This window comes from Serinus canaria, chromosome 3, assembly GCF_022539315.1.
Source record: "Serinus canaria isolate serCan28SL12 chromosome 3, serCan2020, whole genome shotgun sequence".
NCBI classification, from domain to species: domain Eukaryota; kingdom Metazoa; phylum Chordata; class Aves; order Passeriformes; family Fringillidae; genus Serinus; species Serinus canaria.
The window spans coordinates 56978650-57049336 of NC_066316.1; the positions used below are offsets into that span (position 1 = coordinate 56978650).

A 70687-nucleotide genomic window follows, 5' to 3' on the forward strand; every position below is an offset into this window, starting at 1 on the left:
AAAATGACTGACACATAGGTCCTGACAATTTCTATTGCATGTAGCTAGCTTGAATCATGGCAAAAATTCCATGAATCTTGTGAGAACTGCTGCATCCACCAGATTATAAAGGCTAAGAAAATATGTAGTAAATGGAAACAGTCACATGATTGGAAATTGCAAACTTTTACTTCATTTTATTTTAAAGGTATTTGCATTTACATTGTGTATTTCAGTATTTCTGCAGCACCCTTGCTGTGTTACATCATTGGTTGATTGTTAGGTTTATGCTTATGCATTAGCACAGCAGATGAAAGAAGAATTTCTGGTTTGTTCCTTTTCCTTTCTAACTGAGATTTTTTCCTCAGATATTTCAATTTCTTTCCTTCTTGCTAGATAGCTGTTCACATACTTTCCTCTGTATGCAAAGAAACTGCTCTGAAGTCTTGTGCAAATACAGGGGCCTAAGCCATCATAGCAGTACAAAGAATGAAAAATGCCACTCTAAACTTCTTCATTCTTTTGTCAGGAAACAACTTTGAGTTAGCTCTTACCAGATAACTGAAATTAACTGTTTCTTCACTGCCAGGCCCTGACACTGCAATATTTATATGTATTCTTAATGTTACAAGGTGAGATGTCACACTGTCTTCAGTGCTACTCGGGTACTTAAACCTACACAAAGAAAATTTCAGGCACAAAGCCCAATTTGCAGAAACCTGGGTAGCCAATAAGATCAGCAGCTACAGAATGTCTGCCTGCTCTGCTGTCTGCAGTGAACTTCCTGGCTGATACATTTTTAATTCAAGTTGATAAGCAGAGACAGGATTTCCACCAAGTCTTTTCTATGTGCACTGCTCTGTGCAGTGATGCCAGTCCTGCCAGCAGAGCAGAAAAGTTTAAGAAACATAACCCCAGAAATTAACAGACTTGGTATTCCTTTTGTCAACTGCTTTTGTCTTTTTGAGACTTTGAGTTGGTGTCATCAAGCTTCTCTTTAAACTATACAGGCTGGAGTCATAAAAGCAGGCAACAGGGATTCTTGGGTAATCAGAACTTCCAGGAATCCACTGAAGGCTAAAACAAAAGGCAAAGAATTGACAATAATCCATTATATTGCAGTAGAAAACTGTAGAGGAAAATAGCATTTACTCAGTCCCTTTTAATAATTCTTTTTCTGCAGTTTCTCTGCCCCTTCTGGAGCTGCTGGTGGCGGTGTTTGTGCAGATATGCAGTGAGCCAAATAAGTCAGGTGACAGGTTCAGCTGCAAAACTGCACAAAACAACGAGAACAGTGTGTCAGCTTTCAGCCAGGGCAGCATCTTCAGGCAACTGCCTGCCCTGCTGCAGAGCTAATGATGCCAGAGAGCTGGGCTGTATCTGAGAGAAAAGAGGGGAGAAGGAGATCATAGCAGCCTAGAACCATGCTGAACTGCCTGAGAGGCAGATCTTCAGTGCTGCCTCATTCTCATGGATGCTAGGGAACGGGGCAAGGAAAACTATTTCAGTTTTAGGCCTTTTTTGAGTGTTTTTTTGTGCAAATGGCTTTTGGAAAGTATTCATAATTAGAGAACAGGATTTCTTCACACAAGACAGCTGTCTGTTTAATGAGTGTAACTTTTAGTTTTCTTTCTCTCTCCCACCCTTATGCCTTTTACCATTCTCAAAGGTGTTTTTCTTCTTAACTGCACTTTCATAAAAAATTACTAAGTAATTCCCTCTTTTGAATCTTTACGCTGCAGTAAAAATTTGCTAAATCCTGGAGATAATCATGCAAGCTCCAGGCTGGATCACTTTTGTCTGTAGGCCAGGAGGCAGTGGAGGTAGGACAGTGTGTGTTTCACTTCCTGCTGACAAGGCTGCTACTGCCTTGTGCAAGCCTCCCCTCCTGCTCTCTGCTGAAATGGGGGTAAGTTTTTCACCACCAGCCTCTCTGCTGCAGTAATAATTCTGGCAGCCAGACAACTAACCACTGTCATTGCTTCTTCAGCCTTCATCCCTAATAGGCTTTATTTCCTGATTTCTCACAAGATTTCACTGTACATTTTGAATAACTTACTTAAAATCTCCCTTAATGTTTTCCAAACAGCATTTGACTCAACCACCAAGCCACAAAATCTTAGAGTGGTTCAGGTCAGAAGGGACCACAGTGGGTCATCTGGTCCAACCTCCCTGCTCAAGCACGGTGGTCCCAGAGCACACGGTACAGATGATTCCAGTGAGGGAATCTCCAGTGAAGGAGACTCCACACTGTCTCTGGGCAACCTGCTGCAGCGCCTGGTTACCCGCACAGTAAAGTTCTTCCTTATGTTCAGCGGGATCTTCCTGTGCATCAGTTTCTGCCCGTTGCCTCTTGTCTTATATCTGGGCACCACAAGAGGAGCCTGGAAGCACCCTGTTGGCACTGCCCCTTAACACACTTATAGACATTGGCGAGGTCTCTTCTCCAGGCCCAGCTCCCCCAACCTGTCCTTGTTAAGACTTGCTCCGGTCCCTTTATCTTGGTTGCCCTCCGCAGGACACGCTCCGGGACACTGCAACCCCCTGGCGGTGCGCCACACGGGCCGGGCCCCTGTGCTCCTCAGCCGGCCGGACAGCAGGCATGGGGACAGAGTGCCGGTGTGCCAGTAACCCGGTATCCCGGTGTGCCAGTGCCCGGTGTGGCGGCGACACCGCAGGGCCCGGGGGAGAGGGCGCGCATCACGTGAGCGCCCGTGCATGGCGGCGGTCACATGACCGGGGCGGGGGCGCGCGGCGGTCACATGACGCGGCGGTGGCGCCGCCTGACGTCCCGGGGCAGCCCGGCCCATGGCGCCCATGGCCTCGCTGCTGCTCGGCGCCCTCCTGGCGCTGCTCCCGCCCGTCGGGGCGGTCGCTGCCGCTCTCCCCGACTCCTACCAGGACCTGTGCAGGTGGGCGGCCGCTAGGACGTGATGGGGCCGCTGGAGAAAGGCTGTACCGGGGGGTACGGGGAGGGGGTGCTGTATCTTGGTGCCCGTGCCGCTCCTGCCCTCCGTGGGAGCGCAGCACCGGGACTTGGCAGCGCGGGCAGGGTCCCTCGGTCGCCCGTCCCTGGAAGGGTCAGGCCGGGGATCTCCGGGGGAAGCGGCGGCCGTGTCCCCGGGCGTGAGGCCGAGGCTGGTCCGTGGCGAAGGTGCAGCAGGGCTGGGAGCCTGAGGGGCCGCTGCCCCGCGGGACCGCTCTGCGTGGGTCTCTGCAGATACAGGAAATCTGCGGGTGAGGGCATGAGCAGGCTTGCACCCTGCGAGGCGCCTGTGGTCGGTCTAGTCTGAAAAACACAAAGTGGTGGTGGTTTGGAAGGGATGTCGCTTGAGAGTTGGCTTCTTGCTAAGGATATTGCCATGTGCCATTCGGTTACTTACAGGTGAGTTAAGAAAGCTTTGGGAAACTTAGCACGTGGAAATGTCACCACGATTCATGTCTTGACATTTTTCTACTCCCGTTTCAGCCCTGAATTTAATATAACACCAATATCTTGCCGGTCTTAATTTCTTAATTATTTAGCCAGAATATGCAGAGTACATACAAGAGCATGTTATTTCAGTCGGTGTCATTGCGAAGGCAACAGTGTAGCAGGGTGAATGTAGCACTAAGGGCAGAGGTTGGATCGCTGGAGGGAATGGGCTCTCCACCTGGCAAAATCTAGGATATGAGATTGTTAAATGATAAAAAAAGGGTGGGGGAAAAGTGGATTGATTTGCAAGAATAACCCATAAGGGTGGCAAAAATGGGTTTTGTGGTTTTATCAGATGACCACCCTAATTACAGATTCGAGGCACTGTTGTGTAGCTTTTGGAGGGACTTTAGCTACTCTGAGGAGTGATTTTTGTTGGGTTTTTTTGGTGTTTTTTTTTTTTTTTTTTTTTTTTTTTGGATTTTCCCCCTTTTTTTCTTGGCTTTGTTGTGTGTCTGTGACTAGAGGAATATTTGAGAGTGCTGTGGAGAGACATGCAGTCTCATTTTGGATGCAAATCACTTCAGCTGGTTTCATTTTGTTACTGGCAAGTGGAAATAATTTGCACATAGATAGCACAATCAGCAGGTTTCCTTTTAAGATGGACTGCTTCAAAAACATGTATTTGCTGTTGTGCCATGGTGGGGAAAAAAGTGCTTTGGAGAATTTATGTCCAGCAATCCATAATGAGTAAAAGAAAAAATAAGAACTTGTGCTCTGATGGGTGGGAAGTCCCCATGGAGTTCAGTGGTGAAGTTTCTTCTTGGGTACAGTTGCCAAAAAGCTGTACCAAGTGAGGAATGATGCAGGCAGTGCAAACACACTACTGGTGGATTTCCCAGCCAAAAGTTGCAATGTTGGTGTGCAGGACAAGTCCCTGACCAACCTATTTTTGTACTGGCTTAAAACAAGGTTTTTATTTGTTTTACAGCTGTTAAGAAAACAGCATCCTGGGTTTTGTGCGCTGTAATAGGGCTGGTGAAACTGCAGCAGCTGTTGCGTGTGGGGTGTGCATGTCAGAAGGTGGGCAAAGAAGGAAATTGCTGGGGGTTAGAAGAGGCACTGGCTCTCCTTTAAGAGCAGGAAAGCTGTTTTGCAGGGAGGAGGAAAGGTGTCAAAACTGTTTTGCACAAGAACTGCTGCATGAGGCTACTTAAACTTGAGTTGGAGCTTTTCATTGTTTGCTTTGTGTAGCCTTACTGCTGCTATGCTTGGATGGTCTCGGGAAAGAAGAAAAGCTTTCATTCCCTGAAACTTTGTCTAATGGCATGGCTTCACTCACTGATTTTGTTATGCTTTCTCCTTTGTGTTTGTGCGCTCCGACAGCTGACTGTAGCTGTCATGTGACTTGCAGTTGGAATTCTTTTTTTATCTTCTGTGTAGAGGTTTCTCCAGGATTGCTGCAGTATGAGTACCTGGGAAAAAGAGTACACAGAACTAGTTGGATATAGGAAGTTACTGGCCAGTTTGTTCTCTCCCAGTTTTTCTTCTTCTCCTTAATATATTTGTTGTTACAGTGCAGGAAAAATTCTGGAGTCAGAGTTAATTTTGTGACATGTTATTTAAGTCCATCTACTTCAAAAGAAACCTTGATAGTTGGAGTTCACCTTCTACATAACACTGCAGAAGTTGCTGTGTAATGTTTCTTTCTTTCTTAAAAAAAAAAAAAAAAAAAAAAAAGGAGAATATATTTTGAGTGTGATGGTAGAGCAGCAAATTACAAGCTGCCTCCTCCTGTGAGCTGTTTTGCCTGAAAATCTCTACTGGATGAGAGGTGATTTAATGACTGATGTTTTTTCCTCCTTGCAAGGATAGGAGCTGGTGCATAACTTCAGTGATTTTTTGACTTGGGGATGTAAGGGTATCTCAAACTGCTGTACAACACAGGATTGCTATTATATGGACTCCAAATTTTGGGGTTGTAAGTAAATTCTATTTTATGTTAAATGTTTAGTTTTTAATAACACAACTCCTACAGCTGACTGTACCTATACTTCTGCTCATTCAAAACACTGTCTTTTCAGCCTTTGTTGTGAAACCACAACTGTGCTCATCTGTGCTGCTTGAAACCCCAAGCCTGGCCTTGGTGAAGAAGCACATGCTGAGAACAGAGAGGTGACCTTTGGGTCCACTCATTCAGCTCTATTAAGTGCTTTGACATATTTAAGTGGTAAATGTCCTAAATAAGATATTACTGGATTTATATACCAATGTGAATGGGTGTGTCACGTGCCTGGGAAGCTGCCACTGTAGTGTCTGAGTGATTTCTCAGCACATGAGCCACCTCTTATAGCTCTTGTGTACTTAAACTTCAGGTTTCTACCCCTTTTCTTAAGCATTCAGTGAAAAGGTGTAGTAGATGTGGTTTAGAGTGCAGCATGAAAGACCAAATGTCTTCTGGATGCAAAAAGCAGAAGAGCTTGTATTGTAGCTGTGAGGCTGTCATGCATGATGCACATGCAAGAAAACTTGCCTGAAGATACAAAGTGTGTGTGGTAGCTGGAAAAGGGGATGGGTGAGCTAGAGCAGAATTATGCATGGGTAGGGATGCATTAAAAAACTCTTGAGGCATAGTGATGGCTGTACTTTGCACCATTCAAGCTCTCATTTTTTGTAAGGAGAGCTTGCTTTGACATAGAGATTTCTTTACTGTACACATTCTTGTGAAAAGGGTAGTCACATTTAATAGTGATTTCTGTGGCAACTGAGCTGCAAGCTTCAAATTTACAGTGGCCATCCTGGAAATTGTTCCTGATCTTGTCTGCCCGAGATTGTGCCGGTTGAAACTGCTGGTAAAGAGCTTTGGATACTCGTTTAATCTCTGCAGTGTTCTAATAGCTGAGAAGCATCTGGGCACAAAATCGTGTGGCTGCATAATCACATGTGGATGTGCTTTCCAGCTCTGTGGTCGTGGGTTGCCTTGTCTCTCTGCCAGGTCGTCTGTACAACACCCCCTCAGCAAAATGAGCTATTTCAGTGCATCCCCCCGAGAGGAAACACGTGATTCTTTGCGACTGTGCTTTCCAGCCACTGGGAGCAGGGTGCGCTGTTCCCCCCAGCAGTCATCCCTTGGGTGACAATTTGAGAGCCAAAAAGCTTGAACTATTGTTGGAGATTGGTGGCAGTAGTCCCTCTGGTGCTCTGATTTGAAGCGGCTCCCTAGCACTCAGGCCTCAAAGTGGCTCTGGTGTTGGGATGTACTTGCTGTGACAGGAGTTAGCCTTTTGCACCTTGCTTGACTTCAGTGCCTCAGCTTCTCATCAGAAAGTAAACTAGGCTTGCTTTTCCCTTTCTCATGTTGTTTTTCATATTGCTTCTTTGATTTGTTAAAAAAAGCAGAGCCCTCATTTGATGTTGCAACTTGCCAAAAAGTAGATTAATTTTCTTTTTCATATGATTGCTGCAGTGTCTCAAGAACAATGCTAGGTAGATGAAAAGACTTACCTGTAGGCAGGGTTATTCCCAATAACTCGTTTGGACCTTGCTTGCACAACAGCTTTTGACAGTGGTTTGAGCTGGCCCTGCCTCCCTCTGTGCCTCCTGCTGCTGATGCATGGCCAGAAACCACCGTGAGCCAGACGGGGAACTGGCCAGGCTCAGTCCTCCCTCCGCACACATTCACATGCACCTGTTGTTTTTGCCGAGTTAATTTGGAGAGAGGACAGTCCCTGGGCCCAGCTTGTGTCAGGTGCTTGGGCCAGCAAGACTGGCAGGAGACAGGAGAGCCTGTCCTGGGGGGATTGATGTGGGTGTATGTTTCATCCCTTAATTGTGGGATAGTTCGCAGTTGGGTTCATCAGAAAACAAGTGTCATGTTGTGGTTTCAGCAAAAATAACTGTTTGACAGTTTTATTTAGGGCAGACAGCATATTTGAGCCCTGACCTTGAACTGCTCCAGAAATGGCAGTTTGAATGGTTTAATCTGTGAAACAGCATCTGTACTGAGCCCCCTGGATCAGAGGATGCATCACACCCCACCCCACCATTGTGGCTGTTGCTTTTTAAAGGTGCTGATCTAACAGCTCCCTAAACTAGCTCAACTGCATTGAAGCAGGGTATCTTAAGCCCTTCAAACAAGATAACTTCTTCTGGCCCTGGCAAAGAGGTGATTACATCAGGCATCGCCCCTGGTGGAGGTGAGTACTGAGCAGGCTGGAGGAAGCCAGTCCATGTGACTCACATGGTCAGGATGGGCAGTGTGGTTGCCAACAGATTGTTTCCATTATGGATTGCAGTACAGAGGTCAGCTTGTATCTTACTGGAAAGTAGAGCACATGCAACTTGAAACTATTCCCAGGTACTGATTTAATGCCTGGAGTCTTACTTTTGTGAGAAATAATTCTTGCTTTTACTGTGAAAGTACTTTGCATCTCTCTGAGAACAGCTGCTTAGGCTACATCTGGGCTGCTGTTACTCACTAGAAATAAATCCTGCCTCCCTCCTCCTACACATTAGAAAAAATAGAAGTCTGTAACGTCCATGAAAGTAATACTACTCTGAAACTGCACTAGATGTTCACTTCTGTGTGCCCCTGAAGTTGTGGTTTGGAACATGATTGAACATTGGATTTGATATTCTTTTCTGCAGACTGTTTTGAAGGATTCCTCAACCTTCCCTGTCCAGGGGCCTGTTACAGGGCAGAGGGAAGGTCTGGCTTCAGTGGCTGCTTTGCTTCTGTTCTGTAAGCTGCACATCTTGTTTCTGTTTTGCTTCTGGCCTGTGGGTGAACTGACTTGAAGATGCTGATTTCCTCTATTTTATAACATGGAACTGGAAAAGCAAAACCTTAATCTCAGAGTGGTAATTCTGTTGTATGAAGGACTTGAATTCTTGTTCCATTCACAAGTAGATTTTAGCTTGCAAGGTCTCTATAAAAACCAACAACACAGTAAAGAACACCCCAGCTTGATCAAAAACATTGTGCCTTAGTATTATATGTTACATTTTGTCATCTTCCAAAATCAGTCAAAAAAAAAGAGTACTGGAGCCCTTCATAAATTTTCAGTTCTCAATTTGAAAGAGATGCTAACTTTCTGGAGCTTCATTGAGAAGAAATTTGTTTTGGATTGAAATGCATTTTCTCCTGGATGTAAAACCAGCTTTGGTTTCAATCTCTTGCTGTTTTCAGAGCTCTTGAAGATAGTCAGATTCTTCCAACTTCTTTGTTTTGTGTGTTGAGAAGCTTTATTCTATTGCTGAACTTTGGTTATTCTGTACTGTAGCTAAATTCTCATCATCCTCCTGCATGAATATTGCCTTTATCCACTTCAGGAATGCAACAGACTAGCTGAGAGAACTAATCAGTATGATTGTAAAAGGTCAGGTCTGCCTGCTTATGAGGAAAGAATAATGGCTAGTGTTTGTCTAGGATTGAGACACAGTCCTTGAATACATACTTTTATTGATGCTTTGGGTATGACTCAATACCTGGCAAGTTATTTTTGACTCTTATATTAGGATATAAAGCCTCAAATATAATATTATGCTAATGTATAAAGATTTTCTTTGTTTTTTTCAGTTCATAGAGAACACTCTTGTATTTGTCCCTAAATTGTTTCAGCCATCAGCAGTCTGAATTGAACATGGCTGCTGTAGTACAGGGAATTCAAGAGCCCCATAGTCAGTAATTAAAGTGGAAAGGTATGTGATATCTTACTGCTGGCCCTTTGATTAGCTATGGGATGCACTGGGTTTGAGAGGAATTCTCAGAGGATTTAAAATAAACTACCTGAACTGTTGTTGCCCCTTTCTCATCCAAGGACTGAAGTTCAGAGCTGAACAGGAATGGTTTGTCCTCCTGGGGGGATCTGGAGTATGATAATGCTGAGTGGTGCAACACATGTGACCTAGAGATTAAGGCAAACAAACTTGATGGGTGAAGCTTCTTATCAGCTGAGATTTGTACATTAAGACAAATGCTTCTGTGGGTCAGATAGGTGCACTAAATTTTCTGTGAGTTTTAAATAACAGGAATGCCTAATAAGTCATTGTGGCGTCCTCAGTTTTCTGATGTGTTGATGAGTGTGTATTAATCCTACTGAAGTTTCCACTTGGAATAGAAAGGCAGCTGGGGAATCTGTTATGTTGCAAAAATCAAGTGTCCAGAAGATGCAGGCTGCTGCCAGTGCCAGAAGAGGGATAGCTGAGCCAAGGTGACAGCAAGCATTTATTGAGTTGTGCTTTTTTAACAGAGCTTGGCCAGAGCAACCTGATAGTAAGCCAGGCTGTCTAAAGAGCTCCTGGCTCTAAACTAGATGACCTGGGCCTGCCTCAAATCTGAGCAGTGCTGTGTCATGCAACTGACCACATTTCACTGCAGTCATACTGCCTGCTGTGAGGGGAAGGAATCCTTGCTCTGCCTCTGAACTGTGCTGCATTTGTTTTCTTTTCTGCTGTTACTCAAATTTATTCCTGATTATATTTAACACACTGAGCTTTGTATTCCTTTTCCAGTTTTTAGACAGCTGGCTTTCTGATAGGCCTGTAGCTAGGTAGTGTGATCTTTCACTGAGTGTCTTGAGGATAGCTCTGCTTGGTTTCCAGCTTTTGACATTTATGTAATGCCTAAAGGTGCAGCTAGGCCCTAATAAGCACTGTTAGCATCTTTTGGTCAGAATACTGTAAGACTCTCAACCCCAATTTTGACCCTGAAGCTGGGGGACTCTACTGTTCTGCTCCACTTAGACTTAGCACTTCTGCCACTGTTGTTGGGCAGGATACTAAGGTGCAGTAGTGTCCAGCCTGCCAGAGTCATCTGAGACATTTGTTGGGCTGTCAAGGATAACATATCACAGGTGATGATCCTTAGTCAGGGTAGCCCTCACAGAGATTTGATGTGGGAGAATGGATAATTGGGTTTTCAAGACAGGGAGAAATGGACTCCATATTACATTCCACAAGTGGTTAAATCTGTTCTGTTCTTAGTCCCAACAAAATAGCAATTATTTCTGGCATTTACAAATATAGAACATGAATAGGAGTTTAAGTTAGTGGTGCTCTTAGCCTTTAACTTGGTTATTTCAGGGACTGGTATCTAGATGGGATGCAATTCAGACAGTTTGAATACCAACTGACAGGCATTTTTGTCTTTTCAGTTACACTTGGGAAGCAATTGATGCAGACAAAGAGGTACTTTATAAAATAAATTTCTGTTCTGGTGTTGAAGAGTGTGGAATGACAAGTGCCGTCTGTGCGTATGACATCAAGATGAATACCCATCAGTCTGTAGGTAAGTATAAGTGTCTTGTAGGTAGTCCAGAGCCATGTTAATGGATGATCTTATAACTGTTGCGAAGTTTGATGTGTTAGCAAAGATTTCCCTCCACTCCCCCTCCCACCTTGGAACTGTGTAAAACTTTGGTTTTTTGCAGGTTTATGGGACTGTGAAATGTATCTTATGCTCTAGTTAACTGTAATCTAGTGTGAAAGTATGCAAGGCTACCTCTGGTACAATAAGTACATCTACCTGTGGCAGGGTATGGGCTGTGCACAACTCTGTAAATACTGAACACAGGATAGGGCTTGAGTTACAGCTCTAAGGTATACTCAGTATAGCCTGATGTAATGTCAGGTCTTTGTTCAGAGGCAGGTTACTCTTTGTAATGCAATCTTGGGAGTATTGCTAAGTGTCTGGGGTGTCATCTTCAAGTTGTTTCCACAGGGAAAGGAAGCTAATTACATGCAGTTCTCTGGTTGTGGTTACACTTGTGAAATCTGGTGTCAGCTTCAGTAGTTCACAGATGTCCTTGGTATTCTGAGGAGAGGCGGACTTGTGCATGCTGATCTAAATATGAAACTGGCGTATTCTTCTACATGTACACGTGATTTCATCAGTCAGAAGCACCTTGTGCTCTGAACAGTATTTTTTCATGTGTTCATGTGATTTATTTCCATGGATGTTTGTTGCTTTCAAGGTTGCTTTTGTGTTTTGGCTAATGAGACAATAATATATGAGTTCTTTTCAAGAGGCTTTCTTATAGTTGGCTGTAACTTCTAATAGAATTAAGTGATAGCATTCTGAAGAGCAATATCTCTTCAGACTGCTTCATAGTATCTGCAGATCTGAAGTCTGATTTAACATGCTTGCCAATCATGCCAGCCATTGGCAGACAGCTCTTAAAAGAAGCTATGATTCTTCATTGAATTGCTTGAGCTTGAACTGCCAGAATGTGGTGAGGAGGAAAGTTTCTTATCTGTATGCTAATGCACAGCAGCTAGTCAGCTTCCATTCTCCCCACACCTCTCTATTAACAGTAGAGATACTTTGGTTTCAGTCCATGGTTGATGAGTGTGTTACCTTGTTCTCAGGGGTTCCAGGATGAGGGAAGAGACGAGAAAGTTGACTCCATGTTTCAGAAGGCTTGATTTATTATTATATCATAGATAATATATTAAAACTATACTAAAAGAATAGAGAGAAGGATTTCACTACAAGGCTAAGCTAAGAATAGAAAAGGAATGTGAAAACAAAGGTCTTCTCAGACCAAGACCGGCCAGACAGGTGATCTGTGATAGGCTCTTAATTGCAAACAGCCTGACAAGGCCAATCACAGATTTCCCTGTTGCATTCCACAGCAGTGGATAAGAATTGTTTACAGTTTGTTCCTGAGGCCTCTCAGCTTCCCAGGAGGGGAAAAATCCTAAGGAAAGGATTTTTCATAAAACATGTCGGTGACATGAGTGCTTTTCAAACCAGCTGTTAATGTTGGGACCCAGGCTTTCAGAATCAATGAGTGCATGAATAAAGGTATATTCAGGCTCCAGAGTTCTCTGGGATGACTGGTTAGGTTGCATTTGTATTCAAACTGCAACTGCATGTAGTGTACCATCTTCTCTGAGGAGTATGGCATGTTAGAGCACTTGATGCTGTTATTTTTGTTGTACATTTTAGGAATGAAGCACATTTTTATTTCCTGCTGATGGGGGTCTCAGCTCATATGCTGTTGAGGCTTCAGTTGCTTGTGGATTAGAAAAGAAAGCAGCATTTGAGTGTCTGTTTTGACATGCTGCTTTGGGTGAGACTGGAATGTGGCAGGTGGAGCGAGATTGAGGAAGTCTGTTCTCCACAGGGAAGTGTGAGAACTAGAGGCTTGTGTAGGTTTTGTTCCACACTTCTTGTGGAGAGAGGAAGGGCGAACAGAGCTGGGTGGTGACTGAACAGTATCAAATATTCCTCTGTATGCAAACTTTGAGTTCCTGAGTGCCTCCGTGCTTCTGTGTGGAAGAGGATTTAGCAACAGATATACTGTGGTCTTGCCAAAGCAGTTTGAAATGACTTTCAAAGGTTAAGCCATGAATATTGTTCAAGTGGGATATGTTTTTAACTACACTGCAGTAAAGTGCGAAAACAAGGTCAGCAGTTAACATTGTCATTGAATTTTGGTTTTTCTATTGGTCAAATTGTCCAAGTTTTGTTCTTGCTCATGCCTCTAAATGCCTTGAAGCTTCATCACCATCACACTGAGTTTAGTGATAACCATGCTAATGGGTTATCAAACTTGTTTGTTTAAAAAAAAAAAAAAAATCTAGTGAAAAGAGAAATCTCTCTGGCCCAGGCCTAGGCAGGTGTAGACTCCTGGTTACCTAAACCAGCTAAACCACATACTTGTCTTCAAGCAATCCAGATGACATGAGGTTACCTGTATGCCAAAGCTGTGGACTGATGAAGGACATTTATTTCAGGGGAGAAGGGCAGTTTGTCAACTGATAAATTTTGTTAAGTAGTAAGCTTTCTTCAAATATGGACTTAATCACTTCTCTTCTTCATTCTTCTAGAAAAAAAAATGCAATGCAAGCAATTGTTTTGTTTTTTAAATATTAGCTGTGCAAGGGATGACAGCTATAGGACTGTTTGTTGCTCCCAGCTTTGAGGGGTGTTTAGTCCATGTGCTCTGTGGCAGTAATCAGCCTGTATCCCAGGCAAGCCTTGTGGCTAATCTTAGCTGTGTGTCAGTGACGTACCAGGGTTTGCATGGAGACCCCAAAGGCCTCTCCTCTGCACTTTTATTGATTAATCCTAGAAGTTTTCAAGGATAGGCAAATGTTTAGTTCATGAACATCAGTGAGAATGGAAATGACATGGTGGTTATTTAACTTTTCAGCTTACCATGATACCTAGTGACTCATGTGCCATGTACTTGGACTGCTCCTAGAAAATGGAGCTATTACTTTAAGTGTCTGTTAACCTGATGGTGGAATGTGCACTTTGTCCAGCTGCTGTAGGATGAGTGGACATGAAATGATAGCTGCCACCTAAATGCCACCCTCTTCTGGAAAACTTATTAGATACCTTCCATGAGTGCCTTTTTCCTGCTAAGTAGCTAAACAGATGGAGTCAATGAACAGAAGTTGTTGTGGACAGTGCCTTTGGTGCTGATTTAGCACAACTGTGTAATGTGAAGTATTTGGTGCTAATTTCTCTGAACAGTACTAGATGGTTTGTAGTGTGCTTTGTGGAAGCAACAGATCTCTGAAGGCATGAAGAAACATGAGTGATGATTGTAGAGGGAGCTTGACACTACTGTAGAAGTGGCTGCAGCTGTGTAAGGAAGCTGATCATGTGAGGGGCTGATAGTCCTTGCCCTGTGAGCAAAAGTGTGATGAGGCAGGCATGTGCCACTGAAGAGACTTAGTAAGACTTTTAGCAAGTTCCCAAACTAATTGTAAGTATGTGAGGGGGAAGAGAGCGTACGTGTTGGCCTGTAGTAAACAGGATTTACTGGCTGAACTTGTTTTTTCTTGACTATTACTTTAACTGAGAAAATTGGAATCAGCTCAGCAGTGCCTTTAACGCAATGTACTGTGTTTTTAGCACAGAGAGAAGCTAGTGCTTACAGAGCACAAAGTCCTCAGATGGTGCAGCCATAAGTTCCCTGCTAAGTGGGAGCTTGTAGCTGTATACATTTATAACTGGAGAGGTTTTAAGTCATGTGCATATTGTTACTATACACATCTCTTGCCTAGAAAGTTGTGTTGGCTTCCTTCTGCTAATCTGTGGAAGAAAAGAGGACACCTTGACAGTATCTTCTAAGCAATCATGTGATAAGTAACACTCTTGCTCTCAAAGCAGTATGTAGCTCTTATGTTTGAGACAGCTGGGTGGCACTTTGGCTAGCGTCAGTGCTGTAAGCTGTAGAATCTGAAGATGGCCTTTTGATAATACAGGAAATAAAAAAGGCACAAATCACATGTATGATCTTTCTGCACAGTTTTTTGGCTTCTGCTCCCCTTCTGTTCTGTAGGCTAGATTATGTGGGTGCAGTGTAGTTTTCCTTGCCTTAAGTGAGGAGGTAACAGGCTTGGCAAAGTTCCTACAAGTATGTTTTTTAAAATGAAACAACATTTGGCCTAGGTGCAAAGCTGCTATCTGCAATGATTCAGATTTGACTTGCTTTCTCCCTAGTGTAGACATAAACTAAAATGGAAAAGGGGGAAGCTTATCCATGCTCACACTTTACAGCATTTTCTGCAGTTCAAACCAACTCATTAATTAAAATCTACTTCCTTAAAAAAAAAAAAAAAACAACAAAACAGGCTAGAGTTAGCATGTATGGTCTAAAAGCAGTTGATGTTTAATATTAACCAAAATGGGCTTGAGCAGGAACATTTCAGTGGCCTGAGCTGGTGTTCAGCATGACTTGAAATGTGCTCCACCTTTCCTCTTCATGTCAAGTGCTGGGGAGGAGAACAGTGTGCAGTGACAAAGCACTGCCCCTATTCGTCATGCAGCATGTGAGCTGTGCTAAAGGGGATGGGGGATTTGCACTGAGGCAGTGGATCTGTGCTGGGTTTGTCTGCAGAGAGTGCTAGTGCATGGGCACCTGTGTGTTCTTCATTAAGTAGATTACAGATTAAGTGGAGCTAGCAATGTGCACTGCAGCCCAGAAAGCCAGCTCTATCAAAAGCAGTGTGGCCAGCAGGTCGAGGGAGTTGCCTCTCCTGTTCCTCTGGTGAGACTGTACCTGGGCTACTGTGTCCAGTTTTGGGGTCCTCAGCACAGGAAGGACATGCCTGTTGGAGCAGGTCCAGAGGAGGGTCACAAAAATGCTCACAGGGCTGGAGCACCTCTCCTATTAAGACACAGTGAGAGAGTTGAGGTTGGTTAGCTTGGGGAAGAGAAGACTCCAGGGAAACCTTATTGCAGCATTATAAGGACCCCTTATTGCAGGAGGCTTATAAGAAAAATGAGGACTTAGCAGGGCCTGTAGTTACAGGATAAGAGGTTATAATTTTAAACCAAAGGAGGGTAGATTCAGATCAGATATAAGGAATAAATTTCTTAGTGAACATGGTGGTGAGGCAGTGGAACAAGTTGTCCAGGGAGGTTGCAGATGCCCCATCCTGAAAATGTTCAAGGTCAGGCTGAACAGGGCTCTGCGCAACTGATAGAGTTGAAGATGTCCCTGCTTATTGCAGAGGGGTCCCTTCTAAACAAAAACCATTCTATGATAGACCATCTCTCATCTTGTGCTGATGCTATTACTATAAATGGTATAAAGGCTGAGAAACTGATAAATAGAAACTCATAGGAGGAAAGAGTGAATTGTGATTGAAACTAGTTGGTAGCAGCTTTCCTTGTTCCTAGGGAGGCGACTGGATTGTAGTAGCACCTGCTGTTGTACTTTTAATTTAAAAGGTGTTTGCTAAAAACCTTTAAAAAAGTACAAGTGTGGCTAGAAAGTCACATACTATCTTAACTTGGATCTGATCTTCCAAATCAGAAAATCCTCAAAGATCTTTAGTTGTACTGTCTTCAAGTGGACTGGTATGTCTTGTGCTGCTCAGTGGCTGAAACGAGACCCTGTCTGAGCTTCTATGAAGGTGTTGTATTATAACACCCTTTTTTCCCCCCCCCTTCTCATTTTTAAACCCTAGGTGAATTAGCCTTGCAAAAAGTTTCTGAAAGTCTTCTGGAGCTCAACACTACACGTAACTGCTTGCAGCAAGGCACTGAACACCAAATTCAAAGCAATATTAACTTCCTATGTGGGAAAACACTGGTAAGTCTAAATAATGTGCCGTTATCTTCAATGGAAATGACAAGTAGTTCTGACTTGCTTTTTAAAGAGACTTGCTGTACTTTAGGATGTACTGATTACTGAGCTTTACAGTTTAAAGAAGAGCCAGTTATGTTTTACTGTTAAGTTAAAAGTCATAATTTATTGTGGCTTTCAAAATTCAGTCCTGGTAGAAAATTGTTGCAGGTCTGCAGTTTAGCTCTGGTTATGGGCTTCTTTCTCTTTAATGTTTTTACATGATTGGCACTGTAGTATTTTATTAGCTTAATATGGAGGAATGAGTCAACAGTGTTCAGGGTACCATAACAGAGTGAGCTGTTGTTTAATTGTTGGCTGTGCCTTAGCTGTGAATCTGGCAGGACTGTTTAATAAAACAGTATTGAAGAAAATGACTGACCTCTGTTGTGGCGCAGCATAGTTGACAGCAGTAAAAGCCTTAGGCTTGGTCTGCACACTGTTGAACTAACAGTGCTTATACAGCCAGCTGGGCTTCTGAGGAAATAGTTGTTTGTGAGAATGTGTTTTGAAGTGTGGTTGGAGATCCCTGAAAAGTTTCTAGGGGCCTGTGTGCATGCAGTTCACTTCAAAGTGCTTTTGGAGTTACACCCTCCACACACTTAACAGGTAGGAGAGCTCACTACGGACTGTGATCAGTTCATGTGTTTGTGTATCCGGGAGAGGTATTTATTGGTGCTGCTCTTGGCACTGACAATGCTATTGCACACCCCCTCTTGGAAATCCAGCCAATTCAAACAAAGTGCCAGTGCAGCAGAGACTTAAAAGCTTCTTGCTCTGTTTCAGCAGATGACTCTTTAAACTAAATTAAAAATTATTGCTCAACTTCAACTGTAACACCAGATCATACTGATCTTTAGGCTTCTTCTGGTTAGCTCAGTTCTAGTACGTGTTCATCTCGTGACATAGTAAAAGGATTTTGTAATAGTGTCTGGAGCAACTTGTTTTGTCTCCTTTTATGGCAGGGTTAAATGAGAGAGGTAATCAGTTTGTGTGCTAAACTGCTTCTAGCTGAGGTGATGGAGAGCCAAGTGAAAAATTGTTGTATTTTCACTGAGAGACATTCAGTTGAACATCCAGTCCTGAACCTTGGTAGAACCCCCATCTTGGAATATATACAAATGTGTATAACATGAGCCTATAAACATAGGCAGCTCAGGTCAGGGATATTTTTTCTGTGTAGCAGAAGAGGCTGCTAATCAGTTGTTTCTGTAGGATAAAAGGGGACTCATAAACCATACATTGCCTCATGGTGTTAACCTATTTATATGCATTCCTATTGATGTCTTCCTTTCTAGTAAGCAGATATGACTGGTGCTTCTGTCATTATCAGCTGACATAGTGAGCACTTCTAAAAGATGGAATACAGTTACTGCATATTAGGACTGGATATGTTGAGTATTGATACAGACTATGGGTTTGGCATCCTGCATCTTCCTGAGTGGCCCAGCAAAGCTATTGTGTAACAATCTTGCTGGTAACAAGTGCCATTAAGAAATTGTATGCCCTTGTTCTTTGATGTGCTGTATTCTGTTTTTCTTAATCTCTTGAATAAGCTTCTTAATGTCTACAGATGTAAAATAAAACCAGTCTGTTTTTCAAAGCATTATTTTTTTCTTACTTAAAATAGGGTACCCCTGAATTTGTAACAGCAACAGAGTGTGTGCACTATTTTGAATGGAGGACCTTTGTGGCTTGCAAGAAAGACTTGTTTAAACCTGTGAAAGAGGTAATCTATGTACTATCCATGCAGAAGTTACTCTTTACATATGTGATAATTTTACTCTAATTACCTGCCCCCACCCCAGATTAATCTGAACAACCTCCATAAACCTATGCTTTTCACAGGTATGTAAACCATAAATGTTGGAAGTTGGTAGAGCTGAGAATTTTAAATAACTCCTGAACCTTTTCTGTGCATTGGGTGGTTGTTTATAGTAAAGCTCTTTTAAAAGCTGGAGCAAATGAGTCTAACTTTGGATGCCTCATTTTAATCAGCATGTCTAGCTTTGAGCTTCCAGAAGTAAAAAACTCTTCCAAATACTAACTGGCCTTCATATATTCCTGCTCATAACTTCCCTCTACTTGTGTAGCATGGTTTGCATGTAATTTTTTGTTGTTGTTCTAGGTCCCTTGCTATGTGTTTGATGAAGATTACAAGAAACATGACTTGAGTCCTCTAATCCAAGTTTCAGGACACTACTTGGTGGATGATTCTGATGATGATTCCTTGTTCATAAATGTCTGCAGGGATATAGGTTTGAATGGTTGTTTATGTCACCTGTCAGTGTGTAAATTTCTTGTAAAGTGCTTCTATTGTCTCCATTAAGAGATGTCCTATGTCTGAAGATCAGTACTTCAAGACTTAGATATCTATTTTGAACTCCTTACTCTCCAAGTATTGAGGTGTTCAGAGATAGGCCCCTTCTGGATGTGCAAGTACTGTTAGTACAGTTTAAGTCGCTTTTTCTAAGTGGGAGAGGGCAGCTTGTCTTGTCTCTGTGTTTGCTGCCAAATAGGAGCAGTGTTGTTCACAGGAGTTCATGTGCTCCAGGTTTATTCCTTTGGACTCCAGGTTGCTGCCCAGTTCCTGATAAATGTCCTGAGATACATCTAAGTGCATCTAAGCACTGTTTAGGTGCTTGCCTAAGTACTGGTGCATAGCTAGCACTTCACTCTCAGTTGAGAGCTGTATGTATAAGGAATTAAAGCAGCAAAAACACAGATTTGAAACTTGCTGAAAAGGTTCATTTAGCTCTATACTCCCACTGTGATTTTTACTTAGGAGTTAAATATGTGGTTTGTGCCCCTGTTAAGGGTTTAATGGTCCTAGTTTTAGTGAGAAGTCTATTCTTTTAAACATCTCACTAGTATGAAACTTTTTGCTCACAGCTTTGAATTAGATGGTTAATAAGAAACAAAGAAGGGGAGGAGTAAGGAGGAGTTACCCCTTACTTGGTTGTGGGGGGAAAAAAAAGAAATACTTGGCACACTTTTGGAAGTTTTCAAAGCCCTGTGTACCTAGCAGCTGTAGTAGCAACTAGCTGCAGCTGTTTTTGTCAGGAACCATGAATTTGCTGTCCCCAGCCAGGGCAGCACGAATTACCACAAGCACTGCAGGTTTTGTCTTGTCAGTTTTACATTCTAATGTAGCCTATTTTTTAGAACTATTTGTAGAAGAACCCACAGATGAAATGGCAAGATACTTCAGGTAGAGCAGGGCTTAGAAACTGAGTCCTATAACTTGTTTTCTATGTGCTATAACCAGGAGGTTCAAGTGGAGAGACCAGAAAGTGCCCTGCTGGCAGTGCTGCTTGCTTGTTACATGACGGTCTGGCATATGATGTTGGCCGTCCAAAGGAGCAGCTGAAGCTTCAAGACAAAGACAGGTATGCAATTTTTGTGGTAATACTTCTGTGGGCACTTCAGTCATCTGACCTGGAAACAACACTCTTGGTAACAGATGAGTCTCCTAAAATGTAACACTAATACCTCTTCTGTGTTGAAGCATTAGCAGAAAACTGTTCAGAAATACTGTCAGAGCAGTCTGTCCTGTGGTACTGCCATAACAGATCAAATTTTCTCCTTTGTTGTGAGAGACTCCTTTTTACAGAATTGCAGAACTCATAGAAGCAAGGGGTGATTAGTGCTCTCAGCCCAGGGGCAGTGGGGTGAGATTTGGTCTTGTCTACTGTCTGAGGGCCCACAGGCTAAATGCATTTGGCTCACTCTGCTCCCCAGGAGTACTTGAACAATTGGGAATAGGACCAGATGTTGCCTTTCTGTGGTGTGACTAATCTGCAGCCAGAATGTCACGGAGCTGTTGTCTTCTGCCTGTTAAAATGCATAGAATAGTAATGCATAGCTGGGAAGTTGTGGTAATCATCCTCTTCTCTCATCTTGCTAATTGTCTCCCTGTCAGATAATTACCATGTTTTATTCTCCTTCTCCGGCTTCACCTGATCTGGCTCAGTTGCCTTGCTCCTGTCAATTTGCCAATGAGTTCATTTTGCTGTTAATTCTGAAGGCAGAATGGAAAGAGTTTACATGTAAAGAGGTGATAAAGGACAGCAATGTGGCAAAACTTGAGTGGATACCGCTTTCAAAAGTTGCAAGAACATTTGCCACATCTGCTCTCCAGCAGTATTTTGAGAGCAAAACTGCGATTATCATGTGTTGCTGTGATTATCAGCTAAATTCTTGCTACAATATGAGTCACAAGGCATTCAGCATAGTCTTAAGTAGGGTACCAGAAGATACTGCATTAAGTAATTTTGCTGGTACTATTTTAATTTTTATTTTTAATTAACTCTTTAGATTAAAGGAATGAGGATCTCCCTAAAAGTTGCTTTCAGGAGCTGGACTGCATTGGTATATTCTGTCAAAGTGTTTAGCAAAGACTGAGCATTTCAAGAATATCCTTCTTATGTAGAGTGTGGTGTCTTAACTATCTTTTTGGTTTGTTGTTTTCTGTTTCTAGGTTTGTATTGAGTTATGAGAGACAATACAAGGATGATGAAGAAAGGCCAAATTTCTGCCTAGGCCACAATCCAGCAGTGACAATCACTTTTGTTTGCCCATCAAAGAGGGGAGAAGAGGTAACTTCAATGTTTTAGTTTGTGTTAACTGGTTGGTATTTAACTTTTGTTTTATTATTTATTTTTATTCAGATCTGAAGAGAGTGTAAGTATTTCTGGCTTGCAGCTTGTAAAGAGTGTGAAATTCTGGATGTACTCTTAAAGTCTTCTAGAACTTAAGAAATAACAAGAACCTGAATAGAATTTCCCTAGGAGTGTATTGTCTCTTGTATTGGTGAATTTGGTTGTCCCTTTACAGGGGGCAACAAGGGTTCAAGGGTTATCTCTAAGCATAGGATGGATTTAGTGTAGAGTTAATCCTGGGAACATTTGCACCAAACTTTGCTTGCTAATGAGCACTCTTCCTCTTCAGTCAAGCTGGGCATGCTTATAGCTGTTGACTATTACTTGGTTTCTTTATTAATCTGTTCTTCCTCAGGTAAAAAAAGTAGCTAGTAAGTGTCACTGGCTCATGAATTCTTTTGAACTTCAACTAAAATCTGTAGTGTTCAGCAACAACTCAGTTTGTGCAGGACAAACACAGTTTGTTTTAGCCTAACTTGAATGCAATGTGATGGTCACTTCAAAGTAATGCTGGGTAATTTCAACAACCTATGCTCCTTGAATTGGGCAGTTGCTAATGCTCTGCCATTTCGTATAGTGATGCTTTTCATTGCAGGCTAGTGAAGAGGGAGCTCTTGTCTGGCTGATTTTTGGTTTAATGTCTAGTCCCTCCTATGACCTAGATAGGTTACCACACTTCACTCTTGTTGCTGCAGAAATAAACCTGGCTGTTTTCTACTGTCACTTTGTACTATCTTGCTTTAGCTATGCACTCTTGTAGGATGAGTAGTATTACTGATGATACTTGTGCTTGTAACTTACCTCATACCTGTGTATCTGCCAGTTGTTCCAGTGGATGGCAGAAATACAGATTTATGAAACAATTTGTATTTCTAATGTTTCACTTTAAAGTGGGGAAAACCAAGACTGTTGCTTCTCCCAGATGTGCAAATATATATCACGACAGAAAACTCATCTGAATTGTTGGCTAAAGAGTTCTCAAATATCTCTATTTTGATTTGGACTGAGGGAATCAAATTTGCTAAAACGTTATTGTCTAAAAGTCTGCTTTGCCTTCAGAGAGCATTTGATCTCTCTTTCCTGCATTGAGGACTTCTCTGAGGCAAAACCAATCCAAGCTTAGTCCATTTGGGCTCACATCTTTGCTTTTTCCTGCACATTAAGGAAAAGTACTTTTAAAAGCACTATTACTTTTGCTGTCTTTCTCCCAATGTCTGATGCTTTACTTCTGCTTAGACTTGTAATAGTTTGCTACATCATTTATAAGACCTGTTTTATTTCTTCCCAACACCTGTTTCTGAGAGGCCAGAAACGATGTTTGCACTTCTTTCAGTATTAGAGGTGAAGTATTGTTACTGATCTTAGCGGAGTGTGATACTGTTGCTTTAGAGATTATATTTCAAGTACGTCTACTTATAATTTAATTTCTGTTCACTTCTGTTTAGAGTTCAGGTCCCAAACTTACAGCAAAAACAAATTGCCGGTATGAAATTGAGTGGGTTACTGAGTATGCCTGTCACAGGGATTACCTGGAGAGTAAGAACTGTCGTCTGACTAATGAGCAGCATGATATCTCTATTGATTTAAGTCCACTTAATCAATTTTCAGGTAAGCTCAGTGTCTTTCTTTTGTTTTTGTGGTTTTTACTAGCCAGTGTTGCATATCCTTATTTAGTGACAGTAAAAATGTCCTGTGTTTGGAGTTTCATGTCTGTTGTGATGTGTGTTAAAACACTTTTTTTTATTCATTCAGAATATGTCACACCATATGCAGCCAAAGATGACAGAGAGGAGTATTACTATTACTTGAATGTATGTGGGAAAACCACTGCAGGTAACTGCAAGGACGATACAGGATACATTTCATCTTGCCAAGTAAAACTTTCAAATAACCAGCAAAAAGTGGCAGGAAGATTTGCAAACCAAACCCTAAGGTGTGTAAATGCTCTTCAGCCCTGCTGACTGGTCTGATTGGTCCATTTCCTGCTTTGATGCTTACTTACTTGTCACGTAATCAACAATTGATACAAAATGCAAGCATTTTTTGTCACTTCCTTTGTCAGGAAAACTGTAACAGTATAGCAGGATAGCATTAGCAAACAAAGGAGTTGGTGAGGTTGGCAGAGGTCATTGGCTAGACAAGCAGACTTCCACTGACTTTGTTGTCCCAATTGCAGATTGTGGTGCACTGCCTGTTGTCCTCCTTTTATATGTAAAGCAGTATCAGAAGAAGCTCATTCCCAAGTGGCATTATAGGGATAACAGTTTGCATGAGATTGCAAAGCAGACATTAATTCATGTGGATATGGTCTTCCATTTTGTCTGCGTCAGGTTTGTTGCAGTGATCTTCTAGGAAGTTTGACTTCCTCCTCTTGCAGAAACAGCCACACAATAAACTAATGGGAATAAATATCTCACCATACCTAGAGGAGTTTTAGAGCATTCTTTAATTTCTATAGAAATTAATGAAAAGTGATCAGAAAAATCAGTGGATGCAAGCCTTCATTGCTGTAGAAATGTCATTACTGATGTTGAACTAGCATTTGTTTTCCCTTGTAGTGGGACAATTAATAATTGAACAAGAATGTGACTTCTGTTATGTGAAGAACACTGTGTGATTGTCTGACCCTATATTTCTATCTAAAACTGACTTCTTCTTTAGATACTCTGATGGAGATCTCACTTTAATTTATCCAAATGGGGATGCATGTAGTTCCGGCTTTCAGAGAATGACTGTCATAAACTTCGAGTGCAATGAAACAGCAGGTGAGTTTAACAAGCTGTGACAGCTCTGCTCAGGGTTTGACTCCTATGCTTGCTAGTAGACCTTATGCTCAAATGAATGCTTAGAGCCACAGCTAACACAAGAAATAAATATTGCTACATCAAGCAGTAATTTTGATGGCTGGCAGGATGTGCTGTGTAGTAGCACTGCAAGTCTAAATTTACACTGATGATTGAGAAGATGGAAGTATAAAAGAGTCTTTTTTTTTCTTAGCCAATGGTAAAAAAACAGAAACACAAGTCCTCTGCAGCAAAAGGACTTTTTGTCTTCCTTGCTCATTGCTAGTTCTCAAGTCTCCTTGCTTTTTTCCCCTTCCCCCACTAGAAAGCTAATATGTGTTCATCTGTTTTCCATGTTAAGGTAATGATGGTAGAGGCACTCCAGTATTCACCGGTGAAGTTGACTGCACGTATTTTTTCACTTGGGATACAAAATATGCGTGTGTTAAAGAGGAAAAAGATCTCCTCTGCAGAGTTACTGACAAGAGAAAACACTATGATCTGTCACCTCTTATCCGCAGTTCAGGTATGGCAATAAAAACTAACTTTCAGTTTCTTCTGCAGTCCTGAGTTTACGTGCCATCTCCAGTGCAATTCTTTAGCGGAGTAGTAGCCAGCTTTTGTTGTTCTTAGTGAATTTCTGGGATGCTGGTGTTTGCTTCCCTCTTTCCAAACAGACTGAGCGCCATGTTCATGACTGCCTTGGTTGCTGCCATCAAAAGTGGTTTTCAGTCACAAAATCACAGTTTGGGTTGGATGGGGCCATTAAAGATCATTTAGCCTGACTCCTCTGTCGTGGACAGGCACACCTTCCACTAGACCAGTTTGCTCAAAAACCTGTCCAGCCTGGCCTTGAATGCTTCCAGGCATCCCCCATCTCTCTGGGCAGCCTGAGCCAGTCAGGATCCACCATGGCTCAGCAGCTTCCACCCAGTGGCTTGTGCATGGGAGATACCATTGGACCCATCCAAAAATGGCAGGATTTGGCAGCTGTGGCTTCAGGGGACTGATGTAGGTGATAATCTCAGCTGGTGGGGGAATGGAGCTGAAATCAAGGCTTCCATGTGCTGGGGTATGCTCTGAAGGAGAGGTCATCACACAAATGTGGGGCACCCTATAATAAAAGGCATTTTGGCATGGAGATGCTGAAACAATTTAGCCAGATGACTTGTTTTTAACAACCCTCTATATTTCAGAGTCAGCCCAGAACTGGGAAGCTGTGGATAGTAGCTTTTCAGAGGTAGGACGGAAACATTACTACATCAATGTCTGCCATAAGGTGTTGAAGAGAGGAGGAGCTTTTAGCTGTTCAGATGGTGCTGCTATTTGCTCTGTAGGTGAGTCGGGTTTTTGTTGGTGTTTTTGGAGTTTTTTCAGTTCACTGTTTTTTTTAGGCCTCTGAAGGCTTGGCACTTCCTGAGCAAATGGGTTTGGTTGTCCTGAGTGCCTTCATTTATTCAAGGAAACAGAAGTTAGGAGCATGTTTCTTTTTGTGATCTCAGAGACACTTGAAGTAAGAATGCTCAGCTTTTTCTAACTAAAGAACCACAGGCTTAGCAGCATGGTTTGGCAAGGTAAAATCAAACTCCTAATGATGTTTTTTAACTAGACAAGTGGAAAGTCTTAGTATCTTAACAGAAGCTTCACTTCTTTTCAGAGAAACAAAAGTTCTGTATTTACTGTTTTTACAGATAAGCAAAACAATAGTAAGAATCTTGGAACATTTGTATCTTCTCCAAAAAAGGTTGGAGAAAATATTCAACTTATCTATTCAAATGGAGACAGCTGTCCTTCCAAAGAAAGAGAGAAAATCCAAACTGTCATCACTCTAATATGCAGACCAGGTGAGAACATCGACACCCTTTTCATTGATCCAGTTAAAAACTGAAGGTCATCTAATAAGCCCAGACATGAGTGCTAAATATTAGCATGTGCTTTTGTCTTTTGTCTCTTTCTATGCAAAAGCTTGAAGCATCAGGGTTTGTTTACTAGGATGATGGCAATGTAATTGCAGGTATTTAGTTCTGTTTACCTTTTATGCAAGTACTCAAAAAACTCTTGAAATAAGATTCTCCCAAACATGATTAAAGTATGTTTAAGTGTTTAAAACTCCACAAATATCTGGAAGCACTTTCTTTCTCTAGTTGTCTTGATGGGAAAGAGTATTTCTGAACTGAGATCAAATACTTGAGCCTTCTTTTCAAATAAATATGGTTTGTATCTAAGCTGCTGGCGGTTTATGAAAGGCAGAAACATTTGCAGAAGTTATATTGTTCATGTTGATTACAATAGCCTGCTAGTTAACTATCTCCCAGGAAAATAGAAAACCTGTGTTCCTTTACCTCAGCCTGAGGAACTTGGAACTTCCAGGTGTGCTGGCTGTTAGGATCAGATTATGCACTGTTTCCTAATACAGCTATTGCTTTGTGGTAAAACACCAGTTTTGTATATCAAACTAGACATTTTTTCAAATATTATGATAGTTCTCAGGAGCAGATTGAGCCCTGCGCCTTTACTTCTGGGGCAAACTTTTATTTTTGGGAAGGAGGATGCAAAGACTGTAATAAATTTTTTTAGTTCCATTTTCAAAGAAGAGGTTCTTTAAAAGTTACCTTGGCTTTTGAGGAGAAATTAGTTTCTTAGGTGTAGATTCCTAGTTCCTGTTGGCAGCCTGGCTGTCTGTATGTGTAACACGTTGCAACTTCTTGTGATACCAGGTGATCTAGAAAGTGCTCCAATCTTGATGGCAGAGCGTGAATGTTCATATGAATTTGAGTGGTATACTGCTGCTGCGTGTGTCCTGTCTAAAACTGAAGGAGATGACTGTCAGGTGTCTGATCCTCAAGCAGGTATGTATTTCTGTTCAGCAAATCAGAAGGTCATTAGGGATAGAACTTATGGCGCAGCAAGTAAGTCCTTATGATACCCGAGAGCAAAGTGAGTTCAGCCACAGTTTTAAGTACATGCATATGGAAGATCAGAACAGCATGAGCTTAATACTCCCCTAGTAAATGTAGGAAAATAGATGTAATGTGTATTGTACTGAAATAGATCTCTCTGTATAAGAAACCATGCTTTTACTTTGTCCACCTTATTTCTGGAACAGTAATTATATAGAAGGAGACTTAGCTGTGGGAGCTGAACTAGCCATGTGACTGAATCAAAACCTGTGAGAGATATCAGGACAAAATCGAACTAATACAGTTTATTCCTTCCTGATCAGGCTTCTCTTTTGATTTATCACCTCTGGCCAAGGCAAAAAGTTTCTATACAGTTACTACTGAGGAGTACTTGTTTTACATAAGCGTGTGTGGCAGTCTGCCTGACGACCAGTGTCACACAAAATCGGCAGCTTGCCAAGTAGCACAAAGGTGAGTAACTCATTCCCTTGTCTGTAAGGGAAGATCTCTTGTTGCATGATGTGTTGTTGTCGGTGTGCAACAATGAACAATTTGCATGGAAAGTAATTACTGGGCTACCTGTAATAGAGTCGGGTAATTAGCATATAATTTGCAGTAATTACACTGCCGGCTGTTTCAAGCCAAATGCACATATATGTAATCTTGCTTACAGCTAACTTGTGAGATGGAATGTGCCCATTGCTCTGCCTTTTGTTATCTATAGGGACTGTAAACTCTAGATTAACTGCTGCAGCTGTATTAAGGCCGCCTATAATCCAGAGACTGAGGGTCAGCTCTGTTCCAAGAACTGGCCTAAAGAATGTGAGCTTGCTGCACTTGGGATGAGCAGGGCCTGCCTTAGGTTGTGGTGAAGCCCAGATCTTGAATGTTGTACCATATGGCCTCAGGTTGTGCCAATGGATGTTTAGATAGTAGGAAAATTTTCTTCATGGAAAGGGTTGTCAGGCATTGAAGCAGGCTGCCCAAGGAAGTGGTGGAACTGCCATCCCTGGAAGTGTTCAAAAAATTTATGGATATGGACTTGAGGACATGGTTCAGTGGTAAAGATTTGGTGGTGGTGGTAAGTTGATGGTTGGACTTGATCTGGGAGGTCTTTTCCAGCCTTAACAATTTCATGATCTCCCTTACTAAATGGGCTGTTCCAGGTATGGTCCCAGTGTGTACTGCTACTCTGACAGCATCACTGCTTTTGCCTCCTACAAACTATGTCTGAGGTAGCATCAGAAAGACTTGTGCATTTCAGGTTCCAGGTCAGCCTGCTGCCAGAGATGCAGTACTTGGCTCTGAGTTACTGTCCAGCCAAGGACAGTTCACTGCAGACCCTAGAAATGTTCTTCAGAGGAAGACAGTCGAGCTAGGTGTGATTAGAATCAATGTTAAGTCAGTGAAGAAACCCTCCTGAACCAAAGCTGATACCTAGCAGAGAGCTGTTGTGCAGTGCTGGGTCTTCATTGCCCATATGTAATTGGATGAGGCCAGTTTGACCCCAAGATGAGGGTGTTTGCAGTTGGACTTTCACTTTGGAGAAGGAGAACTTGGTGGTATTGTCAGCCTTTTAGAGGAGTATTTAAGTTTTCTAGATATCTTAGCAATATGTAACTTCCTTTCCTTTTCAAAGGAGGACATCTGTTCATGTTTTAAGTTTCCTTTTGGCAGCTTTCTTTTTATCCCAGCTCACTGAGATCTAATCAACCTTATTTAATTATTATGCCTTATTATGGTGTCTTGTATAAACTTACATGGTTTTTATTTGTAAGACTTCTCTTAGAGACAATTTTGCATTCTGTTCACTCTTGAAACTGACTTTTTATTTTCTAGGAGTAATCAGTCTTGGAGTCTTGGACTGCCCAGTTCCAAACTTTCCTATTATGATGGCCTGATTCAGTTGACCTACAAAAATGGTGCAGCATACAACAATGAGAATAAAACACAGCGCTCTACCCTTATAACTTTCCTGTGCGACCATGGTGCTGGGATAGGTCAGCCTGAGTATCAGGTAAGTTCTGTCTGAAGAAAGGAAGGATGTCCATCCTAAAATACTGACAACAGCTACTAGGTCAGTACAAGCAGGGTGTTGTGTGGAAATACCCAGTATCTGAAAAGCAGACTAAAATAAATAGTTATTTCTCTTGGTATATTTGACTCTTGTTGCAGCCATAAAGCTTTCCTAGACCAGTGAACAGTAAGCTGTTTACCTGAATCCAGGTTCTTACCTCACTCTCCTCTAGTCCCTCAGCCATGTAATTATTGGTGCTTTTGATTGTCTTGTATTTCTGGGAAAAAGCCAAACTAGCTTAGAAGTAACCAATGGTAGGACTGTGTACACAGCAGACAGTGGTTTAACAGAACCAGAGCAGCTTTTTTGGCAAGAGCATTTTTGGTGACACAGGGAATGACAAGATCTATAACAAAACAGACCAACACAAATCAGTTTGAGAAGATATATCCCAAAACCAAGGGGAGATACTAAGCTTGACGTATAAAGGAGTAGCTGAGTCACAAAGTTGTCAGTGTGAAAAGCCTGTTACCTATTCTGCTCATTTGTAGAAAGAAGATAACTATACCTACAACTTCAGGTGGTACACTGAACATGCTTGTCCAGAAATTCCACTGGAATGTGTTGTGACAGATCGCAACACCATGGACCAATATGATTTGTCAAGGTAGGAAAGTGACACGTGCAGTGTAACTTAGCTATTCTAGTTTGGTGTTCTGGCTGATAGTTCTGGCTGAAGTTGGTTTCCTGTGTAGACAGCACCAGAAGCTTCTGTTGTGATGGTCTTAACTGTGCAAGTATGTTGAAATTCCTCTAGAAGGTTGGCTTGCCTCCTAAGATGTAAACTGACTTTTTGGGATGGTTTTGCTTATAAAAACATATTACCTTGTCAACTGTGCTCTGTGTCCCAGGAGTATTCTTTCTAATTGTAGCAGTTAAGAATGAGGGGGAGAAGTTAGTCGGAAATGCCTTAGGATTGCTCTGTTTCTTGGGACTGAGAAAGTTGGAGAGAGTCCATGAAGCGTGTGTGTCCTTAGAGCAGAACTTTCTCTTTCTGCTCAGATTAGCAAAGTCTGAGAAGAGAGGTGAAAACTGGTATGCCATGGATAATTCAAGACCGAGTGAGCTCAAGAAGTACTACATAAATGTCTGTCGACCCCTGATTGCTGTCCCAGGATGTGACCGGCGAGCATCTGTCTGTCAGATGGAGTATAAGCATGTTTCTGTGAGTACCCTTTCCATCCCAACTCAGAGCTGGTTTCCCACGTGAATGAGACTAAAACAGACACAAGTGAGATTAAAACAGCTATGTGAATTCGGACTCCTTGTACAAAGGAATATTCTATGTACTGTAATGATTGCATAACCATAGCAAAATGGTAGAGCTCCTGTCCACCTCTTCAGATAACAAAGCTTTAATTTTTACAAGTGTACCAACGTCATGTTTGACACTCATGATTTTTTGCCCTGTGTTTCAGAGGCAGACAAACTGCATCTCTTTTGTATGAATTGCTGGAGTCTCAGAGACTGCTAGGAATACACATTTCTTTAGGAACAGGCTGTCCTCCTGAATATTTTGTCATGCTTCTGGCTTGTTTTAGATGGAACTGTGGAAAAAATTTATTTAAAGATTCTTTGTTGTGTCCCTGCCCTCACTGAGCTTGCTTTGGATCTGAAGAGTAGATTAGGTAGATGTTGCCAAGCAAATAAAAGAAGAAACAATGCTGGTGGTTGTTATGGGCTTCTACTTCTGTATTGCCCTGAAGTATAACAATTTATCATGGAAGAGATAGCAGCTGACAGGCTGCCCACTGCCTGGCTTCATTGCTGCTCAGAGCTGCAAGGAAAGCTGAACTAGAGGCTCACCCAGCTGTCCTAGTTCCTTCTATCAAACAGAGAGAACACCTTCCCCTCTTACTGTTAAAGGGGATGTGTTAGGGACTGAAGCCAGTCATTTCCAACACAGCACTTGAGAGATAATTATTAGTCATTCCCTGTGCTTGCAATAGACCTTTTTGTGTAAGGCTGCTTCCTTTACATGTAGAGACACTTTAGGGCTTTATTACTTCACTGCTTGAGATAGTGGAGTAAAAGGTGAGCACATTGGGTCAATCTGAAGAGTTGTTAAAAAAAAAATTAAAAGGGCAGAAGTCTGTGGACAGCTGTTTTGGAGGTATATTCTTCAGTTTCTTGCTGCTATTGACTTAAAGTAGTTTCTTAAAACTAGGAAACACCAGTTATGTTGAAGTGTCAATGACTTTAGACTTTGGTAGTAGCACCTATTGTTTTTCTAGTGCTCAGTTTCTGTCAGTGTTTTTTAGCATTAGCTAAGCATGGCAGATTCCTAAAGTCAGTGCTGAGAACACCTGGAGGCTTCCACATATTGTTTTAAAGAGCTCTACAATAAAGTCTACCTACTGCAGAAGACATAGGCCTCCCTAAATTGCTAAGCTGGGTAGTCCAGGAGATGCAGATGGGTGTTCTAAGGTACTGCAAGCACCTTATTGTGCAAAAATAAAAACAACAAAAAATAAAACCATACCTGGTTGTGGAGGTTGTCTGTTAAATATGTGAAACTTGAATACAGAATGGGAGAGAAATGTAGAGGTATCTCTATAACTTTCTTATCTTCAAAGCTCTCAACCTTTGTAGTAGGTATCTTCTTTTTGGTTGTATTTATTTTTTTTTTAAGTTGTTAACATGCTCTTCTTTATTTTTAGGCTTCTTATTCTGAAGTCACCTCTATTAGTAATCTTGGTGTTGCCAGCAAAGAACTAGTAATTGAAAGACCTGGACATGTTTCTCTGACCTATGCGAATGGCTCTGTGTGCATCAATGCTGATGGAAAGACAACTCCTTACACCACCACCATCCACTTTGTCTGTTCCAGGGGCACTCTTGTAAGGACAAATGATCTTCCAGTTGTTATTTCATCATAGAGGTTACTCATCCTATAACATGAAGCCACATGAAGATGTGTAGTGTATAGCAGATTCGTGGCAAGGGAGACTGCTTGAAGGTTTAAAATTGAGATGTATAACCAAAACTGATTTAGGTGCTAGAGGAGCAAGTGTCTGAGTATTTTATGATAAACAAGAGCTAGAAAAAAATTAACAGTCTTGATGAACAGTAGTATTTCAGACTAGTCTAATTAGCATGAAAAATACACGAGTACTTAAAACAGCAAACACTGTGGACATTCCTAAGGGGAAGAATATTGTAATGTACATCCTCAGGCTTAGGTTCTGCATTCTCCATAGATTGTTGATTCTAGAGTTCTTAAATCTATAGAGCTTTTTGGGCTACAACTCCACATACTGCAGATTAGACTAAGGGGATTTATTAGATATAAGCTTGTGTAGACTTGTTCTTCCTGGTTTTGTGAATCTGCAGGTCTTGCTCTCCCCTTACCCACATGATCTTTAGCCCAAGAGGTGTGGTGAAAAAATCTGTGACATGGAGCAGTTATGAACTGCTTTGCTTTTGTCTGAAGACACTGACATGAAGTGAACATAATTAATATTCCTGTTACCTTGTTACCTCACCTAACAGATTTCTGTTGCTTTACTATTGCCTTTTTTTTTTTTTTAAATTATGGACTATGAGGAGTTTTGGCATATAATACAAAGCTTAGACTGAGACAAGATCTAGTTATACATGTCTAGATTAAATATTGACTTTAATCTGAGTATTTGGATGTCAGATTCAGTTCTTGGCTAATTCTTGGTCACATGGTAAATGTTTAACTAGAATAAGTTTTCACTGATGACCTTCAAAATAAATTGGGGAGAGGGAAGTGGGGTGGAAATTGTGTGCCTTTGTAGTGAAGTCTTTTAGAAGAACCTGACAGTTTCTCTAAGGGGGAATCTCAAACATGACAAAGTGTTAGCTATTACACTTACTCTGGTCTTCCTCTGCAATCTGTTTCCAGAGTAGCAGCCCACGGTTTATAGCTATTCTGGATTGTGTGGCCACTTTCTTATGGGAAACTGAGGCTGCTTGTCCAATAAAGGAAACAAAAGATGATTCTCAGGTGAGAAAGGGAGAATGTAAATCGTATTTGTAGTCTCAATGTTCAATGTTTTTTTTAGTACTCTTGGTTTCTCTGTTTAAATGGCTCTTGAAGAAAACTACCTAAAGTGAAGTCTTAAGTTGGTCATGATGTAGTCTTGTGATATCTTAATGTTTGATTTTTGAAGTGTTTCTGAAATGTCCAACTTCTGCCCAAAATACTCAGGTGCTTTCTCTTGAGAACAGTTTACTTCCTCTCGAATGCTTCATTTAATGTTTCATTCCCTTGCTATGTTGCTAGTAAAACTGAGTTTATATGTATGGATGTGTAATGTCCTTGTTTTCTGCAGATCATCAGATGAGACTTTTCTTTTTTCACACTAAACCCTGAGATTAGCTCAGTTGTTCAGAGCATGGTGCTGATAACACCAAGGTTGATGCTGTTTGATCCTCATATAAGCCATACATTAAACAGTTGGACTCAATGATCCTTGTGGGTCCCTTCCAATGCAAAATATTCTGTGAAATCTACTCAGTTGCTTCTACTTTTTAAGTCTCAACATAAACACAGTAGTGTGAAGACAGCCCTCAGTTAAAATTTCCTTGCTCTTAGCTGATGTGATAGATGCCATCTGTTAAATTCTGCTTTCGTATATTGGTGTGGCTGATGTCAGTAGACAAAAGGAATTTAACAAATCTACAAAAGAATTGAATGAAGCTATTGCCAGAGCTGCTTTCTGATGTTCTGGTATACAGGGTAGGAATATGTCTAAATCACTGCTTTGATTCTTGAAGCAAGTTAGAGGTAAAATCTAAACAGGAGAAATGCAGAAGGAGAAAGTAATTTTGTTGTAATTTTCTTTTCCAGTCCTGCTCTGTGCGAGATCCAAACACTGGCTTTGTGTTCAACCTGCAGCCATTAGCTTCTGAGCAAGGGTATACGGTTACTGGCAATGGGAAAACGTTCTCAGTAAGGATTTTGACTGCATTATATGTTGCTTGAGTGCTGTTGCTGCATTTTTTTGTCTTGCATAGTGATCTAGGGGAGCTTTCACTCAGTCCTCTTAAGAAGTATGAGTTGGCAGGAAAGCAGTGTGGTTGAGGGAAGGAATGAAAGATAACTTCATTTGTCTTATTTGGTCTTGAAAGCATTAAACTTCTAATTCTTGGAGAACATGAGGTAGCCACACTGAGGCTGCCTTTTTGAGGAGATTTTCCCCTCATGGTCTCTGTTATGTACTTCCAATTTATCTGCTGATTCTGAAGAAATTGACAGGGAAAGCCTAGAAAGGGATTTAGTCTGTCCATATCAGTGTTTTTAATGTAATCTGCATGTGTCAGTAGTCCTAGGCTGTGATAGATAATAGCTTTGTAGTATCTTTAGGCCAAGAATAGACATGCTGAACCACATCCTTTACTTCTAATGGGGAGAATTTGTGCACCCTGTCATCTAAAGATTGAGGATACTCTTACTGTATTATAGCTGAATTATAGTCTGTAATTTCTACACTGCAAGACAACTGTGTTGTTTCAAATAGTTCTCTACAAGGGTTTTACTGATGTAGAAATGGCTATGTGGACCTTGTTTTTCTGATGCAGTTAATACTATGTACATCTACATGTTTTCAAAACTTCTAGCTAAACATTTGTGGACACTTGCCATATTGTGGTAAAATCAATGGCAAAACAGCTGCTGGGTGTGAAAGAGAAAATCTGACACCTCTGAGGCCACTGGAATTGGACAAAACCCTTTATTTATCCAGTGAAGGGTTTCTAACTCTTACCTACAGAGGCCCTCTTCGTGTGGAATCAGGTGAGTTCAGGAAATACACAGTGTATTGTAAAAACTTAGTGTGAGTGGTCTTAATTCCTTCTTTTGTTCATGCGCTGAAGTCGATTTGGCTTGGTATTAATTACTTAAACAAGTTGGCTCGTGGAAATTTTGGGAAGAAATGAAGTTACACAGAATGGTAATGGCTCAGTAATACATGTGCATTTCAAAACTCTAGGAAAGTGACTCAATACACTATAGGGTTTTCTCAGCAGATGAAAAATACTGGTCCTTGCATGGAGAAATGGATAGTCAAATTGGGAAAACAAAATGAACTCAGGTTCTTTTTCTAAGTGAAGTAATAGCTTTTAGCTTTAGTTTCATGGATAGTGTTCTCTAAAGTTTTTCATATCTGTAAGGTCAGTTTTCAGTAAGCTTTACTCTCCTGTATGGAATTTTTCGAATTAGTGCTCTAATACTTCATGAACACCTACTTCATGAATTTAAGTCTCTTTTGCAGGTAAAATGAATGAAAAATGTGTATCTGGTTTTTTGATAGTAGGTGCTCTTCAATTATACTGAAACTGAGCTTTGTAGAAAGGAATATGACATCTTAACAACAAAAGACCTTGGGAAAACTGAGTTTTGGATTCAGGAACCTCAAATGCTTTGGCATGCTTAATTGCTGGGGTGCTATCTCTTGTTTCCTCAGTTGTGACATTTTTGTACATAATATGTAACATTGATTAAGCTCTTAAGTATTTTACTTTGAGAGATTCTACAATTTTTATAACACTACTAAGCATTTTGCTGACAAATACTACTCCCTGACATAATTATGTCACTTCTTGAGGGCTAAGCAGAATTTAACATATAGTGCTTTGATAGAATCAGTATTATTTGTTCTGCAGTCATTACGCTGAACTTCTTACAAACACACAGAATCCCCAAACCCAAAACTTTGTGTGATGCAATTTAAAAGCTGATGGTGGTATTTTAAAAGGTTTCTGTTTCTTCATGTATGTCAAAGAACATAGGGAGCAGAGGTCAGTGAAGGTAATTATGTTCTTGAAATGTGTTAAGGCATTTGGTGTCTTGTTTGTAGAGGCAATAGTGGCTCGTAGGCAATTTTTCATAGCTCTCTGAAGAAGGCTTGCATATTTACAGCTGAAACCCCATAATCAGCAAGGTAGTGTTATCCTTGAAGCAGTTATTAATAAGAAACTCTTAGAAAATTTTGAAGTCAAGTATTATCTTGAACTTAAATTCAAATGTTCCAAACAGAACCATCAGTAGATAAATGTTTGTTTTTTAGGAACATCAGACATGTTCAGAGTGACTTTCATTTGTAATGATTCGTATCCTGGAGAGCTTAAGTTTGTGCGTGAGGAGATAAACAGCGTGCTGGATGTCCATGATACTTTTTTTGAGTTTCACACAGCTCTGGCTTGTGCTCCTGCTCCTGTAGATTGCCAGGTTACAGGTAGGTACCTGTATGGTTACAGTAAGTAAGAAAGGTGGACTCTTTCCCATGTTGGAAGGATTAACTGAACAGCAAACTTCTGCTCAGTGTAGGGCTTTAAGAATACCTCTTGAGAAGACATTTGTAAGACTTAAAATCTTTGTAGAAGTTGCAGGGTGGGAGAAGAGGTAAGTTGTTTGAAGCAGGCTTAACTTACAAAAACAGGGAAAGAAGCTAATTTAAAATATTATGGTATACACAAGAAAGTTGATAATTACTTTGAAAATATTTAATCATTACTGTGATGGATGCTGATTCTGCCCAACTCTAAGGAAAATGAGTGAATTTAGTACTGACATCTGTAAACATGCACTTGTGATTTGTGGAGAAGTTACATTTGAGAAGTAACTGTCAAGGGAACAATGTTCTGCGTTTGTCATGGTGAGGTTTTTGTGGCAACAGTACATTCTCTTAATTCAAATCTGATGTGATTCTGAAAGTTATTTTGAGTTGTGTATTCATCAGTGAAACTGGTATCATTTCAAATCCACTTCTGCTGCAAGTATTAAGTTCTCTCAGCTTATTGCATTTCTTCCAGATGCTGCTGGCAATGAATATGACTTAAGTGACTTGAGCAAAGATGGTGAGCCATGGGTTGCTATAGACACTTCAAAGGAAGCAAAAAAGCGAACGTTTTTCTTGAATGTCTGCAAGCCCTTGCCCTACGTGTCTGGATGTCCTGGTAAGCCAAGTGGCAGGTGCCTCTTAACTTGTGTCTTCTGATGCAAGACCTTATAGTCAGAGTGATGTCCCTGAGTATTTTAAGTAAGATTTATTGACTTCTGTCTGTTTAATCACGGAAATAGCATAGATCTGGGTGACATATGCGGGAGTATTAGTGAACAGACTTCTGCAAGCTGAGAGCAGTCTTAATGCTTATCAGGACTCTTGCATTGAGATGTGTATTAATGCATTTGGGTGAATTGCCTTGAGGGCAGTATTTGCCAGGATCTGTGAACTTATTATTTTTTTAAAGAAGATAGGATATAAAATGTCATAGTTTAACCCCAGCCAGCAATCAGCCCCATTCAGCCCCAGCTGCTCACATCCCCACCAGCAGGATCAGGGTGAAAATCGGAAGGGTGAAGGTGAAAACTTGTGGTTTCAGGTAAAGACAATTTAATGGGCAAAGCATAAGCTGGGCATACAAGCAAAGCAAAACAAGAAATGAAGTCCCTGCTTCCTTATGGGCAGGCAGGTGTTCAGCCATCTCCAGAAGGGCAGGGCTGCATCACATCTGACAGTGACTCGGGAAGACAAACACCATCATTCCAAATGTCCCTCCTTCCTCCTCCTTCCCCCACTTTATATGAGCATGATGTCATATGGTCTGGAATATCCCTTTGATCAGTTTGAGTCACCTGCCCCTTCCATGTCTCCCAGCCTCCTGTGCCACCCCACCTTCCCTTGCCTTGTGACAGTAGGAAAAGCAGAAAAGGCCTTGGATCTATGTAAGCCCTGCTCAGCAATAACAAAAAATCTCTATATTATCTGTATTTGTTCAGCACAAATCCAAAACACAGTACCATACTCACCTCTGTGAAGAAAATTAACTCTACCCAGCTGAAACTAGTACAGAAAGTCAAATGTTGTTGAAGCCTCCTAATTGAATGAAGCCAGAATGAGAAGCTTATGCCATGTCTTACTCCGTTTCTACACAGCTTAATGTATTTGACTGTACTGTAGTCTTTTACAAGTCTCTGGAATCAGATAAATTAGTGCAGTTTGAAATACTTCAGTATGCAGGAGTAACTTGTTATATTGCTCAAAGACTTCAGCTACACAGTGTCTCTAACTGTATAGATCAATTTGCATGTGTTGTGCTCTGCTTCAGGAGTTTGAAACAGTTTACTTCAAAGCTGTCTTAAAGCTACCCATTTATATTATTTTACAATCAATTTAACTCCAGTTGTAAAAGTTTTGAACTAAAACCCAGTTCTTTTCCTGTAGGTGGTGCCATAGGATCTTGTGTGAAATACACTGATAAAAGCAAGAACCTGGGAGTCATTCAGATAAACCCCCAGGCTGCTACTGATGGGTCATTAAGCATTATCTACTTGAATGGTGACTCATGCAAAGATAATCAGCGTTACTCTACACGTATCATCTTCCAGTGTGATCAAACAACGGTAATTTTCGCTTCTGCTTGCTACTGATGAGGATTTTGGTGCTTATACCAAAATAGACCATGTTTATTCCTCTTAAAATGTAGAGACTGATTGTAAAAAGTAAAATCTTACATACTGGGTTTTTCCTTGTCTCTTCTTGAAAAAGCTGTCTGTTTTACTGAACCTGTAGAACACAATTGTGAGCTGTCATGGAATCCTGTGAGCCACCAAAAGCAGCTCTTTGCTGAACATGAATACCACAGTTTGATAGTGGTGACTTTAAATAGTGCAACTGCAGGAAAAAAAAACCCATGTGTGTATATTTTGAGACTTGCATTGTAAATATTAGTAATATTAGTAAGGCTCCTTCATATGTCTCTTTTCTGTAGGGATCACCAGTGTTGGAGCAAGAGAATGACTGTGAGTTTGTCTTTGTTTGGAGGACTTTGGCAGCATGTCCTGTTCACAAAGCAGAAGGTAAGTAGTTATTTGAGATTTAAAGTATCAGTCAAACTGTACAAGTAATAAATACTTGAATGAAGCTATGTTGGTTTCTTGTCCTGTGAATCTTTGTGTAAAAAACGTTTTCTTGTGGAGGAATGTCTATTCTGAGCTTTAAGCTAACTACAAATCCTATCTAATGTTAAAAGTACAAGTTAGGATTACAGGCAAATGTACTTGCCTATCCAAGGAAAGAAGATGTAATACAATACTTTATCAAAACAGCATTATTACTCTCTTGACAAATCACAGACAGACTTGCTAGTAAATATTAAAGCATCAGGTTTCATGAGAATGGAGTTGATTCTGTGCCTGGAGAGTCATTCCCTGTTCCTCACCAAAGACTGGAAGCAGGACTAAACTTGACCCTTGTTGGACAATGGAGGAGAGGCCAGTGGGGGAGTCTCAGTTTGTATTTGACTCCAGGATGTTCAACAAGAAATCACAAATTCTAATTCTGGTACTTGATTGTCTCTTGGATGGAAGATGGAGTGTGTAGGCATCTTCTCTGCGTTTGCGTGCTTTGTTTCGCAGCTTGTAGAGAATTCCTTATTCCTGGACTTCCTGTGAAGGATCTGTCACAGTGGTCCTAGTCATTATTGAAACTGCTGATCTGACATAGCATGAGGAATGTTCACAAACTGCTGCTCTGTAGCCCACAGTTACTGTGCAGGACACTGGTGACTGAATTTTGGTTTTGAAGGAGGAAAACTGATGTCTTTAGCTGGGTACCAACATGTATGATCAAGATGAGTATAATGTTCAAGTGATACAATCTGATGATTTTTTAAAAAGCTTCAGAATATTGAGCAAAGGGTCACTTTAAAACTGAGGACTTGAGCAACAGCAAAGTCACTGACATAATGAGACTCAGGAAACTAGATTTCCTAAACCTTCTTTTATATGCATCTTTGTAGATTTGTAAGCTGGAATAAATATTTCCTATGACTAATTATTTTCTTAACTCATCAAACTTGAGAGCTGTTAAATACGATACAAGACTGACATCTAGGACATCTCTTGCTTTGATCTTGTGACGTTGCTGTTCTTTCCAGATAATCAAGCAAGTTCTGGACTTATTGTCTCTGATTTTGTACTTAACCTTCAGCACAGGTGAAGGAAGAACTTGAGACCACTCTGAGGTGATTTTTGAGCTACAGTGTGGCTTTTGCATCTTGCTTTACTGGCAGTTATAAAAGAAATGTGCCATTTATACTAAGATGTTTCTTCAGTGTTACTGCCTTAAAGTAGCTACTCATTTTTGTGGCCTTATTTGTCCAAAAAGCCTTGTCCCCAGTGTATTTGGGAAGGCTAATAGATTTTAAGTTGTATTTTAAATTGTTATCTTCTCTTTTAAAGGAAAAGATTGCCAGGTGAAAGATCCAAGGTACGGTCACGTTTTTGACCTGAAGCCGCTTTCCAGTAAAGACATCAAAGTGAGTACAGATGAGTATGACTACTACTTCAGAGTTTGTGGAGAAATAACAGAACCTTGCTCTGGAGAGCATCCCCATGTGGCATCGTGTCAAGTAAAGAAGAGGGACCCTACTTTCAAAAAAGTTGCAGGTACTGCACTTACCTAAACAAACCTAGGGAACAGGAAGGTTAACCAGGGTGTAATAGAAGAAGGGTTCTTGCTGATCTAGTACTTCTAATGAGATAAAACACCTCACTGCTTTTGCTCAATGTTTAGATAAAATGTCATAGGTGTAGTTACCTTGACACGCAATTATGAATTAGTTCAGCCTTGCTGTGCTGGAGTAGTAGTCTCTCAATAACTGGATTGCAAGTTTTAGAGGAAGGTTGAGGTCTCTCTATTCTTTAATTGTGCATTTTATTGCTGTTTATGTGACCCCGTTGTCAGAGGCATTACTGCAGTTGTGTGTTTATTGTAGCTGTTGACGTTTCTCAACTCTTTGCTTCTAGGCTTGCGTACAGACAAACTGACTTTCAAAAATGGTCTAATAATGATTAATTACACCAGTGGAGAAAAATGTCATAAAATATATGAACGATCAACTGCTATATTGTTCTATTGTGACAAGACTACATCTGAGGTTAGTTTCAAAACATGCTTCCTGTACATACTGTCTTCCAGAGTTACTCTTTTTTTAAAATATGGAAGGTTAGGGTGAAGAACATGAACATGCCTAATCGTTTACAGATCAGACGAGCGATTCAGAGGCCCTGTGAGGGGACAAAAAGATGAAGAATCTTTTGAATCTCCTGTTTATGGATGGTACCTTTATCATTGCCCAGGAAGATCAGTGGATATTGTTTCTTTAAGGGATGTCTGGCATTACCAGAGCTCTTGGAGAAGTTGGGAAGGGATGTTCTTCCATAAATAAAAGCTGTTTCTTTGTAAGAAGTAAAAAGTAGAAGGTTGAATGTGCAGGAAAGTGGGTATTACATGGCCAGACTAAAATAAGCTGGTTACTTGCTTTTGGTATCTGATTTGTGTTTCCCTTACTGTTCTTAAGCAATTATGTCTAGAATTACTTTTGCTCTTATTTCCTGGGAGAGGCAGCAATTCCTAATGACTGCCCTTTTATCAGAAGTGTCCATGTAGATAAACTCAAGTTTGGGAGAAGCCATGCTTAGCTGGTCGGAGGCATAGTGTGACTCTAAGATAATTTGTGTTTACTTGGATCTTCCTGAGGCATGACTGAGGCATTTCATTGTTTCCATGTGTCTAAATGAGAAATTGTATTGTGTTCTTTCAGCCTGTATTTTTGAAGGAAACTCCAGACTGCACCTACATGTTTGAATGGCATACTCCATATGCTTGCCCACCTGTTAAATCTACTGAGTGCTCCTACAAGTAAGCTGTTTCCACAAAATTAAAATGGAGCTGTATGTTGAAAGAGACAAATACAGCCTTCTTGCAATGCAGTGCAACACTGTCCCTTTAGCTATTGTGTTTTGACCAGTTAATGTAGCATTCAATGCCAATGCATAATATTTAAAATAACTTGTGCAATTTGTGCTTCTGAAAACTAATTTCATTGGGAAAAAAAACAACTTTGAGATTCTTCTGGGGAATAATGAAAGGGAACTGTTTGGTATGTATTTATTGATGGTTGAATCTGAGTATGTTACGTTGTTGCAAGTGTCAAGTTGTTATTTAACAATAGCTAAGTTAAATAAGACTACAACTGTCTGTTTGGAACTTCCACCAAACAGTACTTCATTGTCATTTATATCTGTCACAACCAAGTATTAGCTCATTAGGATTGGATGTGGTGTCAGATGTGGCTAATATTTGGACATCTGGCCTCATTATAGGTCTCTAAGGTAAAACAGTGGATTTTAACTGTGTTAAATACATACATACTGTAACTGTGTGTATGCTTGCCATGCACTGAAAGCCAACATGCTTGAATTAAAAGTTAGAATTACTCTTGCATTGGCTGAGAGCTGTGTGCATGTGGATGGTTTCTGTGGGAATAGCTGGAATAGCTGATGCAGTGATGTTATCCCTCTACTGAATTTGAAGTTTCTGGGGACCACTGTGTCTGATGCAGACTTCTTTTCCAGTGTAATACTCTGCATAGAGTTATAAGATTAAAATTACTGTAGTAATTTAGGAATTGGCAACTTTAAAGTGCTTAATTTTTTTACATGCCTTTAATCTTTTGTACAGGGATGACGAAGGAAATTTCTATGACTTTTCGTCCCTGACACGACACAGAGAGAACTGGGAGGCCATTGCTATATCTGCTACTACCCAGAAATACTACATTAATGTCTGCAGGCCCTTAGTACCATATAGTGCTACACGTAAGTGCAAAACGCACACATATTCTTCCTATAGCTAGGGAAGGCAAGTGGTAGGACAGTACTGCTGCTGGTTGTTCTGAGTGAAATAAATCACAAAGCAAAGCTTGTGAAGACAGTGGTGTGATTTTAGCACCAGAGGGAAAGAGCCTGATTTCCATCCTCTTAGTGGGTGAGATTCACTAGCAGCTCTTCTCTTGATAGCTTTGATACTCTAGCTCTTCAGTCCTTATCCAAGGTTTGCTATAGCTCTTAAAGATTAAAATAATCAGTTCAGAATTTCCATATGGCATCTTCTGACTAAATGTTTTGGAGTGCAAGGCCAGACTGTAGCCTTCCACTCTGTAGTAGTCTACTTCCCCTCTGGTAGCTGCCACTACTTTTGGCATGATTTTAAGTGAAGTGAGACAATTGCTGCTAGTTGCAGTTTTTGGGGAAAACCCCAATGAGTATGGTTTGGACAATGGCTCAGGGATAGATCTACCATGATAAACCTGAAAGTAGAGTAGTGGACTTTTATTCCAGGCAAGTACACCTTACTAACATTTGGAGTAATAATGCAGTTTTTGTTTATCTGTATAGGTTCCTGCCCTTCTGATGCTGCTGCCTCCCTCATTGAGGGTACAAAATGTACCAGTCTTGGGGAAGTGGCTGATGGTCCTCGTTGGGAAAATGTCACTTTTATCCTGAAATACATTAATGGAGATCTGTGTCCAGATAAGATGCGGAAGAAAACAACAATATTGCGACTCAAATGTGATGAAAGCAGAATTGTAAGTGGGTTCCTTCTGCTGGAATTTTATGTGATCATGCAAGCAGAAGGACTTATAGTACTTGAATTTTAGATGCCGAGCAATTTTTAAGAGATCGTTTTGTACACTCTGTTAGCAGAAATTTTGTCATCTGTAATAGCTTCAGATTGTCTGCTTACATCTTGAAGATGAATGTAGTGCAGGTTGGGAAGTGTTTCAAGTAGTAAATAATGCTATTGGCTCTGTAGCTCTTAACTCTTGCACGTTATGCCTTGCCATTAAGTACTCTTCTGTTTGAGATTTGAATTGCCTTTTGGATTTTCTGTTGTCCTAGGCTACCTTTACCTCTCCTCTCACTAATTTTATTTCTCCTGATAATGATTCTGTACTATTGTGTATTTGACATAATCACAGTTAAATAGTCTGTTCTTGGATTAATGCACTGGACCATGATGATCTGTCAGGTTTTAGGACTGATGTTTGAACTGAGCTCAGCTACAAGCTGCAAAGATAAACCCGTTAGCATGGAATCTTACACTATCACTCTATAGATATGTTGCTCTCTCCACTGTTTTGTGTTTAGGAATCAAAGCCAGAACTTATAACTGCCATTGAAGATTGTGAATATACCTTCTTATGGTTCACTGCTGCTGCATGTCCTCTTAAAAGCAATGTGCAAAATGACTGTCGGGTAACCAATCCTGCCACAGGTAAGGAGGAGGTCTCAGGATTTTGTATGTGGAAGAGGCTGCTGGAAGCAGCACTGCTGTGTTTGTGTTCTTGAGGGACTTTGTTAGTAAAGAGCAGTATGACGCATTTTCTGGATAGTGACCAACAAGCTTACTGATGGTCGAAATCTCTTGTAGTGCAGTGTCACTTGGAACATAAATAGCTGATTGTTCAAAACTAGTTTTTCCTCTGGTAATGTGAATAAGTAACTGTTTGCCTTTCTAAACTAGCAGACAAATAGCTTAGCTTCCTACTAAATTACATCACTGAAAGCTTATAATACAAAGAAATATCTTGATTTTGAATCTGAATAAGAGATTAAATTGTTCCCTGATCTCCCTATAGGCCACCTCTTTGATCTGACATCTTTAAAGCGAGAGTCTGGCTATACCATCAGAGATTCACACAACAGAATAATTGAGTTGAATGTTTGTGCTGAAGTTAAAAGTTCATGTGCTAATGGAGCTGGTAAGCAACTTATCCTCTCTGGTACTGTAATCATTGACTATAGGGTAACCAAAGAAACGCTTATGCCTCAAGTTTACTGCAAAATATGATGTTTTACTGCAAATGCAGAAGGAGTGAAGGGAGCAACTGTTGCCTGTACTGACTAGGAAAAGAACCTAAAACTGTTTTAGGAAATGAGGCCATATATTTTTACCCAACACCATTCACATGGGCTCACTTCAAGTCCCAGTCCCTTTAGTTCCTAATGAATTGACATGAGGGTAGGAATGTAGTTGCTTCTACTGCATGTCTTTAATGCTGTGAAAATGGAAATATTACTATCTTCCAGCTAAAGTGAACTTTATAGTGATGCATTGCTGTAATACATCTGCACTAGGCTTTGTATCTGTACTTCAAACCTTTGCCCATCCTCTTTCTAGCTTTGTTTTGTTCTTGGTGCTTCTGAAACATCAGTAGAAGTTAACTTTCTGCTTAATGAACTGGTTTTATAGCTGCTTAATTGCAGGTTGAATTACTAGCTCTTCTGCCAAATTGAATAAGAAATAATACTTGAGCATCTTAGATGCTAAAATAGGGATATTTCTTGTTGAGAAAATTATTTTTGTGGAGTTAGAAGAAAATATTGGATTGATTTGGTTTTTGAGGCATCTTAATAAAATTATATGTAATCTGTGAGATGTGATAACCAAACACTGCTCTGTGGCTGCTTAAGCATGTGTAGGTGCAATACATTCAGCTGCTTGATGAAGTAATGAAGGCAATATTTGGTCTTTATATCAATGCAGTTCAGCTCAGTTTAATGGCAACTCTGGATGCCGTGGCAAAGCCATTCTTTATTAGGAAAATTAAAGTGATGCTAAAGTCTTAATGTTCCTGCTGTTTATGTTGTATGGTGCAATTTTTGAAGGCAGTTGCATCAGACTTGATTTGTTTTCTTAATTTTTCTTTTTTCCACTTTAGCGGTCTGCATCACAAGTGGCCAAAAACCAGTTAATGCTGGAAAACAGAGTAAAACTTTAAGTTATGAAGATCAGGTGTTAAAGCTTGTCTATGAAGATGGAGATCCTTGCCCTGCAGACCCTGCAGTGAAGCATAAAAGCTATTTTAGCTTTGTATGCAAGTCTGATGCTGGAGATGGGAGCCGGCCTGTTTTTGTGTCTTTTGATGAGCAGACATGCACTAGTTACTTCTCTTGGCATACTTCCTTGGCTTGTGAAGAAGAGGTAAGAATCACTTTTGCAGAAAACACCCATGGGACTTAAAATTTCTGAGGGGGGTTAGATATAGTAGCAGTATATTTTAAATTCCTTGAGGAGGGAAAGGTTTCTTCCTGTAGTACAGAGCCCAAGTTCATGTAGGAGTTCTTGAATGCTTTCCATACTAACATTTTCAACAGGGTGAGCAATACCTGACAAACTCCTTCTTAGCATGTTGAGCCAAGTTAAAACTTCTAACACTTGAGACTAACCCCTTTGTGGAACCTACTTAGCTGCTTTTCTCTACAGTTCAAATCGAAGCCAGGGTGTCATGTTGGGGAGCAATGGTGAAGATCCTCCAGTGTAGCAGGCCAGCAGAGCTGAGGTTGACTGGAGGAAGGATGGCATCTCTGTGCATGGGGATAGTCTTTGTTTTTGGGCAGGTGACTAGAGGCCAGGCAAGTGCATGATCAGCTTGCTTGGTGCAAAACCTGATAAACCTTGACAGAGTGAATTTAGAGTCTGCTTCTGATGTACAGCACGTGCTGTAATGACATGATTTGGTCAGTTTAGTTGCACTGGTGCTCCAGACAATGCACTGAGGTAGTCTTTAGTTAATTTTAGCTATTTAAAAATGACCAGTAGAGGGTGGGTGCGTAAAGTAAAAGGCAGTGCTAGGAATAGGAGGCCAAGCGAACTATTGGATGAGTTTAGATCTTTTCTTAATACCTGAATATTTTCTTTTGTGAATCTGCCTAATCATTCTTTTTGCTGCTTTGATTGCCTCTAGTGTGACCATCATTCTCTGCAACAAGTTGTTTTTCCTCCTTATCGCTGTTTCTACAATAGCTCTTGCTTCCATTTAGAAAAAGATGTTCCAATTTTTCTTTCACCTACAGGAACTGTCACATTCTCTCCTTCAGCTACACACAGTTCTGTTTTCCCCTTCAGTAATATGCTGAAATACAAATCAACAATACCCAACCCCAATGTTTTCTAGCCTCTTAATTCCATTTGGTGATCTGTAGTGGCCTTCTGATCCCTTTTATCACAGTGACCCAAACTATTTCTGTGTGATGATATCTAGGTAGTGACAATGATTATTTGTCCTGAAATTTAATGGTAATTGTGTTAGTTGCTTCTTTTCCTGTATCTAAAGTAGAATAGATTTCTCAAATTCCTCATAGACTCTCAGTAGGTTTATGCACGTTAAGAGTGTGTGAAATTGGTTGTGAGGAAAGGTAGTACTCAAGCCATCACTTGCAATACACTAACTTTACATTGTTATAATGTTATAACCAGGCTTGTTTGTTGGAGGTGGTGCAGATGAGGAGAGGAAAGCATGGAGCCTGATCTGCAGAAGTCCTAGTGACTATGTATGCTTGTGTATGTGTGCCAGAGCTTTGTCTTGGTATTGTTCTGATAGGGACTTCATTCCATGAGAATGTTTAAATGATCAAGGTTTTTCATAGGTGCTGAGTATCTATAGACAAGCAAAAATTATAACAAATGCTGCTTACATTTGAAGCTTTTAAATGTCATGCTTCTGGCCCCAAGAAGGATAAGATGTTTGTCAATTAATCAAAGCAAGTAATAAAAGAATAAGAGCAATAAATGTACCTTCTTGTAGGTGAAGTGCTCAGTGATAAATGGCAGTTCCATTATTGACCTGTCTCCTCTGATCCATCGCACTGGGTATTATGAAGCATTTGTGGATGAAGATATTACAGATGTTTCTCCCGATTTCTACATCAACATTTGTGAGCCTCTCAATCCTATCCAAGATGTCAATTGCCCGCCTGGAGCAGCTGTTTGCATGGTTCCTGTTAATACATCACCAATAGTAAGTACTATGCCAAGAATCACTGAAATGTGCGTTTCCTTAATAGTTTAATATAGTATCCCTGCCTAGAGACCTGATTTGAACCAGAGGCTTGACAGTGGATTAAAGAAATGGAATGCAGAATCAAAATCTCTTCTGCAAAGTTCCCTTTTATTGCTTTTCCCTATGAAGAAGTGTTTTCCTCTACTGAACCCCAGTGGTCTTGTTTGTATGTCAGAAGATTAAATACAGTGATAAATCTAAAAATTGCTACAGAGAATTTTTTTCATGTAGTGGAAAAGAATTTGTGTGCCAAAGTGCTGTGTGCCAAATATGGACACTGGGAAGCAGAATGTCTTAGCCATTCTGTGGCTTAATTGATCTTGTGATAGGCTGCAATTGGAAGCAGTCTAGATGCTAGTATGCTTCAAAATGCATTTAGGTCTTTCATGTAAGAACTTGAGAGCTATATAAATAGCAAGCCTGTTACAGAGGATTGACTAACTTGTCTGTCTCATTACCTTGAGAGAGTTGACTTTTTCTTTTGAGGGCTTCTTTGTAAGCTCTAGAATATAGATGTAAAAAGCTGTGATTGTTTTCCACGAGTTTCCGTAGTCATCTAGGGATCTTATTCCATTGTTAATGCTATTTTTAAGTGATGTGTTGGTAATTTGGCACATTGATGGGAAGAAAATCTACCTCTAAGTGGCAGAAACTCCTTGGCTTTTGTCATGCTCAGTGAAAAACTGTTTTGAGTTGCTCAGCTTGTGTTGTGTTAGGATTGGAATGTCATGGCTGTTCTTTGAGTATAGAATGGAGTTTTTCAAAAGTGTAGTAGTTGTGCTCCCCTGTAAACCAAATAGATGAATCTGAATTGCTCTGAATCTCTGGCTGATCTGGAATCTAGGTGTGTCCTGTAATTCTATTAATACATATTTTTGCTTGTGTAGGATATTGGTCGTGTTACTGACCCTCCCCAGTTCAATAAGGCAGCAAATGAAGTTTACATCACTTACAACAGCACTACTCCTTGTCAGATAAGCAACGGATTGAACTATACTTCTGTTATTATATTTCACTGTGGCCAAGGAACTAGTCTGGTAAGGCATCTGTTAAACTAAGGTTGATATTGGAATGCAATGGAAAATGGGTAGTAACCAGTGATAGCTTTGTTTAAAACTAAGTCAAGAATTTGTTTCTATAATGTGTGGATAGACTCGCTTCAAGAAGAAGCATCATATTTGTTTTCTTGACTGGCCAAAATTTTATTGAGGGCATGAACTTTAAGCTTGAAAGTAACAGGTTCTGAAGATTTCCACGGAAGTAATATAATGATAACTTATTGCTGACATTAAGTTTAATGCTGTATTGCACCTCATTTAGATCCTAAAGTTTGTACTTGTACCTCAACTTGTAGCACAAGAACCAGTGTAACTGTACAGGTATTACTGTGAAGTGTTCCCCCTATGCTGTAACATTTTCTATAATCACACACAACTTTAAAAATTTGCAATTAGATACTTGTGTTTTAATTTTGTGTCAACACCCGGACACTAAATTGAGCTTGCGTGGTGATGTGACTCTAATGCTTCTTGAATGTTTTTAATGCTTCAACAAACTGTAAAGAAGCACTTAGATATGTTTGTCTAACTAGAACGTGCTGAAGATCATGAAAACATTTTCCATCAACATAGGGCGTGAGCTGAAACTTGAGGCAGTTCTGAATATTACACATACTAATACTTCAGTTTAAAACATGATAAAGTAAACAGTATTTTCTCTAAACCTTAACTCAGTGAAATTTCTTAATGCTCTCTGCCATCAAGAAGCACAGCTCTAACACTTTTGCTTCTTGCAACTGTGCTGAACATCAAAATCTCAGCCCTAATTAAGAAGAAAGCTTGTGTACCTTGATTGTTTTGTGGAGCTAGGTAGAATGCACTTCCCTTGAAAATTTTTTTGGTACTGGTTATAATACAGTGTTTGTCCTACAATCAATGAAGTCTAGCCATGGTAGCAACTGAGATTAACTATTGGGGAAGGGGGAAAGTACAGAGACGACAACAAACTTTCCAAAATTAAATGTGTCTTCCTGTGTTCTCTGGTAACAGGGTAAGCCAAAGATGATAAGGAAAGTTGACTGCACATTTGTGTTTGAGTGGGAAACTCCAATTGTGTGTCCTGATAAAGTGAAAACTTTGGGCTGCTCTGTGATTGATGAACAGCTACACTACACATTTAATCTGACGAGCCTTTCTGGAAGATCATTCGAGGTAATGCCTTCTTGTGGTGTGACATTTCTTCAGTTTTTTATTTACAATAGTCTATTGCTATCAACATTTTAAAACTGCAGGAAGGGTTTCTTTTAGACATTCTGTGTGAGAAAAGGCTGAAACGTGCTGTGGTCAGTATCGATACTTGTTTGGCTTCTGACAGAGGGAATAATATTAGAGAGTATAACATTGTAATGTTTTTGAGAGTGAAGTTAATAGACACAGTGATGGGTAAAGGAATGAGAAATCTTCACCTTTGACAGAATCTTGGATGAGAAAGCAGGTCTGCTGAACATATTTTATCTGTGGTCCTGTGTGCTTTTTCTGCAGTTCTGTCATATTAAAGAAGGCTAGACTTGCAAAATTAGTTATCTCTTCCTCCTGCATTATGCAAATGCTGCCTGAGACTTGGTTTTATGAAGCACTTGTGTGATTTTGTAAGTACTGACTCTAGACTTGCTGTGATGCTTCTGATTGTCTACACAGGTGTTTTCTGGATCCAACAATTACCACGTTGGTGTGTGCAGTGTAGGCTTGCCCCAGGGAAAGTGCAGAGATGGGGCAGTGTGTCTGACATCTAAAAGTGGTGTGTCATCTTTTGGAAACATAAAGGAAATGAGAATGGACTATAGCCACCAGGATGAAACAGTCATCTTGCAATACACAGGAGGCGATCGGTGCCCTCCAGGTGAGATTGAAGCAGGCCCATTCTTTATGTTCAAAACTTGTCAGGATGTTTTTCCTTTAAAACAGAAGGTTTTGTTGGGACAGGAGGAAGCAACCTAGATTTTACATACAGCAATAGAAACATGCAGTTTTGCTAAATCACAGGTGTCATACTAATGTGCAACATCAACATGTATCTCTCTGGAGGAGACAGTGCAACTTTTCTGTGGACATGATTGTAGCTAATTGTATGCTACATCTGGTTTTCTAATTGGGTTTAAATTCAGTGTTTCAGTATTTCTGTTGTCTGCCACAGACCTTTCTTTAGTATTGAAGTACAGGCTTTAAATAAGGTTCTATGGATACGCCTCTATTCTACTGTGTGTAGTTATGAGATTATACCTTTCCTTCTCAGTGACTGACAAGGGAGAGCTCTGTGTGTTCCCCTTCAAGTACAAAGGGAAGACCTATGAGGAATGTATTACAGAAGGGAAGAACAGGCCATGGTGTGCTACAACTGAAAACTACCAGGGAGATGAAAAGTGGGGATTCTGTAGTAGCAGTAAGTACTCCCTATACTTTACGTACAAGGGTGTTAGCTAACACAGAGATTTATCTGCCTGCAAGCCTCCTGTAAAATACATTTTTTTTTTTTGTCCAACCTTTCTGCCTATAGCAACTGCAAGAAAGGAATCTACCATTATCTTTACATGTGATGAAAATGCTGGTGTTGGGAGCCCATACCTTCTCAGTGAGACTCTTGGTTGTGCTGTGACATTTGAATGGAAGACTCAAGCTGTTTGTCCTCCCAAGAAAATGGAGTGCAAGTTTGTCCAAAAACACAGAACATATGACTTGAGAATGCTCTCTTCCCTGACAGGATCATGGATCTTTTTCCACAATGGGAACTCGTGAGTAATGAGCAACTCAGAGGGAGCAGCTTGCTTATCAGTATAGTTGCAATGTGGCATAGAATTTCTGTTTAGTCCCTGTTCAATGTCTTAAAACTGTCAGTGCTTAACACTTCATATAAATGAAAAAAACTGAGAAAGGAACCCATTTTATCTGAAGGGACTCAATAATCACATTCTTCATTCTCACCCTTTCCCTCTATTGGTAACCCTTTTTAAAGGATGAATATGTCTAAATTAAAAGCTATTTAAAAACTTTATATTTAAACTGCTATCTTAAAAATGTAATTTTGTTGTTGAAATGCTCTTTTTTTTGGAGTCTTAATCTTGTTGAAGAGAAATCTTAATTACTTAGTTGCTTTCTTTTGACTCAAATGTATAACTTATTTTCTGATGTTTTACTGCGGCTTTTCACCCATATTCCTCAATGTATTAGCATAGTGGAAAATATGGATGTCAGGAAGTCATCAACCTGTCCAGCCTCCCTCCTCCAGCTAGGAAATAGAAATGAACTGGCATGGATGACAGCATCTAATTTTGAACTTATGACAAACTGTGGGGGGACAAAATGCTTCATTCACCACCTTGCCAGCAGTTCTCTGCTCTAACATATCTGAGCTGGTATAACTCTGAGGAGATGCTGAATTTAGGGTAGTAATATAACTTTTATAAATAAAAAAACTTCAGGATATTTCTTGACTCTCTTCCAATTTCTAGTCTGGACCTAGGTCAAGTTAACTAGTGACTAATCTGGTAAATGAGCAATTTAATTTTCAAGTAAAAGACTGCAATCTGCCAAACCTTAGTACATGTTTTAGTCTGTCAGCTAACTTGAGATTTAGTTTATTGCAGCCAAAGATTCTAAAGTTTGTGTATCACTTCTTCAGTTTAGCCTAAATGAATTTTAAAGAAGTTTTGTCTTGCATGTTCTGTATAGGTACTATGTGAACCTCTGTCAGAGGGTACATGAGGGACCCACAGGCTGCCCTGAAAGAGCCAGTATTTGCAGGAAAAGCTACAATGGAGATGTTCAAGTTCTTGGACTTGTTCATACACAGAAGCTGAATGTGACAGGTAGAGTTACTTTTTCTTCCTGTGGAGAGCTAGAGATTAAAGGTTTAAAACTCTTACAGCCTGGCTGTAGTGGTTCTTAAATTATACTGAAGCCTTTATTTTGAAATATTTTTATCAGTGAATCTTCTATTTTAAAAAGGAAAACAGAATGTGATGTTTCAGGCATGAGAAAACATTGAAGCAAATAAGTGGTGTTGTCATAAAAGCTGTAAGAAATGAATTATCTATCTGAATATCAAGAAACCCTCTTATTACAGTGAGGCTACCCAAACACTGGCACAGGTTGTCTAAGGAGGTTGTGGAGTTTCCTACCTTAGAGGTATTCAAAGGTTGTCTGGACATAGTCCTGGACAGCTGGCCCCAAGTGACCCCACTTGAGCAGGAGGTTTGGACCAGATGACCTCCAGGGATCCCTTCCAACCTCAGCCAGTCTGGTTCTATAGTTGTGAGAGGGCAGAAGAGCTAAGGAAATTTCTGACAGCTGCTTATCAAAGCCTTTCATCACCTTTTTTTTTCTTCTAGGTGATACAGTGTATATTAGTTATTCCAGTGGGCAAGAATGTAGGAAAAATAAGAAGGTAACAACAATTATAGAACTGAAATGTGCAAGAACAGTTGGCATGCCCATGCTGCAGAGGTGAGTAACAAATTTATATACCTTCTTGGCTGATTTGTACCTCTCTAGTAAACCTTTAAATCTCAGGACAGGAACTCTCTGCTCTGTTGGACAGTCCTTAAAATAATCCATGGTCTGTATTTGGAAGGCATAGGGTTGTCTGGAGTTTGTGCAGTTGCTCATTTCCATAAACATCATATATTTTGTATATATACATATATTTTGTATTTATCTTAACATTTTTGGGAAAATATTTAAGCATTCTGCTTCTGAATTAGATCTGACAATGGCTTGGATGCTGTTGTTTTCAGTGTCAGTAGCCAGTGTCATTGTACAACCACTCTTACCTCTGTCCAAAATCCATTTATTAAAGAACATTTTCTGTAGGTAAGTGATTGAGCTAATAAAGCATAGGTTATTTCTGCCTCAATACAGTGTATTTAACCAGAAGCTCTCTAAAATAAGGTATATATACATGATCACAAATACTAAGAAAACTTGAGGACTTTTGCTTCGTGGCCAGAACTAGAGCATTAGCTTATACCTCTTGTCCTGCTTAAATAAAAGGCAGGTTTAACATGCTGCAGAAAAGCAGCCTGATGTGTTTGCTTGCTAAAATATATCAATAAAATCCTTTGATACACTGTGGGAATTCAGGATTTTCAGCAGGAAGTTCAGGTGCAGTCAAGTCTTCTAAAATCATGAAACTGCAGAAAAATGCAATGTAATTCTTCAGGTAGCTTCTGGTTTTTTTGTTTTTTTTTGGTTTTTTTTTTTTTTTTTTTGAGTTATGCTTGACTATTTTAGCTTACTCTAGGTGTGATACTTAGGCAGAACATTGTCACGTGGGTTTGCAGTTGTCTTTTCCTTTTCTCAGGATGCTAAAAACTTGTTACTCTTTCCTGGAATCATCAACTTTATCTTTTATTTGGTAGATTTGATGAAGAAAACTGTGCTTATTACATCACATGGGACACACGTGCAGCTTGTGCTGTGAAGCAGCAGGAGGTAGAGGTGGTGAATGGAACAGTCATTAATCCTGCAACTGGGAAAAACTTTTCTTTAGGGGATGTTTATTCCAAGTGAGTAAAAAAACCCCAAACAAATCCCAAAACAACAGAATGGTAGAACTAGTTGCCTTTCTGAAGAAGATTGCTAAACTGTGCCATTTATCATAGCTGCAGAGCACACCAGGGGGTTCTCACAGTCAGTAGTGTGTATAAGGCACTGAATCACACTTTTGTCTTCATTCTGTCTTAAACCTTTGAAGGTATTTACATGTTCACTCACACACTGAGGGCAGTATAGCTGGAAAAATCTGCTTTCTGTCCTTGCAAAGGATTATATTTATGCTAAATGTAATCCTTATTTCTACTTCAACGAGGAAGCCACAGTCCTGCATCTTTTCTGGTAGCTGAATCACTCAGCATGCTCTGGAATCAACCAGTGATAGCATCTGCCACTGTTGCCAGTCTTGGGAATAACCCCAACCTGTGAATTTAGACTTAAGAACAGATTTTTACGCTGTTTCCTCAGGTTGTACACAGCTTCTGGTGATGTACGGACAAATGGTGATAAATATGTGTATCAAATTCAACTTTCTGGTATAACAAACTCAAGTTCCCCAGAATGCTTTGGAGCCAACATCTGCCAGGTGAAAACCAATGAACAGCGCGTTCGGAGAGTTGGTTCTGCCAGAAATGCCAAATATTACGTTGATGGTAAGTACGTGCTCACCAGGCAGAATTGCTTGATACTCTGTGAATTGCTTCAGCAGAAAGTGGTTCTTGGTTGACAACATCCATTTCTGTAAAGCTATGCAAAAATCTGTCTAGCACAATTTAGATTTTTTTTTTCCTGTGTAAGCTCAGTTGCAAATATGGCTTTAATAGGGATAAGGGCTTGACACTTGAAGACTGAAAGACTTGAAGTTGCAAGACTTTCATCTCCTGTTTTCATCTGTGCTCATACTGCATAAGCAATGATTTCCTTTAGCTAGCTACTTTTTGTTCTCCGGGGTCTAGTGTTTACAGACTGTTCTCAACAAAGTAAACTATTTTTTCTTCTTATTGTAGATGATGATTTAGATGTCATATTTTCATCTGACTCCAGATGTGGTAAAGATAAATCAAAGTTTGTGTCTTCAACCATTTTCTTCCACTGCAATCCAGAAGTGAAGGAAGGCATCCCTGAATTCCTCCACGAGACAGCAGATTGCCAGTATTTATTTACCTGGTACACATCTGCTGTGTGTCCATTAATGTGAGTAAATAACTGTTTCCTGGAAGCAGCTTCTGTCAGCACTTCTCAGCAAAAGGCTTTTTTGTATTTATTTGTCACAGAGATTGGGAAAAGGGGAAAATCTAAAAAAGGAGTAGGCATATAGATAAATTGATGATCATGTATGCAGTGTTTGGCACATGACTACTAAATTAAAGCTTCACAAACTGATCTGGACCTAAAGCTGGAGAGGCACAGTGGAATTAATACAATTGTTTTCACTAAGTAAAAGCTACTGTAGCTGGCAGGACGTGCTGTTTCATGTTACTGGGAGAAGCAAACAGTTTGTGAGTGAGGTGTTTGGTCCCCCTTGCCTTACTGTCTGGAAAACTTTGAAGCTGTGACAAAGACTGGCCCTCTCCTCTATCTGCCCACTTATTTAGCCTGGAATGGAAAATCATTACAGGTCTTCAAGGAACAATGAAGCATTTCTGCAATTAAATATCAGCTAATCTACTGATTAGTGAGGGGACAGTGTTAAAAGGGGGGTGTTTGTATCTAGGTGCTTACAATGTTCTTGACAGATAGGCAGCCTCACTGTGAAAAGTAGAATGATTACTTCTGGGAGTGTTTACTTTCTGTCTGCTAGTCTGAAAGCCTAGGCAAACTCTTGATTCTGATTTAAATCTATTGAGGGAGTTTGGTATGTGTAGTGCCATAACCATATGAGAGGTAGATAATTTCTGTAGCTGTTGCAGCTTGCTCATGTGTAGATTTGGTTCTAAAACAGCAGCTTTATGTGGATAACTGCTGCTGTATAAGCTCTGGAGTGCTTAATTGTGCTCTGCAGTCTTGACTGTAGTTTCATGCAGTATTTGATAGCATATTGGGATGTAGGCACAGTACATATGTTTGTGTTTTTCAGGTTGTTTTTTACTTAGATGAAATCCCCTGGATTCAGTTCATGCAGCTGTTAGATGTGAATGACAGGATGGTGTGACATGTCTTCTTTTAATCTGCTGTTTGTCATCCAGTTTAAAAAAACTTATCAATAGATCTTATCTTCTCAATTTACATTGCTAGATCAACCAATGATCCAGGAAACAATCAGCACCAGACAGATGAGGAGACCCAAATACATAAAGGTCTTTCAAGGAGAAGCCAGGCTGTTGGCGCTGTGCTTAGTGTCCTCCTGGTTGTTCTCACTGCGTGTCTCATAATCTTGCTGTTCTACAAAAAGGAGAGGAGGTAAGAAATTAAGAGGCTTTAGAAGTTTCTTTGTCAGGACTTGGTTTTCTGCCAGAAATGAAAGGGAAATAGTGAACTTTAGAGATTTGGGTTCTGTTTTTCAGTTGGCAGCATCAGCTGTCAAACTGCTGATTCCTTCAAATTCTCTGTTACTGTCTGAAGGCCCATGTAAAGAGGGCTGGGATGTAAAACTGAGTTGGTCTCTTGTGGGCAGCTGCTACTTAAGGAGCATAAAACAGTATGACAGAATTGTTAGTATTTGATACCCCTCCACTTTCATGGAGTCAGACTAGATCCATACAACAGTGTTGAGGAAAAAGTGCAAGTCCTGCTGTTCCTCTGCTTTCCGGATGACTTTAAGGGTGTTTTTCCCTTAGATATGAAGGCCAGAGGGGTTTCAGAACAGTCAGCCTGAAGCTGTAACAAGGGGGAAGATGTACATTATCCTGGACTGGATTTTGATTGAGTGGTTCAGGGTCAGTGTGATAGTTTGTAGCTCATTTGTTGACATGCTTTATGTTGGCAAAATTCCAGTGAAGAAAAGTGAGGGGTTAGTGGATATAGTGTGCCTAATGTAGTGTTCTTTCCTTTGTTTAGGGAAATAGTAATAAACAAGATAACAAACTGCTGCAGAAGATCATCTGGTGTTTCTTACAAATACACAAAGGTAATACAGTGACAAAATCAAATTTGTTTCTTGTCGTTTTCTTAATAGGAAGGTGTTGTTAATAAATTAATAACCCCCTCAATTCCTAATTCCTTTAGTGCATGGAAACCATATGGTGTGGCATCAGGAAAGCCATATAGCTGATATATATATATATATATATATATATATTTATATTGTGAAATGGGAAAGAAAGATGGAGTTGAGGAAATGAAAAGCAGTCCATAAATCACCAAATAACATGTAAATGTACAAGAAGAGAACAAAGTCAGTTTCAGCACAGTGAAAAGTGATGCTCTTGCAGTGTTTACTCTCACAGCTGCCTTAAACCAAGGCCGTGCATGCTGCAGGGTCTGACAGCTGGGGACATCAGTGTGTGTGTCAGTCTAGAATGGCAGATGCAGTGTCCTCTTCTCTTTTCTTGCAGATAAACAGTGAAGAAGAAGCTAATGAGAATGAGACAGAGTGGCTTATGGAGGAAGTTGCAGCACCAAATCCAAGAACAGCAAAAGGAGGGCAGGAGAACGGTCACATTGCTACCAAGTCTGTTACATCTGAAGCCCTTACCTCTCTCCATGTGGATGACCTGGACAGTGAGGATGAAGTGTTAACCATTCCAGATGTAAAGATTCAAACAGGAAGAGGACTAGACAAGAGCAAGCACCCCCAAAAGAAGCCACACAGTTTTGGCAGTGATAACAAATCTTATTTACTGAACGGAGGAAAGGAAACAGGAGCAATAGCAAAGCCCGGCCAGCATCAGGCACAGAACTCTACAAATACAGCATCGTTTCATGATGATAGTGATGAGGACTTGTTGAATATTTAATAACCCTTCTTGTGCCTAATCAAATATATATATAGAGATTATATATAAACAGGACAACGTTTCCAACCAAATATGAGGACTTCAGCTGAAAGATTTTTCTGAATTTTGCCTTTAACAAGAAACCATTGAAAATGGAAGAAGAGAAAGATTTCTTGGTTGTTTACAATGATCTGTTCAGTAATGACTGGATTTCTGACATCCAGTTGGCTGAGTTAGTTGACTCTCTCTAGCCAGGACACTTTTTTTTTTTTAAGTCTCAGCATAGATGCTAAATGCTTGCTTAAAAAAGAGAAACCTTTGAAAGGAAAAGATTAAGGCTCAATGAAGCCCCTGGCTTCTGAGACTCAAGTTATCTGACTACTATTGTTTTAACTCCTTGTATTTATTGATCCTCACTACTCAGGTTTGCTTAATAGTAACATGTTCTTCCTGCCGGCAGGGTATTCTTCTACGGGCTCACCCATTGTGAGACAAGGAAAAGTATAACTTTTGTGTGTTGGGATGATTTGATGTAAATTTTGGAACTGGTCCAATTTATCCTGTAAATTTGAATATCCATTCTAATTTAAACAGATCATTGGTTCAAAGGTGTGGACTGAAAGGTACAGTTCTATATAGCTTTAGCCTGAAATGGTTGCTGTTCTTCGCATGGTATTGTTTTTTTTTGGTACTGGTCATATGACTGACTTCATTAGTATTTGCCTAAGCAGCTGACAAGCACCCAAAGATTTTTTTTTTTTTCCCTTGATTATGGCTGGACTAGGACAACTGCACAGAGAACTGGACTTTTCAAGGATGTAGAGGCAGAGTTCCTGTAATACAGTCTGCACTACCCAGTTTGTCATCACCAAGAAAAACCCAAGGACTAGAGGAGCCCTAGTCTGCATAATGCCTCTCTCTGGTATTAATTTCAAGAAAATAAGTTTGGGCCAATATTTTCTGATAGCCTAATTTCTAGTGTGTGTGCTATGATCCTGGCCATGGCCATTGATTTGAAATGTTGCTGGTAATAAATGCAAGTCAGTTTTTCTCTAGCAGTCTTGCTCCTCTCCAGGTGTTTCCTAAATGAAATTATGGACAATGTTAGGGTTTCAAAGCATTGTACAAGAACATGCATTGGTCAAAATTTTTTGAAACTTTTTGTTGTTCCTTTTGGCTGGCTTATTCAGTTTCAACAATGGTTTCTTTTTATAAAAACTCCATTTTGAATCAAAATAGTGTAATATAAAGTATGCAGCAATTTCAATAAAAGATATGAAGTGGGTATTCCAAGTCCCACATCTCAAGTCTGGAATCTTTCTTACACTATTCTGTATGCTGCTCACCAGCCTGGCGAGGCCCTTTACTGCTGTGATGGTTAATACCTCAATCATGTCACTCAAAATGAGAACCTGTGTTTGATGACAAAGATCAGAATATACAGGCAGGCCCTGATGGTGTCTTCTTTCTTTAATCACAGGAATACAAGGTGTTCCTCTTGTATTGTTACCAGTGGAGCTGAAAGTCAGTTTGGCTTAAGCTGCATCTTCTCAAATGTAAATCAGCATTTTCATATTTATAATTAGGAGAGTTTGGTGAAGTGAGAGGCTTGATGGTGTATTTTTAATACTGTTATCATTACAACAGTTCTCTCAATGCATGTCAGAGGGTTCTGCTTCCCTTGCCCAGGTCATCAAGGCTGGCATTTTGGAATTATTTGATCCATGAACCAACTGCATGAAATTATTTCTCCTGTGTAAAGTCACATGGTCTCTTTGTTTGGGCTGTGCCTAGCAAGGTTTAGGTAGAGCAGAGCTGCTCTGTCTGTCAGAGCTGCTTATCTGGGCAAAAACAATGTTATAATTTGTACCTGACACTAAGTGACTTCAGTGCCTGCTCTTAGAACTATTGCCCACTTTTTACCCAGGCATTTGTAGGTAGCCTGGCTGAATTGTACCTCATAGAGAGCTGGATGCAAAACCAGCTTCACCAGACTATTTTTCCCAGAAGAATACTCTAGTTAACTATGTGGAGGGAAGGGTTATGTGAATAGCAGGGCCCAGATGAGTCTGTACAAATGGCTGGGCCAGGAGCAGAAGCTTTGCTAGTCATCAGCGTGCCTCCTTGGGAAATGTCCCTAAGAAACCCCTGGCTGGCAGAGTCCACACAGCCCCCTCTGGGCTGGCTGCAGAGAGAATGGTGGGAAATGGAGAAAACTTGGCCCAGTCTGGATCAAACTTTTGTAGTTCAAGGGAAACTTTTGCACACCATTACCAACTGTTTAAATGAAACTGTTGGAAAATAAGCGATGTGATGGGGTTTGGGGTGTGTTCTCAAGATGCAGACTTAGCTTCACCCACTCCCAGGCAGACTTTGACTTCAGTTCCCTTGGCCCCAGCTGACTGCACACCCCCCCCGCTGAGGAAGGTTGCAGGGGCTGGCTCTGAGCGTGGTGACTGCTGTGCACATTTGTGTCCCTGTTCCCCTCCCCAGCTCCATGTGGAACTCCTGCAGCCAGGGAGACAAAGGTCTGGTGTGGGATTGTGCTGTGCTTGGCTGAGGGTGACGCAGCTCTGAGCTGCCAGGAGAGGAGTTCTTGTTAGCTTGGTGTAGATGTTCCTGATGGAGAAGAGGATGAGGGAGGAGAGGAGAAAGCACATGTGTGTGATGTAGGGAATCATCTTAAAGTGTTAGTTTACAAAGCAGCTTTCACAGCTGCTCAGGCCAGTCTTGGTCTGTAGTTGATGAGCAGTGAGACCAAGTTCTGTTTCAACACCTGGGCCAGAATGGCCTTCTAAGCTAGTTTGTGGTTTTGTTTTTGTTTTTTTGGTTGTTTTTTTTTTTTTTTTTTTGAGTGTATCATGTCTTTAATTTTTTTCCTTGCTGCCTATTGCTTTCCAGACAATTTTTCGCTTTTTTAAAATGCCTTTTAAATGTTACTTCCATTTAGGCTTTTCTTTCTGATGGAAGGCTACTGTTGTCAGCAAAAGATATGGGAGTAGCTGGTATCTATCCATAGGCAGGACAATGTACCACTGGAGCCTAGTACAACTGCATTTATTTGAGGTGCCTGCAAAGAAGTCTACCCTATAGGTCTTCTCTGGTAAAAAAAAAAAAAATTGTTTTGGCCATAATTACTGTATGGTATGTCTTTCCACAGCTATTCCCAGTGCATAATTCTGTAATGAATGCTTTTCCTCTTTTGGATCACTGCAAAAATATGGTCAGGTAAAAGTGTGTTCCCTGATGGGGAGAAGAATGGAATAGTTCCATTCCTTGGGAATGGAAGAGTGTGGAGGGTGAGGTGTGAGACACATGTGACAGAGGAATTTTCAGGAAAGCTGTTCCTTTACTGCTCTATGGCTCAACGTGTAGACATTCCTTTTTCAGAGTGTGGCCACCTCTTTTTTACAGATCCTGGTTCAGAAGCTTTGCTCATGTGGTGCCCAGCCATTCTGCACTAAACCCATGTGTTGCTTGCATGCTGGCAGAATTTTCCACCTATGTTTGCTGCTTAAAAATGCCTAGTATTTGAGGAACTGACTTGCCTAAATAAAAAATAACCCCAAACCCCCCCCGAAAAACTGAAGTGCTGTGGCCCATAGGGGCTGTTCCAGAGAACAGGAATCTATAAGTGCTCTGATTAGGGGTTAAAGGCAAATTTGCCTTGGGTGAATTAAGGTCTGATTTCAAATGAAACCTAAAAAATAGAGCTTGCAACATGTAGTTTAATAATTCATAGAGTTAGTCTTGACTTTTGGTCAAATATCTTTGTCACTTAAGTAGCTTTGCTGCCAACTAAGTATATCAGGGCAGCAGAGAGGACCTAGCTGAGGTTTTTTAGGTGGTTTGGGTGCCAAAATGCCAACCTTAGATGACATTTTAGAGCACGTTGGCGAATTTGACAGGTTCCAGAAGCAAACCTTTTTTGTCCTGTGTTTGTTATCTGCCGCCTTCACCCCAGTGTACGTGGGGGTCGTCTTCTTTGGATTCACCCCTGAGCATCGATGCTACAGCCCCGGGGTGGCTGAGCTGAGCCAGCGCTGTGGCTGGAGCCTGGAGGAGCAGCTGAATCACACAGTTCCTGAGTGGGATGGCCACGGGGCCAGCTTCAGCAGCCGCTGCAGGAGGTACGAGGTGGACTGGAACACAACAGGCATCAGCTGCACCGACCCCCTCGGCAGCCTGCGGGGCACTGGGGGCACCGTCCCCCTCGGGCCCTGCCGCGATGGCTGGGTCTACGACTCCCCAGGGAGCTCTATCGTGACAGAGGTAAAAACAACGCCCTTTGTCCTGTCCCCTCTGTTATAGACGAGGTGAGGGCTGGGGAGAGGGTTGGTGGAGCCTAGGCTGTGTTAAAATAACCCCTGCTTACCTGGAGGAGGGATTGTCTCTTACTGTGAACTTGCACTTGGGGGTTTACAAGTCATCTTCCCTCTGTCCTTGCTGTGTAGCGTTGCCTTGGCTGCTCAGGAGGCTTATATCTCCAGCTGGGGAGCAAGGCATATTTCAGCAAATAAATCCCCAGGTAATAAAGTCCAGTTCTGAATGAAATTCCTGTCACATGAGAGGTCCAGTTGGTGAAGGTGTGTAAACAGTGCAGCTAGCAGTGCTGCAAACAAAACTGGCCAATGCAATGGTCTTGATTTCTTCCCCCCCACCCCCTTCTTTTTTTCTTCTTTCTTTTTTTTAAATGAATAATGTCTTTTAGAGTTGGTTTTAAATAAAAATGAATTGCAGTCAGTGTGAGGGAAGGTATTGCTTCCCACAATTAAACAGCTTAAGTCAGGAATAAACTGTAGAAATTGTGTTCTCAGAAGGAGTGTGAATAAACTGAAAGTAGTACTTAAGCTACTTGCTGTACTTAAGCAGTTCAGGTGCTTTAAGAATATACCAGTAAGTGGGATGACAAGCTTGATCTCATCATAGAAAGTTCCACCAAATATTTAGAGGCAGCCAGGATTCTTTCCCCCATGTGTCCAACACGGCAGCAGTTACAATCTATGCTCTAGCAACTTCAGCATTCATGGTTTTGTAAGAGATTGGCCCTGGATATGAGGGGATGCACTCTAAATGTACTTCTTTCAGCACGTTATGGGCTGTGAGATATGAAAGGGAGGAAGTGAGGCACCTCAAATGCAGGCTGAGCCAGGCTTTCTACAGCAGCAGCAGCTCAGCAGCACATCTCACTGGAAAATGCTCCAGCACATCCCATGGTCAGATGCCCCCACCATCTCCCGAGGCTTTGGGAAGATGAGCACTGGCAGTCTGTGTGGGCTTATGCAGTCGTGCTCTCACATGAGCTGTCTCCCCTTTGCTGCTGAAGGAGTGCAAGGCCAGGCCCATGGGCTGCTTCCTTCATGGGGTAACCAGATATGTCACAGAACTCTGCATTTTGTTAATGAGTTCCTGGTTGTGACTGTTTCTGTGAAACTTCTCAGGCTCTGATATGTTGTCCCCTGCTCTGATAGCTAAGAAAAAGGAGAGAATAGTGCAGTGTAAATCATGCCATTTCAGAAGGACAGTTTGCATATGGAAGAAGGTCCTCATGGGAAGTCCCATAAGAACATCAGAAGAAATATTTGGTTTTGTGTTAATTATGGATGCATAGATTCAATTAAACCCAGCTACCAGGAGGAAGGGAAGGGATTCTCAGTCATTTTAGGAGAAGTTTTTGCAATAGCTTTTTCTCTAGTAGCTTTTATGTATTTCTACCAGTAAGGTAGGACAAGACTAGATGGCAAATATATGTGGGTACCTATGTGCTATAAAGCTTGGTCCTGGATAAAAAAATGTCTGCTCTCCAGACACATCCAACAACCTAGCTGAGCTAAAGAGAGAGAGAGAAAATGCTGTGGCCTCAGGGCAGATGCAGATACTTCCACCCTCCTCCAGAAGGCCAGTGTTCCATGGGACCTGGGAGAAGGCAGGCTCCTGAAGGCATCTAAGATGCTTCTAGTAAAGGCATCACACTTAGTGGGGAGTACTCTTCCATGTCAGGGTATGAGGCAACAACAACTGCTTAGAAATGTTCACCATCAGCCACAAAAAAAAACCAAAAACCTGTTTGAAAAACTCAGGGTGATTGTCAGATCCATGCTGGTTTGATCAATGAGGGCAAACGCAGGTTCAGGTGTCAGTTTTGACAGATAGTAACTCATGCTCTTTCCAGAAAAGAGAGATGAGACATGAATGGGAGATGCCAGTAAAATGCTCAAGGCCTTTTTCCAGTTTTTAATGTTGGACAATTAGTTAAGTTAATAGGATTTCTGTGTGTTGGCAAAGCAGGCATTGACCCAGAAACAAGTTTAAATCTTTAACTGAAGTGAAGGAGAGTTGTGGATGTGAGCCAGCTCCTCATTTCACTCTTTTGTCTCTGACTGTGGCTCCTTTAGTTTGACCTGGTGTGTGAGGACTCCTGGAAGTTGGATCTCTTTCAGTCTTCTGTGAACGCTGGGTTTTTTATTGGCTCCTTAAACATTGGCTACATTGCAGACAGGTACGTGTGGGCTGACAGCAAAACCCTCTGACCTCCCTTATCAATGTTCAGCAGCCAAACTCACACAAAGGTTGTGCAACTGATATCATCTCTGCTCTTCTGAAAATAAGGTCATCCCCCTGGACCTTCAGTCACAGCATGAGCCAGTATCCTGCCTTTCAGGCTGTGCCTGGTGGTTAGCACAGATCTGCTCAGAGAGCCCTGCAGAGCCCAGGAGGACTAATTTAGAGATGTACACCCCAAACTTCCTACTGTGCCATATGAGAGCCCTCAGATGTTAACCAAAGCCAGGAAATGCATGGTTGGGTCTCCCACTCAATCTGTCACACTCTGTGTGGCTGCAGCTTGGAGAAGCTTAGAAAGAGTTGTCACAGATTGCCAGATGTGTTCAGCAGCAGTCACTGTGAAAAAAGCAGATAAAAAAACAGATAATCCCTCTAGCTCCCTGTTCAGAGCCAGCAGAGTCAGACTCCCAGGCTCAGGCACCTGGGGTTAAAGAGAAACAAATGTCAGTACTCGAGGGCCTGTTTGCCACCTTGCTCCCCTTCTGCCTAGGACTGTTAGTACAGCAGGCTCTGAGTTGCTCCAGCTGAGAAATGCAGCCTGCTCACAAGTAGATCCATACATTACTGCTGTTTTCAAGGTTAAGGTTGTGGTGAATAATCCCTTATGAATCTGGTGCATGTGGAACTATCAGAATCATAATATTAACCCTTACTTATTTTTCAGTCCCAACGTAATATATGTAAACATGGGACTATTCATTATTTCCTGAAAGTTTTTGTGGAAGTGCTGAGCAACTGGCACAGTAGCTTTTCATGGCATGGAAAAGCAGATGAGTGAGTAATGGGCAAAGACAGAAAGCATGTCTCTATATTGCATAGCAAAATTGGATTTTTTGCCCTCCAGAAGATACACAAAGTTCTTACTAGTTTCAAATGCTTCCATGACTAGTGGTTTGCTTCATGCCCCTATCATTTTCCAATCCAGGTTTGGCCGTAAATTTTGCCTTTTAACAACAATTGTTGCCAATATTGTGTGTGGACTCCTTCTGGTCTTCGTGCCCAGCTACGTGTGGATAGTCATCATCCGGTTCTTGCAAGGGCTGGTCAGCAAGGGCTGCTGGACTGCAGGCTACATCCTGGGTGAGTTCAGGACCTGCTCCCAGGAGCCAGACTAGCTGCTGATGATGAAGGAACAAAACACAACTCCAAAAAACTTGGAAAATAAGCCATTTAAAAAATGCCTCCCATGGTGATTTATTAAGCAGTTTTCTCCCTCTTTGACTTCCCAGGATGTTTTCAAGCACTGTCATTAGGGAGAAACACAGTAGCCTTTAGAGCCCAAGCAAGTTGTGGTGTATCAGGGCTCTTACCTTGAGATAGGCTTTCCCCTATGGTACAGCTCACCTTTGCAGATCTGTCTAGGCCCCATGGCTCCTCTTCCTTCCGCCAGGCTCTGGCTAGGGAAGGTGACCAGGTAGGCACAGCCCTTCTGGCCTGGACGCTGACAGGATGGGGACAGAGGAGGCCGTTAAAGAAGCAGGCAGAGGGTGGGGAAAACTTGAGACGTTTTTATGACACAAAGAGCGAAACAGGGGATTCAGAACACAAAAATAACTGAAGAACAGCACGTACTTGCTGATAAGAAGATGAGGTGTTTGTGTACCTGTGTGTATCCAGGGGGCTGAGCGGAGGCCAAGCCACCCTAGCCTGTGTGGGTGCTTCTCCCTCCCAGTGCCCTGCACCAGCTGTGTCTGCTGGGCGGCCAGGCTGGGTCTGGGACCATCTCAGGACCTTCTTCTGCTTCAGGGCAGAGCTGCCTGGGATTTCTCTGATTTTTCTGGAGTGGAGTTCAGTCTCTTGTCCAAAATAACCAACTGCAAGCAGTCACTGAAGCAGCAGATTAACTATTTTGAAGGCTGACCTACAGAACATTAGCTGGGCTAGGGTGGCAGGTGGCTCTACCAAATACCTCTGAGAGATACACCATTCATTGTGATAGTACCAAAAAAGTAAAAGTCAGTGCCCTAAACTTCCATGAAATCTTTCAGTGTGGGCATCTTGCTAATTCAGTTATCCAGATGTCTAACATAAATAAAAGCACTTATCCCACTGTCTAGACGTCTTCTGCTAAGACATGATTATTCCTTCCTGTGCATTTCTGGATGCTTGCTTGGCCTCTTAACACTTTTCCTGGCAAAATTAAATCTCCATCCTCTCTTCTGGGGAACTTTAAACTGTTTTAGAGCATGAAGTCCTTTTCAGGATAATTATTTGCCCTATCCTGATATTTTGTCTCTGTTACATCTTGTTACTTCTGTAATCTCTTGAAACTCTCTTATCCAAAAGATCCTGAACCAGCCCCTAAGCTCCCTTAGATTTCTGTTTTCTCCCTAAGGGTGGCCAATACTGAATGCTCAGGGAAGGATACAAGGACAGAGCAACCTTGTTATCCTGCTTGTGTACCCTTCAGAGGCTTCTGGCTCAGTGATGCTGAGCCTGAGGAGACGTCTTTGTGCATCGTTCAGCTTTGTGCATGGTTCAGCCTTAGCTGATCTGTGGCTCCAAAACTCAGCAGCTCCTTTGGCTGCTAATTAGCTCCTTACTGCTCTTTTTCAAATGATTGTGCTTTCTTGAAGTCACCCAACTGGATGTGAAATGTTGACTGTGCTTGTGCCTGCCTGCTGGAATAGTTACTTTTAACTCTAACTCTGTATCAACAAGATGTGTGTGGGTTTGCGCTGTGGGGTGGAGTTGCAAAGTGCAGACGAATAGTGATTCCCCCCCTTCCCGGCCTGGGAGCTCAGAGCCATCCTGTGATACAGGTTTTCCTTATTACTTGGAGTGAGAAGCAGGCTGAAAGCCTGTTCTTTGGAAAGGAAATGTTCAGCTTTGTTGTTGGATTGGACACATTAGGTATTTCACAACAAAATCCGTTTGTGCACTTTGACGAATGCTTGATTTGCTCTGGGATCTCTGCAGCAGAGGACATTCCTGGATGCCTTAGGAATGTCCTGTGCACGGCCAGAAGCAGTGTTTTCTTCTCTGCTGGAGTTGGGGTGCCAGAAAAGCAAAGCAGGGGGTTTGTTGGGATGCATTATGCCGGGAAGCCCGTGATGGCCGAGGTTTCTCCAAGGTGTTCCCATAGCACTGGTCCTCCAGCGTCCCCCCAGCTGGTTCCAGCCGCGTGGGGCAGGCAGGCTGACGTGTCCGTGTCCCCGTGCCCGCCCGCAGTGACAGAAGTGGTGGGCCCGGAGTACCGCAGGACGGTGGGCATCCTCTACCAGGCGGCGTTCTCCGTCGGGCTCCTGCTCTTCGACGGCCTCGCCTACGCCCTCCCGCACTGGCGCTGGCTGCAGCTCACTGTCACCCTGCCCACCTGCTTCCTCCTGCTCTACTACTGGTGAGTGCCCTCCTGGTGTGCCTCTGCCCACCACACAAAAACCTGGCTTCTCCTGCTTCCCGAGGTGCTGGGAGATACTGGGCGCTCCTTTCTGGCGCACACACGCCTTGGTGCAAAGAGGAGGCTCCCAGCAAAAGGGAGAGGGAAATAGGACCCCTCAGCAATTGAGATCTTGTTGAATCCTAGTCTGTGCACCTCACCTGCCCTTGTGTTTAAAAAACAGACCATTTGGAAAAACACTGGGGGAAAATTGGACTAGTATGATTTAGTACTTTCTTTGAGCAAGTCATAAATGAAAATAGGTGCCTTGGCTTAGCTTAGCTGGTCTTACACTGAAAATATGATTATTCACAAATTTTCTAATGCTAACATAACTGTAACAGACTGTTAGCAAGTTCTTTTAAGGTAGAGAAGTTGCAGTTTTTGTGGTCCAACTGAAAAAAAACCAAACACTTGGGTACTCCTTCATTTTAGTTTCTCTCCTCTCTTTTTAATAAATATTTTTTTGTTTGAGCGCTTTGGATTTGAGAAATTGCCTGGGTGGGTCAAGAGGTGAGGAATAATGGAAAGAAATTTGTTGCCTTCCTTCTTCCATATTCTTGAATTGGTAAGCCAATTCTAACTTAATTAGTATTTCTTAACCTCTCTTGGCAGAAGTGAAAAATGGCTCCCTAAGAGGAGCTGGTTTGTGGTGAATGGATAAGGGGACAGCACTGCTCTCACTCAAAGCTCCTCCCTGATTTATCTTTAGTAAACCCCTTTTTAACTAAAGCTCCTACCTCTTCCAATCTCAGCCATGGGATGTTCTACTTTTCCTGACTGGGGGAGTGGGAAGTAGCACATGAAACCCACCCAACCAAAACAAAACAACAACAAAAAAAAAAAAAACCAAAAAAACCAAAAAAAACCCAAACAAACAAAAAAATCCATCTCCCTTTCTTTAATCCCTCCAAAGTCTCTACTCATGGGAGAATAGGTAGGCTTTATGTTTTGTTGTATAATGGCATCCACTCGCATTGTAGGTGCCTCCCAGAGTCTCCCAGGTGGCTGATATCTCAAGGAAAAAATGACAAAGCTATGAAAATTATCAGAAATATGGCTAAAAAAAATCAGAAAAAGATGCCTTCCCATTTTAAGGTGAGCTCAAGGTTTGCTTGTATGTGCAAATAAGCATCATGACAGCACCTTGCATCAGTTCCTCCCAGAGAAATTTAACATGCTATGTACTGGCTCTTCCATAGGATATTAAATTTGAAGAGGAAGATTGTGGAAAGCAGAAACCCTCATTGATGGACCTTTTCAGGACACCGCAGATAAGAAAAAACACGCTCATTTTGATGTACAACTGGTAAGAATATAGCCCTAGACAGCTAGTTTTGGAGCTCTGGATTTGGCCACTCCATCAGAACACAGATGTCAGTTCTCTTACTATCTAATGAATCCAGGATTCTCTTCTCTGCCCAGGTTCACCAGCTCCATCCTCTACCAGGGGCTCATCATGCACATGGGAATGGCTGCTGAGAACATGTATCTGGATTTCCTCTACTCTGCACTCGTTGAGTTCCCAGCTGCCTTCATCATCATCGTCACTATCGACCGTGTCGGGCGGCGCTACCCCTGGGCCGTGTCCAACCTGGTGGCTGGGGCAGCCTGCCTTGCCACAGCCCTCATCCCAGAGGGTGAGTCACCTGAATGAAACCCCGTGAGGGCTTCCCAGCCTCTCCTCTGGGACCTCCACACTGCTTTGGGAGGGTCCCTTTGCCACTCTCATGCGGTCCTCACTGCTCCCGTTCCCTCACTCACACGGGTGAAACAAAAAACCAAACATCCCTTAGAAACATCAACTGACATGGGATCACAGGTCCCACAGAATAACACTGTTGGGTCAACTGACACCTGCTAAATCACTGGGATGCTTTTAAACGTGTTGGATGTATTTTCTCTGCAGACATACCGTGGTTAAAAGTGATTACTGGTTGCATTGGGAGAATGGGAATTACAATGGCCTTTGAAATGGTTTGCTTTGTAAACACAGAACTGTATCCAACTTATATCAGGTAGGTGCATCCTCTCCCCAGTGGAATTTGGCCTGGAAACAAATAGTTGAGGCTTATGTGTATGTTATGTTTTATGCTAAATTAAGTTATCCTCAAATGTGTCAGAAAGTAGGTGAAGCACAATAGAAATGCTTTAAAAAGTAGCTAATAAAGAAAATAAATGTATTTTTAGACAAGGGAAAACTCAAATGACTGAAATAAAGGAAATAAAGGGAAAATATGGGAGAACCAGGGTGGGTGAGGGATCTGAAGTTCCCCACAGTGCCTGGATGTGAGAGGGTGAGAATTGTGATCCATCCCTTTCCAACTGCAGCACTCTGACACTAATGTGATCCCTTTGCTGCCAAACCAGGAATCTCGGGGTGATGATCTGTTCCTCTTTGTGTGATATTGGTGGAGTCATCGCCCCATTCATTGTCTACAGACTGGTGGAGATCTGGCATGATCTGCCACTGGTTGTCTTCAGTAAGTGCCACCTTAACTACTTGCCAGCCCCTTCCAGGGTGCAGTGGGGGACCCGAGTTCCAAAGGGAGGGAAAAGCCACCAAGGCAGTGGCTTTAAGTCCAGCAGAAGCCCCCTGTTCTCTACAAGGCCTTAGCCTCCAGTTTAGGACAAGCTGGAACTTGTTTATGCACCATGTCTCCCTTGCCCCTACGATTTGTCCTTGCAATTTAAAGGAAGTTTGAGTCAAATACGTGTTTGACAGATGGCAAAGAACTCGTAAAATTTTTGATTACCT

At 41.3% G+C, this 70687-nt stretch overlaps 2 protein-coding genes across 2 annotated transcripts in view; both read left to right on the forward strand.

Annotated features, from left to right (window-relative positions):
• The first annotated feature begins 2751 nt into the window (after positions 1-2751).
• On the forward strand, positions 2752-59293 carry IGF2R (insulin like growth factor 2 receptor). Its single transcript, XM_018919917.3, has 48 exons — positions 2752-2891; positions 10549-10682; positions 16328-16452; positions 18116-18214; positions 18614-18743; positions 19754-19874; positions 20966-21083; positions 22592-22754; positions 22899-23079; positions 23808-23911; positions 24291-24455; positions 25126-25266; positions 25621-25773; positions 26647-26778; positions 27153-27300; positions 28669-28846; positions 29398-29513; positions 29909-30071; positions 31567-31746; positions 32778-32879; positions 33726-33827; positions 34496-34670; positions 35944-36111; positions 36689-36832; positions 38101-38279; positions 38648-38735; positions 40119-40325; positions 40686-40816; positions 41483-41580; positions 42403-42539; positions 43119-43309; positions 43872-43998; positions 44363-44485; positions 45446-45708; positions 47312-47524; positions 48454-48603; positions 49615-49776; positions 50263-50464; positions 50858-51004; positions 51119-51353; positions 52291-52427; positions 52950-53064; positions 53979-54125; positions 54580-54764; positions 55119-55305; positions 56347-56511; positions 57109-57178; positions 57606-59293. Exons 1-48 carry the CDS (start codon positions 2788-2790, stop codon positions 58005-58007), a joined length of 7407 nt encoding a protein of 2468 aa, XP_018775462.2. The 5' UTR covers positions 2752-2787; the 3' UTR covers positions 58008-59293.
• A 2346-nt stretch (positions 59294-61639) lies between these two features.
• Positions 61640-70687, forward strand: part of LOC103820557 (solute carrier family 22 member 2) — a 10568-nt gene continuing 1520 nt past the window's right edge. The window contains exons 1-9 of the mRNA XM_009095250.4: positions 61640-62258; positions 64382-64485; positions 65476-65630; positions 67722-67890; positions 68913-69027; positions 69132-69238; positions 69355-69569; positions 69839-69947; positions 70300-70412. Of these exons, the coding sequence (XP_009093498.1) occupies positions 61848-62258; positions 64382-64485; positions 65476-65630; positions 67722-67890; positions 68913-69027; positions 69132-69238; positions 69355-69569; positions 69839-69947; positions 70300-70412 (1498 nt within the window). The 5' untranslated portion in view covers positions 61640-61847. The remainder of the gene's footprint in view (positions 62259-64381; positions 64486-65475; positions 65631-67721; positions 67891-68912; positions 69028-69131; positions 69239-69354; positions 69570-69838; positions 69948-70299; positions 70413-70687) is intronic.

Excerpts from the sequence above, each read along its gene's own strand:
- IGF2R (XM_018919917.3), top strand. The coding sequence starts at position 2,788 with ATGGCGCCCATGGCCTCGCTGCTGCTCGGCGCCCTCCTGGCGCTGCTC. Across the intron at positions 30,072-31,566 it reads TGGAGTATAAGCATGTTTCT|GCTTCTTATTCTGAAGTCAC; the intron begins GTGAGTACCCTT and ends CTTTATTTTTAG. Across the intron at positions 32,880-33,725 it reads AAACAAAAGATGATTCTCAG|TCCTGCTCTGTGCGAGATCC; the intron begins GTGAGAAAGGGA and ends TTTCTTTTCCAG.